The 71,798-nt window shown below is 37.4% G+C and overlaps 1 protein-coding gene across 1 annotated transcript; it reads right to left on the reverse strand.

Annotated features, from left to right (window-relative positions):
• Positions 1-2,888: 2,888 nt before the first annotated feature.
• Positions 2,889-54,964, reverse strand: LOC119695309 (macrophage mannose receptor 1-like). Its single transcript, XM_038123537.1, has 30 exons — positions 54,362-54,964; positions 50,225-50,626; positions 48,548-48,721; positions 44,617-44,778; positions 41,470-41,583; positions 38,936-39,085; positions 34,317-34,499; positions 31,107-31,264; positions 28,612-28,725; positions 27,216-27,331; positions 25,815-25,963; positions 24,220-24,419; positions 23,183-23,307; positions 21,978-22,065; positions 20,951-21,095; positions 19,675-19,716; positions 19,386-19,549; positions 18,532-18,599; positions 17,475-17,575; positions 16,819-16,961; positions 16,001-16,115; positions 13,925-14,094; positions 11,836-11,938; positions 10,711-10,940; positions 9,475-9,640; positions 8,979-9,131; positions 8,015-8,131; positions 6,387-6,554; positions 3,854-3,913; positions 2,889-3,471 (listed from the first exon to the last, which is right to left on the reverse strand). The coding sequence occupies exons 1-30, from the start codon at positions 54,426-54,428 to the stop codon at positions 3,221-3,223; spliced, it is 4,398 nt and encodes a 1,465-aa protein (XP_037979465.1). The 5' UTR covers positions 54,429-54,964; the 3' UTR covers positions 2,889-3,220.
• Positions 54,965-71,798: the final 16,834 nt, after the last annotated feature.

Below are 71,798 nucleotides of genomic sequence, written 5' to 3' on the forward strand. Positions count from 1 at the left end.
AAAGTAATTTTGTGATAATTTAGCCTGCTATAACTTGATATAAGATTTCAATCCAGAATCCTCACATATAGGACAATCACAGTTTCCAAGCTATAAACATTTATTTCTTTCAAAAAAACCCCACTCTAAACCTCAGTAGGAACATTCTAGCCTATAAAAACAAAAGGGGAACAACCTTTCTATTTTTCTATTTCCATGTTACATAATGAATGATTTTTTTCCATTCATTTTTCTAAACTACCTGATCAAATGTAAGAAATCTTTGCAGCATCAGAGGATTATAGATACAAATTATTAGGGATCTGTTAAAACAGTTATTTGCTTTCCTATTCATATTTCCTTGCTTATACTATTCATCATCTTGTTTTTCAAAGAATTACTTTCCTTGCTTTTACAGCAAGTATGTTTCAGAAAAGCAAGAACCCAATTCCTCTGTGAATGTAGATTATATATATATATATATATATATATATATATATATATATATATATATATATATATATATATGCAAAATACAGCCTGAGACTTCCCCTAAGTAGTGTCATCTGCTTGAGAGACAAAGTAAGAGAACACAAGAACAATACTTTGATTCTAAGGCACCTGACCAGCCCTGATATGAACAGCAGTCAGTAGTAGAAAATGGTTGGAAGATTTGGTGAAGGATCAGAATATGTAAAATATAAAATTAGAGTGTGTCCATATGAACATGACTCATTTCCAGTAAGACACATTTCTTTTTTCCAGTCAAATAGAGAAGGATATTTTACTTATCTCTGTTCCTAAGGTAAAAGCTTTCCATCTGATCATATATTCATTAGATATTGTTTAAAGTGTTCAAGTTTGTTTGTTTCTCTACCTTCTATTCAAAAGAGTTAGAGTTTGTGTATAAAATATCAGTGCTCATCTTCTGCTTATGACATGGAACTGTAAGGATTTCCTGTGCTGTAAGTGCTACTGTTTCTATATCAATCTTTTTAATGGGAAATTTGCTTCAATTGTCTTGAAATAAGAAATACTGTAGGTCATGCAGCTTAAATGTTCCCCTCTTCTGAAAATCTTTGAAGTCTTTTTAACTTACACTCTTTCTAAAAGGAGCAGGCTAAGCAGCTCCATCTTCAGAGTAGGGCTTCTTATTTGGAACCTTCTCTATTTTTTCTATACCTGTTTGGACAAGAGAGCAGAACTGACACAGAAGCACCAATTAACTATAGCATCTTTTAACAGAAGCATCTATTAACTAGCATGGTATTTTTAATTCTCTTCAGCTCAGAGACAGTGCTGGATTTCAGGAAAAATATATAAATTAATGAGCTCAGAACCATCCAGGCTCCAGTGGCTGGATTCCCTCCTTGACACTTTTTAGTGATTTAGTTTATAAGTATGGCAAAGAACCAGAAATGAGATATCCCCTCTAATTTTGTCTTCTTTGCAACCATACCTTTGCATATGTACATGGGAATAAAGGTTATCTGGAAGAACAACTCAGTGTACAGACACCATTTTAAGATTGTGCAGGGCGCAGAAGAGGACAGCTTCTTTTAGGTGAGACTGCACGTGTTTGTTGCTTGCTCAACAGCCAGCAGAGTGAGGCTGGGATTTCAGTCAGGCTCTCTTGGCCTTTCATTGTCTGTTTCACGTAAATTTCTGCCTGGCATCACTCCTCCATATAACTGAAACAACATGACCCTTAGTATCATTAATCAGTCAGGAGCCACATCACATGGCATAAAAAACCATTATTGGTACTGATCCTTGAAAAAACATGCTTAAACAACTGTACATTAAAAATGGAAATAGCTGGGAAAAAGAGCAGAGCCAGAGAAAAGAAGTTCCTGGACAAATTTTCCCATCTTACTTGCATATGTATGTATGTAGTTCAAGACTTTTACTAAATCCCTCAACACACATTTTTGTTTTGTCTTTAAGCAGGTTTAATCCTGGGACAGATTCAGGAAAATATGATTAATATAATACTTGATAACAACTTTTGCTGGAATGTCTGCTCTATGGTATCATTTCCTTTTTTCACTTTATCATGCTACAATGTCTTATATAGATAAGACTATAAAATGCAAACCTATTTTAAAAATCAAAGATAGCTATTTTTTATTTCACAGAGCAAAATCTGAAACCACAAAATCAATTCTTGCAAACCTTTGTAAGCAAGTGAGGAATCACGCATGATTTACATTTTACAGGATCTACAAAAATTAGGAATACAAACTCCTTGGGGACTAGAAGATGTCCACAAATAGTAGCTGATTTAACCATTTTAGAAAGCAAATAAATGTAGTAAATATTATGTTGGTAAAGCGAAGTTGCTCTTTACAGCATCGCACATCCCACAAACCTATGCTACTTTTTGAGAAGGTGTAGAGAGCAGTGCCAACATGCAATCACCATAACATAAAACCTTCTGCTCCTAGAAACCTTCAGAACATGCACAGGCAATCCTCCTCCCACTCCTCAGTAACTGCTGCCTGATAAGAAGGAAGCTTTGAAGTTCATCACCTCTCACCAGCAAACGCACTTGTGGCCAGCCAAATCTGGCAGCTAATACCAACCACACTTTTCCACTTCATAAATCTGTCTCAAGATTGTACCTGATTAATCCTAGAATACATAAACTGCAAGTACTATATTCTTGGTTTTCTGTGTTGTATGAAGTTGTGGGAACGGAAATATCATAAATGTCTTTTTGACAATGTGATTCAAAGGTGAAATGAGCCCAAATACAGACTTATTCTCTAGTGACTATGCCTGTACTTAAGTCCATGGGAATACTTGAAAGATGGTAAAATTAGAAGATGTTTAATTAATAGCTTTGAGTTCAATAGCATGGTTTGAAACAAATCTGATGCAGAAACGTCAAATCTTGTGCATGTTCATCAGGGGCTCTTGAATTTTATTTTCTTTATTTTATCCATTTATACTGTTCCATTTAATAATTAGTTAACATTATCATTTTTCCTAAGACCCACATTCACCAGTGTGATCATCAAATCCTGAGACCTGAAATCTTTCATTTTTATATAATGGCTACAAAATAAAATAACTGCAGTGTACAACATTGCACACACACAGAAACAGACTAGTACAGTAATTGCACATGAGAAAATACCTTTGGCTTCATTCTAATTGCATAATTTTAATAAAACAAGGCACATTTTATTACATTACATTTTATATTACATATTACATTACATTTCCTTTTGTTATATTACAGTGTTGCATGTTCATTCTGCTCTATGTTGGTCACAAGATCCTTTGTGTCACTAATTCCAGGAACTGCATCACCATTAAAATACAAATTATTCTCAAAGCTGTCATTTGTTGGCAAGCAAGTCTTTCTTCTTTTGTAGAAGAGATATCCTGCAAGGCCGCTTCCAACGAGGATGATGATACCAACAATAACAATAACTCCTGTTTTGCTGTGGTTTAGGGCGGAAGCCTTCTCATCTTTCGTCATTGCTGAAAACAAATAGGAAGAAATCAAGAGAATGCTACAGAAGTCTTTATCTGATTGCTGGAAGCAAGTTCTTTAGAATGCATGATCTTTTAAGAAAAAAGGGTTTGTTTCAATGTAATGAGAAGAAAAGGCAGCAACATAAAATAACTTTATTTTAAATCACTAATATTGCATGCTATATCACAATTTTTTTTTAAATCTACATTTGGAGATGCAACCAAATAGACTGTATTGTGTATTATTAGGAAAGAGTGTCATCCTAGGAAACAGGCATAGTACTCAGCTACATCAGAAAATTTAAGAGACAAAATATAGAATAGAATTTTTTTAGTTGATGATCTTATGTGGGACTAGTTTTTTCTGCTTGAAAGACAATATTCTTACCCATTGTAGGTATTTCAGCTGCAGGCATTTCCGATGCTGGTGGCATTTCAGTTGCTGGAACTTGAAAACATTAAAAAATAATTATATTTTAGGATATTATTTATTTCTACATTATTTTTATATTTTGGAACATATTGAAAATCATGCTCAGATAAATATATGGTAATACAAACCACTCAATACTGAAAACTCTTTATTAGTTCATACAAAATTATATACACCTAAGGCATAGCACAATGGTCTAGTGTGTTCTGGTCTCATATGCAGCTATTTACACAAACTAGCAAAAAAAAAAAAAAAAGCTCCATGAAGACTGATCCAGACATGAGAATGAAACCAAAAGAAAATCTATACAGCATCTTGAGGATAGACATGGTCAAACATAATCCTCAATATAATTAAGAATTCTTCTAGTACTTGTTAGATGAACCTAGAAAGTGTAATAAATTTGGTTTTCCAATAGACATTCATGGCTTACTTACTGGCTCACTTGAAATCACTCATGAATATCACAGAACCCTAGCAAGTATCACATCTGAACTAAAAGTTTTGTAGCTCATTTAAATTTTAACATCAGGGCCATGAAATCTGTCTTGCTGAGTAAATAGGCCATCATTTAAGAGGAAGGTACTTATTTTGCCATGTGGATACAAAATCAGTTTATTATTAAATCTCAAATCAATGCACCTGAAAAAGGTGAGCTCAGGAATTTAAATTATTTTTACCAGTCCCCACTTCCATCTTTTCCAGTGTTACCCAGTGACAGAATAGAGAGTGTGGGCATCACTGTGCAACACAAAGATGTTTCCTCTGAATATTAGGAAACACTTTTTCACTGTGAGGGTGACTGAGCACTGGCATAGGCTGCCCAGGGGGGTTGTGAATTTCCATCCTTGGATTGTCACTAGCCCTTATAAGAAGTCCCTCTCCAGATGTCTTATGAACCCCCTTTAGGTGCTCTAAGGTCTCCCTAGAGTCTTGTCTTCTCCAGACTGACCATCTCCTCACTTATGAAATTAAGTTAGATAGTTTGTGGAACAGACCTGCTACAGAACTCTCAAATTACTGTGGTAAAAATTAGCTCAACAAATGAAATGGAAAACATCTACTCTATCGGAAGACTTCTGTCATGTTTTTGTGTTACAGTCTCCTCAGAAAACAGCAAACATAGACAGCAACAGCCAGTGCAACTCGGTAAAACCATGCTTCTAATGCTCCATTTATTGCTCTGTAGCTATAACAGTTTATTTCCATTCTGCACATGAAGCACTGTCACAGTTCTGAAAAGCTATGCCAAGAAAAGCTGCATTTCTATGAAGGAAGCTGCATTCAATGTAGGACTAGATTGTGTCCTGATTTGGGGTGAGTGACTATATAATCCTTGCATTGACACTGGAATTAGGTTGAATCTACAGATTAGTGGACTAGACTGGCTAAAGCTAATCCTAGAAAATGTAACTAGCTTTCATCTACTTCAGCTCTTTGGTCAGCATCAAAACAGGTGAATACCAGTAGCAGCACAAATAATTGAACTGAATGGTCAAAAGGGAGCAGCGGCGATTTATTTTAACACTCGGTACCCATGTCTATGAATTTTTGTCAATGACAGTACGAAAAGATTGATAAATGGACTGTGAAAGGGTGGATATACTGAGATGTTGCAGTACTTCCTGTAAAAGACACAGTCATCATTACAAGCATTTGAGTAAGTAAGAATAATTTTGCATGAGAACAAATTTACAGAAAGGATAGCAAAATTTCTTTCATTTCCAGTATTGTAGAGGAAGTCAGTATATTGCAGCTACACATTTCAACCTTCTTAGGAAGCATAAGTAAGAGATTTTGATATTGCAGTATATGCTGAAAGAAATTATTATGATGACTTTTAGGAATACATATACACTAGATGTTTCTACTGTCAAATTTGCACATTCATTTATTTCAGGACACCTTCAGTTTAGCACATTCAAACTATGCTATTTGCTTTGCTTTTCAGTCATTCATTTTTTCACAACAGGAGGACACAGACAAAAGATCCCAAGCTGTTAAATAAGTCACGCTTCATAAATACTCAATTAATAGAAACACTACATCATACTCAGAAAACACGTGCTCATGAGACTGGCAGAGGGAAATAAACAACGGCTACTCCATGGGCAGGGCAGAGGGGATACCCTGAGGAATATGTTTGCATATAGCTGAAACAGATTTGTGTATGCAAGGCATAGTCCTCACATTATGATTTCTCAACAATTGCTGCTAGAAAACAGGCAAACTTGTCAAGCGTATACGCTAGGTACAGCTATGAACAGTCTTTTAAAAGCAATTCTTAAGGGACTTGACTACTGCCCAGAACTACTTTCTGACAAGAGTCATTCTATCTTTTTTTTGGCATGGAAATATGCATCCTTTGGCATTTATAAAAACTCAGAACATCCAGCTGAAATGCATTGTGTGTAACGGCCATCTACTAATACTAGCTTACAGAGAGCACAATCCACACATAAAACAAATTCATAAATGCAGCACTTACTTTTTGGCTTTTTACAAATATATCCTTTGTAGGAAGAGCAATAGAAATTATTCCAATAGCCAGAGTCTGCATACATTTCAACACAGTGCTCATTTTGCTGAGAAGAAGGTTCTCCTGCATTCCAGTTGACAAAATTCACCGCACTGCCATCTAGCCACAACCATAGTCCTAATTAAAAAAACATTGAATATGGTGATTTCCATACTTTCACATGCTCCATAATTATTGGCTTCCTGAGAAATTTACTTGTCACCACTTCTGGAGACAGACCACTAAACTATTTACTTCTGACACAACATGTTGCCCCTAAGTTTTTATGTAAATGATATAATATCAATTTTTGGAAATGGCAGACAAATCTGGCTTGTGGTATTGCAAAACAAGACAGTTCCAAGAAGAATCTCCCACAAGTGATAGCAATGGTGCAGTGTCAATTATTTATTCCATTTATAGAAATAAGTGATGTTAAAATATAACTTCATTTCACCAGAATGCTCTTTATTTCAATAATTTGTAGGAAGGTTTTGTGTTACTTTTTTCAAATCCCACATTGAAGTCTTTCTAGGTCCAATTTTATTTCATTAGTTTTCCAGTTTCTACTCATTTCCACAAGTTTTACACAGACAATTTTCCTTTTTATAGATCTCCTTCCAAAATCTTGTGATCACTGTTGCTCAGCTATGCTTGGGACTTTCTGCTTCTTCCTTCCGGTTCCTTTTTTCTTTCTTTCTTTTAATAGTGCTATTTATTTAGAATAAATGTACTCCTTGTGACTGTAAGTTGTACTCAAGCAAATTCTTAGACTCAGCATGAAAATTGTATTTTGATTTTTATAAGATTCTACATATTTTGCATTTGCTTTGGTTTTGTTTTTTTTTTATAATTCCTGATGCCCTTTGTGTGAGAACATGGCAACTGAATACAATCTGGATACACAAAAAGGTATGAAATTTAGCTATGCAGTTATGCTGAAATTGCTGTAATCACTATCTGGAGCGATAATGAGAAGCTGAAGAAGTCTTGTGTTTATGATCACTGTGAGATATGTGCTGCTCTACACTGCTCTAGAACCACTTTAAGAAATGCTTTTTGTGTCAACTGACCCATGAGTGACTCACATGAGCTCAGCTTTCCTCTCTGTGTCATGCATATAAATGACTACCCTCGAATTCTTTCCTTTACCAAAAATTTTCACTATTCCTGGTCAAGATTCATGTAATGTAATTGAAAAGTTGTCTTATCCCTAAGAAGTTTGTCATTCAAGTGCTTAAGTAGGCAGTTGTAAAAATCTTCCAAAACTCAAGAAAACTCCACCTCAAGCCACCTGAACTATTTTGCAACCCTGCCACTGACAGTTATACTGGCATTTTTTACCTGTACAGTACAAGACTGTACTTTAAAGTCTACCATAAGGATAGAAATATCTAATTGAATATTAATTGCATTAATGTGAAAGCAATAATCATCAAATATAGGATTTAATTAAAGCAGCCTCTTGCTTATTCTGTCTTGCTTTATCTTCCTTATTACAGAATTGTAATGTGAAGTATTCAACACTCATGTCAAAAAAGCTTGCAGTAATTATTCACTTAAAAAAAAAAAAAAGACATTAAAAGTAGAGAAAGTACCATCCACATTTCTGTACATTCCTGTCCAAAATGTTGATGTTTTGCCTTCAAGTGGTTCAAGGTTGTAGGTCAAAAAGTTGGCTTCAGCTGTGTCTTCAACTGAGACCAAAGAGGCACCTGGAAGACACAGAGAAATAAGTTCTCTTAGAGATGTTTCACAGGGGAAAACAAACATTCTCATTGTCCTGTCAACAAACTGCTTCAACAAAATGCTTCAACCTGAGTATCAGAAAGGAGAGGGGGAATCTTCTCACCCAGTACCAGACTACATTTGCCATGGGTTTCACTGGTAGTTTCTTGTTGACCGCATAACAATATATACTTCCAGTGAAGACAGAAGACAAAGCTATAATAAATTCTGCTGGAGAGTGAATGAGATCTCTGCATAATCTGATGGGAGACCAGACACCTATGTCACATTGCCACCAGTGCCATAAACAACAATGCTACAGACATGTGAAGTCCATGATAATCAATCTTCATCCCTTTCCTGAAGAAGGAAGTTGCGAGAATGAAATTGCACAACAGCCCTAGATTACTCATATATTATCCAGACTAAACAGCTTTCACTCCAGTGGTATAAAACTGTAGTAATCAAGTGAGAAATTAGATCAAGAATACAAAAGATACAAATTCTATTAAGCTTTAGTGACTGGTATGGATGAAGCTGTTTATCTGCTATCAGGGTCAAAGTACAAGATTTCCATTTTCATGAGCTTCACTCCAGGCCACACAGCTCCTCTCATGCCTGGTCCCACATGCATGAGACAGTGCAGTCCATAGGTTTTCCATTTCCTCCCAAATTGAGGCAATAACTGGATGCAACTGTCTTGTCCAACATTTAGACCATCCTTGAACTCACAAAAACACATAACACATGTTCAGCTTTCCACAGTTAGGAAAACAAGTAGGTTTTGTTACTTGATACTTTTGATACTTGTTTTAGAAAAAGTAGGATACTTACCTAGTCGAAGGCATTCTAAAGATGCCTGGGCCCAGTTTTTTGAAGATGAAGATTCAATGTAGTAGCAATGACCTCGGAAGGGGATCCAAGATCTGTGTCCTTCTGACTCAGGACATTTTCCTGGAAGCTGAGGGGGCTCAGTGGGAGCTTGAACTGATTAAAAATAGTTAAAAAAACCCCATGTGACTACTTCCTTACATTCACTGCCTTTTGAGTTTTGCAGTTTTTGGCATTGCAAGTTTATTCAATAGGAGAATAAATACCAGACTAGTGTGAGTCTTAGCTTTGCAAAATTTGTCTAACACCATTGATATAAAGTGATAGCTATTCACAGTCACACTAGCTCTTTCTTACTATGTGCTTGCTGTAACTTTAAAGTAACCCAATTCAACCTAGGTAAATTATAATGATTTAATCTCTTTAGCTCTGGAAATAAACCCCAGCATTTCTAATGAGATGTTTACTAAATTGCAATGGTCAGATTCCAAGTTCTTACCATCAGACTTTTTGCAAACAGAGAAGTAACTTTCATTGCAGAATCCTGTCTTCCAGACTCCAGTAATGTCAAGATAGACACAGCCTAGTTTTTGCTTTGGCTCCCCTTCAGCCCATTTTGTGTATTTCATTCTCCAGTTATCAATCCATTCATAACGCCCATTGGTCTAAGGAAAAAAAAAAAATCAGCTGGAATGATTAAACTCTACCAGTCTACTCTGTCTAGATAGTACTTCGTGCTAAAAAGATTGGGGCTTTTCTTAGAAACCAATAAATACAAATGGTGAAAACTTTGACATTATTGTTGTGACAAACAGATATTTATTGAGACATACAGCAGTGCAACAAGTACTTCTCAGCAAAAGGAAATGCAAAGTGACATTGAGTTAAAGTTTAACTTAACAATACCTTTAATTTGGGTCTAATAACAATTTCATTTAAAATAAATTGTGGGAGTGAAATTCTGATGACTAATTTTTACACTAGCTCTTTTCCCAGAAGTTTCAATACATGTAGATTATTTTAACTCGAAATACACTTAAATCTGTAATCATTTCCCACCAAAGCTGGTTGACTCAATATTTTTTCCTGCTGATTAATGTTAGAAGCATATTTTGATTTTTGGGAAGTGATGTGCTATGTTCATATATTTGGTGGGTTTTTTTCATTTGCTCAGCCAAATGGAGTGTGTGGGACAAGAGTCTGTGCCAAGAAGAAGATATTTTATTTAAATATGCAGAAAGTATTAAAATACCAAACAACTGAGAAAGGGGAGACAAATACAATTAAACTAGGTGAACTAATTAATTATTTTGCTAGCTATCCTCAAAAATGTTAAAATATTCATAGTAGTAGCACCTTCTTATACTTCTCAAAATTAGGTATTGTTATTAAAATAGATGTTTTCATCTGTAAATTTTAAAATATTAGGATTTTATATCACATATATATAACACTTATACCTGAAATATATAAAGAGATATTCCAAGATGCTAGACTAAAATGCCTTATTTGGAAGTGCACAGAGTGGAATATCATAGAAAAAGTGTGAAAAGCATATGCAATATATACAATTTAATCAGATTAACAGAAGAGGATGGATTCCTCTGACAGCACAAAGAAGCATTTAGGCCTGAGATACAAGCAAATCAGCCAAAGTAAAGAGAGATAAGACTTTTCAGTTCCTGACTTGTCCCTGAGAAAGGCAGCATCATGTTCAATTATTTAATGTTCTTACCACATTACTGTTAAGACCAATCCACACAGGCACTCCATACTTCAATATCTTCAGCCACAGGAATGAATGACTGTAGGGGTCCAAGACACTGGAAAGGTCAAATTGATTTTGTTTGCAGTTTTTCCGTGCATCCTCCCATGTCATTTTTGTGTGGATGAACAAGTAACTACTATTTCCATAACGGATGATGTTGGATGGGGATGAAGTTGAAGAAGGCAGAAATTCAGTGTCTGTAAAATAAAGGATGAAAAAAGACCCATACACTTGTTCAGAAGGGGAGTGTGATTTCACTGTGGTTGCAAACAGAACTAAACAAAAGTCTTCCTTATTTCATATTCCCTGGTTTATAATCAGTATGGGTAAGATGCACTATGCTTTAAGCCAGCAACAGTAGTAAAATTCAATTACAAAGCTGTAGAAAGGAAAAGATCTGCTTAAAGCAAATTCTGATAAAGAGTAAAGAAGCATTCTGTATAATCATCAAGAATAGTATTACTGAAATTACTTAGGATTAGGACATGATTTTTTCATAAAATCTTTTTTCATCAAATGAAATGGTTTGCAGAAACTGTTTGGTTTCCCACAGATTTTTTTCCAAGAAACAAAATTGTCACAACAGACCAGTCCTTAAAAATTACTCAGATACTTAAACAGATGATAGATTTAAATATTTTTAATCTTTTTTGGAGGCAAGTTTTCTTAAGTTCAGTGAAGACGGGTTACAGTCTTATTCCAGACAGTTTATGATACATGCACAAACCAGTCTTTTCCATAACATGTTTTGAAAGCCAATGCACTCAGAAAATTAAAAAAACTGTGGAACAAATGTCATATCAAGGGTCATACTAGACACAAAGATGCAGATACAAATTCCAGCTCAGGAAAATAGCAACACAGCATTTGCTGGGAAGGGTCAGATGAGAACAGTGACTAACTGGACTTCTGACACACTTGACTATTTGATCCTTTTCTTCCTGCCTGAAGAACACTTTGTGCTTTTATCTTTATTGGAAGCAAAATCATGTTTAAACCCACAAATTTAAGCAATTTCCTGGGGATGGGGGTGGGGGGGGGGGGGTGTGAAGAAGCAGAAAAGGGTTTGGTTTCAACTAACAAGAGAATTACCTGCATTAATTTGGCATATATATCCTCTGCTGTTATCACAGCTCTGATCAGCCCATTTCCCTGCTTCCTTAACAGATTTGTTTTTCATGGCAACACAATCAGCCTCGAGGCAAAGAGATACAACACCAGTTAAAAATAGCTAGAATAAGCAAATATGAAACTTCTGACCCCCATTTTCATCTTCAGACACAAGTAATGCTGTAATTTTAGTCTCGTATCTTTGTAACATTTAAGAGCACAAGTCCTAAGTTACACAAGTCATGTGGAATTTCTATTCCTCTTACACTTCACAAGTTTCTTTGTTATTTTCCATTGCACTACATTGGGGTGAGTAAGAGGATCAGAGAAATTCTAGTATTCTCAATCCCCAGGCATACAGCATGGAGAGGAGTCACAGACAATTTAAAGAGAAATTAGATCAATCATTGCAGAAAAGACTGGATAACTTCGCCCCAGAAATAAAACAGAACCCTTAAAGTGCAATGCAACAATTTATTTTTTCAGGCTGTAATAGAACACACAGCAAAGTTCGAGCAGCTCCTGCCCAAAGGCAGCCACTGCTCTGTCAGTACCAGCCTTACTGTGACATTTCAGCTTCTCTGACATGGACACAATAGCTAGAAATTAGGTTAGCACATATTAAATAAACAGTGATTAGTGCAAAAGCCTGCAGGGTTACAAGTGGCTTTGTGCAATGAAACATGCATATTTATTTTATTGTTTACTTGTTTGGTTTTTTTTCTGTTCACGAGAAGATGTTCAGATAATTACTTCATTATTGGGTGAAAACCATTTGGATTTAAATCTTTCGAACTGAATAGTTGCATAGTAATTTTTACTACCTATGATAATATTTTTTCTAAGACCAAGTAGACTCAAAAACAAATATAAAATTTATGAAAAAGGGACTTTATAAGTTGTCACACAAGACTTCATAAAATCCTATTATTCCACATAAAAAGAGAGAAATTTTTTGAAGTAGTATTTTTAAGATATTTTCCTTTAGAACTCCAAATTCTACCTAATTCTCTTCCTCCTTTAGAGATAAGAAGTTCACAGATGCTCCTTTCAAAGCAACAGAAAAGGATATTATACATAAAAATCAAATTTCTACATTAAAATGTCATTCAAGGAAAATAGCACTATAAAGTGCTGTAATTCCAGAGTACACACACACGACCAGAGAGAGAGGAACTCTGTGACCCATCAGATCAGTTTGCTTGACAGAGAAATAGAGAAAATTATTTTCTGGTGGTTCAGGGTTTTTTCCCTTGCAAAAATTGAATGGCTGTCTTTTTATAGAGTCATGTCCTTTCTGCAACTGTGACCAGCAGAATTTGCTTATGTAAGACACCTGCTTTAGGGGAATGGTTGTAAATGCCCCCTTGCAAACTACATGCCAGTTGGGAAGCCTGCCAAGTTCCAGCACAGCTGTCACCAGAGGACTGGGAGGATGTTCTCATTGTTGCGCTTTTGGGAAAATGCCACGGGTCAGGAGAATCACTGCCCTCTTTACGCAGCCCGTGAGAGAACACAGGCTGAACACAAAAGCTGTGTAGTCTTCACAAACTGAAAACTGAAACAAGTCTTCATATGAGCACTCCACAGATCCTGTCACCAGCTGATACAGCAACTGCACAAGGGCTCAAAAGAATTCACTCTACCTGGATTTATATCCAGCATGCATACAAGTATGAAAGTAGTAAATCAAGCAGTGACATACCTGAAATCCCCACAAATACATGAATTCAATCTTAGGCAAGGTGGGTATTGGTCTTTTTTCCCTAGTATAACAAGTGATAGGACAAGAGGAAATGGCCCAAAGTTGATACAACAAGATCGGATATTAGGAAAAAAATTATTACCAGAAGAGTTTTCAGGCATTGGAACAGGCTGCCTAGGGAAAAGTGCTTATGTCACCATCCCTGGAGGCATTTAAAAGATATGTAGATACAGCAATGGACATGGTTTAGTGGTGGCCTTGGCAGTGCTGTATTAATGGTTGAACTAAATAATCTTAGAAGACTTTCTCAACCTAAATGATTCTATAAAATCAAATTTCAGTGAACAATTTATGATTGCTGTTTACCTGGCCGCTATACGCATATAAACCCATGTGTCCCGACGGGAAGCCTTTGGCCCAGTTTGTAAAGTAAACCCCTGTTCCATCTGTCCAGAGGAACCTCATTTCATGATTTATATCATTTAATCCAATCCATGTCTCAGTGGCAAAATCTTTTAAATGGAAGGTAAGGAAAGCTAGAATAAAAAAAAGAAAATAAAAAGGCAAATAATTTTAATATAGGACAGTTGAAATATTTGGCCTCACTGAGATAGGTGATATTAAATACTTTTTTTGAAATACAGAACACTTCACTGCTGATAACACAAGCAGGTGAGATGAAAAGGAGATGAACGTTGAGTTTGATGAATGGGGAAGTAGATACATGACTGTGGCTTTGGGCAAAATACTTCATCTAAGTATCTAAGCTGGTACTGGAATGAACCCCAAAACCATGATAGAAATTGTTTTTATAACATCCCAAGATGCTTTTGAATCCTAGTTCAAGACATGGACGGCTGTGGGGATCACACACATTTTTGATAATCCCACAAGAGAGGTTACCCCCCAGTGACAACAGCACCACTGAGCTCCTGCCATTTGTGTATCTGTGTAAGCAGTGCTGCTCCAGGACCATGAGAGTGTTTCCTCCCTCCCTAGGCAGCTGGGCAACAGCCTGCACTGCCTTGGCAGGGAGCAAAATACACAAGAAATGTGCTTCAAATGAGACTTAACAGAACCATTAAAAACAAGCAAATCAATTATCACTGCTTTGCACAGTCCAGGTGGGTGCTGATGTGTCGTAGCTAAGGTGGCAAGCTCACAAATATAGCAGGCTAGGTCAGCTGATATTCATCCATTATGAACCATATTCAATCTACTAATCCCTGATAACATCAAATGTGGTGATAAAATGAATATACCATGCTTTTTGCCAAATCCTGCAGTCATGGCTATGAATGTTTTTTCCTCTGAAAAGAATATATTAATTTCTGCCTGCTCTGTTAATCATTCACCTTCCTTCAGCTGTTTTAAATACATGCAGATTACTTCTCCAGGAATAAAACATGTAGGGTTTTTTGCCAAACATTAGAATTGCTGTTCTGCCAGAAACTGTAACAGGAACTCAGGCCTTTATGCCTGCACTTCCCTTCAATGATAATAGTTTTGTGCTAATAGCTCCATTCCTCATTTCTCTTTTACCTAGAGTTCAAGTCCTGTGCATGAATTAACCACTGCAGAAATTATGTAGAATAAGAATATTACTGTTTGAAAAATGAAAGTTTGATTCTTCAGCTCTTCACAAGTGGAAAACATAATTAGTACTAAGTTCTTATCAGCAGTTTAAATTAAAACTATTTAATTGCTCAGACTTCAATCCATGGTTTTACAATAGTTGAGTTTTCAATGTGCTCTCTTGAGTTCACAGGCAGCATGTGTTTTGCAGCATTTGTTTTTCATCACATTCACATGTGAGGCAAAACAGAATGCCTAGAAAAAAGATCTATTTATCAAAGTCAGTCTAACATCTGTAAAGGTCTTCCCCTGTTCTTAGTTTGGACATGTGCCTCGTTTATTCAAGCATGGGGCAGCTTCCCCCCTGTAATCCCCCTGAGGCACAGATGCAGCCCTTGAGTTCATTGCAATAAGCTCCTCTGGTGAAAAGAGTGACACTTGTGTGAAGAGCTCTAGGTATTTGTTGAGCACTCAAGCCTGTTTCAAGTTGCCCACAGGCAAGTTCTCATCCTAAAGGTGTTCTACTTGATTTAATAAGAAAGCCACACAGCAAGTTAATGCCACCTAGTGAAATCATATTGTTTGAAATGGAAAGTGCAGCGTCCAGCTGACATCATGTGCAAGCAGAAAAAAACCCTACTTTGGCTGCCAGGACAATATACACGTATACATATCTCTGAGCCAACACTAAAATTTGGTAGATTCAAGTGAAGACCTCATTGTAGATTTCTAAAAATTATATGTTTTGGAACAAAAATCAAATATGCAATCATTATTCAAATCTGTTCACATTCAGACAAAAACCCCAGCCAGCCTGTAAGGATTAAATGTCATCTCATCTAGTTGCTACAAAACTGTGCACAGTACCTTGCACTTGTTCATTAGGGATTGAGGCCAAGTTTCCTCCCAAATTCATGCAAGCTGTTCGTGCAGCATGCCAAGTAACACGTTCCTCTTCTGTAGATCCAAATATTTTGTAACACTAAAATATGAACAAATTCTCTATATATTATCTTCACTTCAATATCCCTCAATTGATAACCACTGTTTTAAACAGAGCAGGATGGAAAAAAAAGACAGTAAAATAATGCATTTATCTGCAAAAATATATTCAACTTTCAATGAGCTTTTGTGTTGACCCTAGTTCTATATAAAATTAGAAGTCTCACTAAAGTGTTTTGCTCAACAACTAGATTTGATCTGAAATCCCTATAAAATAAGCAAATCCTGACTTTTCTATAGACAGCTAAGAGTACTAAGTTATGAATGACTGATTTTAGTCTGCTTGATTATTAATTTTATTCTACAACACATACCATGTTAGTAAAATTAAAGACGACAAAAATGTAGTCAATAAAAAGGATTATGGTTTGGTTTCAAAACACCAAGATCAAGGCATCAATACTTTAGGAATTCTGACTAAATGTGTATCAAAACATTTGAAGAGCTGACTAGAGAATTGTCTTTCATCAACTGCAACTGAATTTGCTTCATTAGAAGCATCAGAAAAACACTTTTCCTGCAAAACAATGGACAGGCTAACAAAGAAAAGCGTGCATGTGTCATAGCTCTCTGCATTAAAATAACATTCTGTTTTAATGGGAAAGAGTATGATTTAAAAATTCCCTTGTTTTCTATTTAATGCTTTGCCAAACATCCAGCATAGACCGTATTTGTTATGGTACCTTGTTACGAAAAGAAAGCCAAGTTGGACGACATCCTCTTGGACTTGAAAATGTTGTTGGAGGAACAGTTGAATTAATGGAACTGTTGTGCCTTTCACATATGTAGGGATTTGGATAGCCACAGTTTATATCATTCCAAAATCCTGGGTGTAAGATAAATGGGGAACTGTATGACACCACATCTCAAGTTGGTTAATGGAAATCCATTTCACTCATTCTCATATACAGTGCTTTTAGTTGAAAGATAAGATCAAAGCTGTCTCTCAGTTTATTATCATTCAATATCAGTGTCTGGGAAAAATATGTCACTTTATACACACTGTAATTACAGAATATTAGAAGCTTTGTAGAACCAGGTAGTAGAAATTTCATAGTGACACATTAGATCAATTTTAATAAAAAATATAAACCAGCAATCACAACCGTAGACCTCTGGCCACAGAACTCTCTCAGATCTTCCCCATGTTAGGCTTCAGGTAAGCACAAGAGTACAAAACTATTAAGTCCTGTAAGTAATACTATGGTCTACCTAAATAACTTTTTGTAAAAGAGGAAAAAAAAACCAAAAACCGGAAGAATGTTTTTCTTCTGTGAAGCATCCTATGTTTTGACAAAAACACACAAATAATGAAATTCATGAAACAACATAAACTCACCTAAATTCTTATACATAACAACACAGTTTTCATCATTATTTGCAAAGTTAGGTTCATGTGGTGCCCATGCCAAATAATTCACTGGAGTGCCATCCATCCAGCTTTAGAAAAACAATGCAACAAAATGCTTCTTTAACATAAAATAGAACTTCTTCCATGTTAAAAAAGTGACTTTTTAATATGCTTAATACAGCTGCTCATAGTAAAATGTACAAGGTTTTTCGACCAAAATTGCCTCTTTACTAGTTGCACTAAACTTACTCTTTGCTAAAAGACATACAACGTAAAATACAAACATGAAAAGCTAAACATCCATGTAGATTAGGCAATGAAGAACAAAACTGTAAGAGGGAAAATTATTAGGACACATCTTTCTAGTGGTCTGCAAGTGACAGAGGTGCCCAGGCTCATCCTTCAGTCACATGCACAAGGTACTTAAAAATATATTCATCCCAGGGTCCCTATGAAACCAGCAAGGCAGAAACACCTCATTTTCAGAGGCTCACCAGACATCCTAATCATCCTCTAGAGGTCCCTCATTATTACTGTGGGCTACAGGGAGAGCTGAACTACTAGGCATCTTTCCAGGCACTTCAAACACAGACTGAACTGAATCCAGGCCTAAATAAACATCACATGTCAAAATCAATATGGTGCTGCATTCAGAAAAGCTGGCAGAAAATGCGCTTGACCTCACAGTGCAACAGCTATCATTGTCCTAGAAAAAGAAAATAGGTTTCATTTGTTCCTTTATTAGAGTCTGTTCTCAACAGTTAAGGAGGGGTATAAGAATATTTTTACCTACAAAGAGCCCTTACAGCTAGAACATCTACTTATATTTTCAGTATAAATCATATAATAAAGGAAACGAGAATTCCTGAATAAAAATTCAAAATACATTAGCTGCAGTGTAATTTTTTGTCTAGCTTTGAGCGAATTTTATTTAGGAAAACTGCAGCATTTCTTCTCGATAATCTACAGCTAAATTAAGATGTAATTAAATCACTTGAGAATACAATCATTTTTAAATTATGATTAAAAACTGGGTATGACCTACCTTGTACGTTGGTCAACACTCAGTTGTAAACCAATGAAATATGCATCCTCTTTGCCATTTTTCAACATCTAGAATGCAAACATTAAAATTGGTCAAATGCCCTCTATTGTCATATAAACCTATTATGTTGCTGACGAGTAATATACCTCTAACTGACAGAGGATATGAACCGGATATATTCTCTAGCTACAACATGTAAGTTAAAGCAGCTCACAGCTGACAGTCCACAGTCAAACTTCACCATCAGCCAGAAGGTGTGGTCACTGTATCAACACTTCTCACATTTTACTTGAAAGCCACTGAAATCAGCCCAGGATATGTTCTATGTAGTTCAAATATAACTTTTAAGCATATTCCTGATTAAAAATAAGTTGACCTCAGCCAGCATACAAAGCAAACAATTCCAATTATATAGGAAATAGGATTTCAAAGCTCTTTCTCATGGCATAATCCATGTCCCAGTTTCTTCTCTCTCCATAAATATATTCTCACAAGAAGGAGACAAAAATGCAAACTTGAGGACCAAAAAGAGACTGCTAGGTAGAGTATAGCCCAGATAAACAGATAAGATCTAAATCCAATGTTCTGAGTGTTGCATGTAAGACAATTGCTGCTTTGATCCACTACTTCAGATATCCTACACAATCATAACTCATCAGTGAAATATTTTTGCTAAAATGAAGCCACAGATCCCTTAAAAGTTAGCATTAATTTGTTCATCATACTAATTTGGCTTAGTGTAACTGCAACTTCACTATTAAAACTTGTAGGAAGAACACCATGGTGAAAAGGATCTGTGCCCATGCTCACTTGTTTTGGATGGTTTATTCCCTAGTATTAATGATTTTTCTTACATATCGCCAGAGGAACTTTCTTTCGCTTTCACTGTCAATGACAGAAAGATCTCCGAAGTTCTTTTTGCAGAACTCACGACCCTCTTCCATAGGAACGGTCTCCGTGCTGAAATAGTACTGTTTGTCTTCGTGTATAATCCATCCATCCTCAGTAGTCACGTATTCTGTAAGATAATTGCCAAGCTAACTATTCTGCTCCTGAGATACAAGAGTCCTCTTTAATAAAATTTTAATGCTTTTGAACACACACACACACAGATGCACAAAGAGCAATAGCAGTAACACCTACCAGGTGTAGGAGATTCTGTTGGTTCAGGCTTCACACTTGCCCCTGTGAGAAAAAAATATTTATTATGATTGTATACTTTCTGTCTGAAGAGAAGATATTTACTGGGACTGACAGGCATGTTTTAATACTGACATTGACTTTCATGGTTAGCCATGGATTTAACACCAAAATGCAGAATGAACTAAATAACCTAAACCTTTTATTTTTGGGTAAAATATTCGTAAAATATTCGTACGTAAATACGTAGTCTTGTTCCCTGAGGCTATTCCTTACATGTAAAGTATTATAAATACCTTGAACTTTACCTGAATCAAGTAAATTTTTTACTAATTGAGAGCAGTAAACCTTATGTCCCAAAGAATTAACTCTGTTAAGAAAGTTGCCCTGGATCTCCATCTCTCTCTCTTCCCCTGGCCATAAATACTTGAATTCTGACTTAAACCAGAGATAGCAGGAATGCAGGCTGGGTTATCATCTGATGGGGTGCCCTAAACTACTATAGGATGAGGTTCTTTTCATCTTTCTTTGGCTGAGAGCAACTTCTACCTTGCTCTTACAAATTTTCCTAGATGAAAAATCTCGCTGGAAAAGATCTCAAGAAATTAAGTGGTCCTTAATGAAAAGGAAAACTTTAGACTAAAGAATTCCCAGTTATTTTTGCTATGGCATCATGGAGATGGGATCATTAGTATCTCAGGAAAGGAATTTATTATACAGAAAAACTCTGTCAGTTTAGGCTTACCAATTAGTTTTGTACCAAAATGTAATCTCACTAGCACTGAAATTCATTAAGAAAATCTATGCCTAAGAAATTCTCTTATCAATAAAAGGCAGAGATTATATTTATTGTCAATAAACTAATGCAAGATCGTTATTTTGCTCCTCTCTGTCCTACTATAAGAATGCATCAAAACACTTAAATGCCTTGCCCTTTCTAAAAAGCTCAAATTTAGATAGATGCAATGCTAGGGAAACTCAAACGTTCCCTAAATTATAAATATTTGTCTTGATATCTTCAGTAAATAAAAAGCATCCAAACACATATTTCATGAGAATTTACCAAGTAATCAACATGTGAATATAGAAATAAAGTATCTTGAAACCGGGCTCCATCCTCAAACTACACATTCTTATCAAACAAAACAGCACCTGAGGCAAGTGAAGGAGGGAACAATTCTTATAAAGAGGTTTTGAATTTTTTTCTTTTTTTACAATTAAGGTAAAAGTCAACCAAGAATATCTTCTTATTACACTAATACACAGGAGTGAGCAATACCTTTTCTTATTTGGCAAATCCATCCATACATATAATCACAGTGCCTGTCATTCCAAAGCAGGCTGGAATCACCACTGATCTCTGTACAAAGTTCAACTCCTTGATAATTATTAGGTTCTCCAAAGCCCCAATTTTCATACCTCACCTATGACAGAAGAAGTTTTGTGAAGATTCTGTTATATGGAAATAAAGTAAGGAGAGAGGGAGGAGACAGCATCAAAGCACAGACCTACAAATTGTTCCCATTGTCAGGTTAAAAACTGAGGAGGAAACGAGAATCCTCCTGTGCAAATGCTGACATTTCAAACTTTTTTTCAGATTGTGAAAGGATTGCAGTTTAGGTAACAGTTGGTTTTGTGCACACTTGGAAGAAAATAAACATTTTTTATGGGACCTAAATTCTTTAAAATACATTCAATAACAATGTTGGGGTATGCTACATCTTGATATTAAACTAACTAAATATACAATATGAGTAGAACAGGATATTATTAAGATGTAATAAAAATGTTGTCATTTGCCTCAGAAAAAGTATTACTGCTATTCTAATTTTCCTATATAAAATCTGGTTTCAGGTTTCTCTACTCTAAATCCCCATCAATATATCTTGGCCAACCTTGCATCAAATACACCTGCATCTCCAAAATCACTTTCATTTCTACAGTTTTATACCTTCGTTTAAAGTGCAGTAAGTCAAACTGGCATTAAAAAAGTGTCTTCATCTCCATGGAATGTAAGCCGTTGCAGATAATGAGCAAAGAAAAGAACAACTAAAGAAGTTAGTTGTTTTTTACACACAAAAAAATTACTCGCATTCCTAAGAATATCCTTTTAGTCCAAAATATTCTTTTAGTCCTTTCAGCCAAAAATATCAAGCCATGAAATTGCTATTTATTAGCTTTCCTAAAGAGTGCACAATACAGAGGCTTATGATTAAGCATAAAAACATACAGAAACACATACACTACACATAAATAGGAAATACAGGGAATGCAAAATAACAGCTGTGGAAAATTAAATTACTCACTGGAGATCCATCACTCCAAGCAAAGCCATCATCAGGATTCAAGTAATATAAACCCATCCAGAAAGTCTGGTGGAAATAGCCATTGTTTCTGAAAAAAAATAAAAACAAACAAACAAAAATAAAATACTAATACTATTAAAGGCATTGCAATATTTTTAACAATCACTTACTACAGTTAAGAGTTCTCTAAGGATAACGTATAACGTAATGCTGTCAAAAACAATAAAAACCAAGGTGGAAATAAATAAAATTGCGGCTGTTTCTAGCTGTTATCATTATGCGTTAACTCAGATTGAAATACAGATCAAGAAAATTACCAGATACAACTCCTGTACATAAAGTGGCTTGATACCTTTGTATAATGGTTCACTGGCTACTGTTGCTCCATTTCTCAGCTCCTCATTTTCTCTGTAAAGGCACTTACAGCTTTCAAACAGAGAGTTACTTTCTGCATTTGAGTCACATTTTAAAAATATCACCTTAAACTAATTCTTGTCTGCAAGCAAACACACTTTACTGGTTAATCTGAATGTATTCAGCTAATTTGTGGCAAAGATGCATCTGAGACTTCATCCTTACTGTAAGTACACAACTGGGACTCTAGTATGGTCATAGCATTTTGCAGGGCTGTGATGCTTCAGTCTTGCTTCTTGGTTAGCCAGGGATGTACAAGATTCTTGAGCCTGGTTTGTTCTGGTCATATTGCAAGTGTTATCTTTTCACTGTGTTTAGAAATCTCACCCCTTTTTTTTCCAGTTCAGGGACTTACCTTATTTACCTTCCTTATGTAAGAAAAAAAATAATCTGAAGTTGCCTCTGATATTATTAGTTCATAAAAGTTACAAAAAAATCAACATATTATCTAGATTTATTAAACTGTTACCATTTTTGTACACTTACATGAAAACAACTGGCATCTGTAGTAATTTTAGTATATCAACAACTCCACAGTAAATAGCTTTACTTCAGATGATGAATATTGCCTTAACAAGACATCTTGCCAATGCCCTTTCAGCACCAGCTTTTGAGGCTATTACTGCTACTCATCAACTACTTTGTCAGCTCTATGCTTTTGCTGTGTGTTTGACAAAGACAGGGATTGCAGACTAGCTCATACAGAAGCAAAGGCTTAAACAGCTAATGTGGAGTATTTCAGAAGGCTCTGGTGGTGGCTGAAGTGTCCTGCTGGCCCTGCAGATACTCACGCGATGGAGCGCCATATCACGTACTGCTCCTCCTTGCCATTAATGGAGGCCAGATCTCCTCCTATGGACCGGCAGAACGCCTGCGACTCCAGCCACGTCTTCTTGTGCTCTGCTCTGGAAAAAGGCTAAAGAGACCATTTTGCCATGAGACAAAACCGACCATATAGAACACAAGATCAAGAAATATTAGCTACCCAAAAGCAATTGATTTACAATTATAGTCTGTTGTCATCTTAATGTAAAAGTTCTATATTGTTGTCTCCTTATCACAAAAGTTTCATACCTTCTTGGTGTTTTCTCATGGGCTGCTCCTCAGAGCACTAACTCTTTCTTCCTCGCACAGTAGCCAACTAACTCCAGTTCCCTTCTCAACCAGTCAACCTACTCTTTTATAGCACTCTTCTTCTCATTGGTCACAGATGTGGCCTGCTAAAGTCAGGCCTGTTCCTAATCTTAGATAATGGGCCCAGCTGCAACTCCTTAGGGGTGAAATTACTTTCTACACTATATTTTCTTATATTCTATGCCCCCACAATATTCTGTGGGGATTACAGAAACACGGAGTACAGGGCTTAGGAGTGTTCTCCACTGTGAAACACAGGCTTGGAATGAACTCTTTAAGTCAGTTAGCGCACTGCATTGCTGATAGGAGTGTCTACTGCAAGACAACAACCAGACCACAAACCAGAACTGGAATTTAAGAACAAAAGGTCAAACCTGAAGATTAGTCTTTAAAAGAATAAACAAAACCATGAGCATTTTAGTAGAAAGGAAGAAAACTTCTACATATAATCTGGAAAAAAAGATTATGAAACAATAGGACATACATATGCCAATTTTTATTGGGATCACAGAATATTCTGAGTTGTAAAAGACCCATAGGGACCATCAAGTCCAACTCTTAAGTGAATGGCCCATGATGGGATCAAACCTGCAACCTTGGTATTATAAGCACTATGCTCTGGCAAACTGAGCTAATCACGCGTATGTGAAGCAAATAGCAACTCCCTTAATGCAGAAATAACCAGCATACTTACTTTGAAACAGAAGCTAATACGATTGCTTGAGTCCCAGCCTTCTGGACACCGGGGAGTAGGAGTTGTTGTGGGAACGGGGGGAAGTGTCACTCCTTCTGCCCACACTTTGCATATGAACTTTGCCTTTTCTTCACATTTTATTACATCCCATAATCCACCTGCTATTCCAGTCCTCATGGCAACACAGCCTGGCTTTCTTCCTGATTGTAAACAAGAATGCACAAAATGCCATTTAGGGTGTTATAAGTTAGAAAATTTCATATTCTATCCTGGCAGAAATTAAGTCATTGTACAGAGTCAAAAATGTTTCTAATGTTGGAGCAGGTCCCCAGGAGGACCATAAAAATTATCAGAAGGCTGGAACACCTCTCCTATAAAGAGAGGCTTAGGGAGTGGGGTTGTTCAGCCTGGAGAACACAAAACTGCAGGGAAACATTACCTTGGCTACTAACTATCTAAAGAGTGCTTATAAGGTGAAGACTTTTTTGCCAGAGCTTATAGTTACAGAACAAGAGACAATCATTTTTAAATGAAAGAAGGTAGATTCAGATTGGGCATAAAGAATGATTTTATTATTATTATTATTATGAATGTAGTGAGTAAGTGGAAGAGGTTCCCTGAAGAAGTTGCAGATGCCTCATTCATGAAAGATATCAAGGTCAGGTTGAGCCTAGTGAAAGATGTCCATGGCAGCAGGTGGGGACTAAGTGATCTTGAAATGTTCCTTCAACACAAACCATTCTGTGATTCTATGATTCTAATTCATGAAGGAAAAAAAAAGGCAAAAAAGTCTGTAGTTGATCCAGTCTGAATTATGCCTCAGACCAAATCACCTGCAGTGGCTGACTAGATCATAACCTTAGACCCAAGAAATTCTTCCCTAAAACTAAATTTCGTTAGAGCTAGTTTCTCAATTTTTTTCTCATTTGACTAGAAATTTTCAAGAACTAACTAGGTATATATAAGCCTACATAACCTTACCACTTCAACTGACAAATTCAAATTTATCAAATCAGCAATTAGGTACTGAAATTAAACAGAATCAGAGGACCTCCTGAAAGGCATATGCAACATACCAGAACTTCATACACCAATAACCATGATCCCTTTCTCATGTGATCATGTCAGATTAAATGATCTCCTACTGTTAAATTTGGGCCCTGTTGTCCTACCTTACAATCCCCTTTTGTCTAGGACTCAGAGATGCTTCATGCATGCTGATATCCCATGCACTCAGAACGTGCAGCAAACAAGTGTGCTATGAGATATGGCTGAGCAGGCAGCACTTGCAAGGAGGGTCACTAGGCCTGCAGAGATTGCTCCTCCAGAGCAGTACAGGCACAGACTTCCCCTGAACAGTTGCAAATCAGAAATTTGATCTCAATGAAAAGTTTCTTCCCAAACTCATACTAAAAACTCATTTCAGCACTAGACAGGAACTTCCCAGCCACACTGGATTCTTGGGGAGAGCAGCCTGATGTATTTCAAAGCCATTGGCCATTATATCATCATGAGAGAGCTAAGGAAAAATCTTCAGGCAGTGAGCAATTTATTTCGGGTCTTGAACTAATTAAACAGCACAGAGTCATACCTACCAGGCATTTCAGAATTCCAGTGTGTAAATAAGACAGATTCACCATTAGACCACTTGAACGTTCCCTTTTCTTCTACATCTGAAAGTCCTATCCAAAAGTATCTTTCTGTTTTCAGCCCAACCAGGCTAGTCAGATAGGCTTGTTCATATCTGTTAAAAAGAAATCAGTCAATAAATTAATACTGTTAAATTTATTCTTTAAAGTTGCAGAAGGCGTGTTATTTTCTCAGAATTAGAGCTGCACCTTCTTGCATAGCTTGAAAGGATTTTGTTTAGCAAATAATATAACAAAACCATTATATAATAGATATTTTGTAAGCTTCAATTTCAGAGTATTTTGCTTTTTCTCAGATGCCCAGTGAATAAGATGGTCTAATCTTGGACTGACAGGAAATTGATAGTAAAGAAGAAACCTGACATGCCTTATGTTTTATACCACTTTTTTGTGAGTTTCTAGTACTCTTGTATTTTTTTACTTCTTGCTTCAAACAAATCCAAAACTGAAAAAACTAAGGAACACTAAATTAGATCCAATGATTGGGCAAGACAAGTCATATTTAGCAAAGAAACCTATGTAGAGGTAAAGCCTGTAATAGTTCACTAGAGTGTTTAAACAAGCAGCTCTTAAGCAATCAAAGCAAATAAAAAAAGTTTTCTCATAACAAGGTGTAGTCAGAAGGCCACATAAATATTAAAACATTTTTATGGCAGCTGCAGTGCTATGTTTATAGAGCTACCATTCATGACAGCTGGAGCTTTCACAGTAGAATATACCAATTTTGATTATATAGAAACAAATAAGAGATTGTGTAAAGCATCAAGTCATCTGCAAGAAAAATATTTTGTTTTTTAAACTTTTTATTTTTCCTATATTTCACATAGAGCAATGTGCACCACTTCTCCAGAAATTTTGCACTCATGTAACCCTGACTGCATTGTGACAGATTTTCAGGTACCAAGCATTTTACATAATTTGATTTCTCACTTAATTTTTTTAAAATACCTCAATTCAAAGACCAGATAGTTGAAAATTATCCTATTTCTCTTTTGTACTACCTCTTGAAAGGAATTCAGAGCCATATCTCTTCATTCAATACTCAGAATTAGATTTTGTATTCCTTACTCAAGTTACCCACCACAATTAAGAAGTAGAAGATATAGTTCTACTTTTTATTTGACAAAACCATCTATATCAATATGGGTTTCACAACCATGACCTGCTTTCAGTATAAACCAGATTCCTGGATTTGAAGTTACATGTAAAAACTGTAAGAAGTTCTGTATCGACAGATAGCTGTCCTCTGAAGCTAGATTTTTGCCCAGCGTCTTTATTCTGATATGCAGGTGATGCTTGAAGTTGAATCCTCCTGTGACCCCCTCAGACAAGTAGATGTTTACATACCTGTCTTCAACTGTGGCTAAAAAAGCCTGATGCTTTCCACAGGTTTGATTTGCTTGAGAAAAAGTTACAAATGTATTTCCAATGAAGTAACAATAAAAACCATGTCTTTTCCAGCCCTGCCAAAATAAATGTGAAGTCATCACAAAGGGAAAGAGAAAAGGGAACCAACAAAACAGAAAACTGATTTATACCATTATTGCTTACTCACTAGTCAAGGAACAATGTAACTGAAAAAGTCAGAGTGGAAGCAGACAGGATCAAAGCTTTTTAGAATTTGGTTTCATAAAACAATTTTTCATATCTAATTAATTTTCAATCAATGTATTCCACTCGCAAAGGGATGAGAGGCTTTGCTGTGCACCTCTTGTGCTCAGAACAGGATTATAATATGGCATCATGAAATCACCAGAACAGTCTTGAAAAGCAACCTTCAGCTTGAACTTTCAGAAAGGAAATGACTCCTCAAACAAGTTTGTTTATTCTTGGCTAACATTAAAACTCACTCCCAAAGTTTTGTCATTCAAATATCGTTTACTCAGGAACATGCTCTCAGAGAAGGCTGCTATAATCAGCCGCAGTTCACAAAAATTTCTTCTGATGGTTTTTAATTTCTCACTTTTGAGAGATTTTTTTTTCTACAAGCATGCACTTAGTTCTGCAATGATAACATCTGTAAGTATGAGGAACTTTATTTCCTCCAACACTTGTAAGGGTTCCAGGTACTCTTTACAAATACTGGGAATAATCACCAAAGACTTTTCCTGAAGTTGTGTAAAGCAGACTTGGAAGAAAAGGCAATTTCTTCAAAGAAAACAAACACTCAATAATATTTCCAATGACATAATAATTTTCAGTAATTTTTTTGTTATTACTGGGTGTTATGTCATTAGAAAGCAAGCAAGTAAAAAATAGATCCGCGGACAATTGAGAAGAAGCACAATAGATTCATTTTATTTGGTCAGTAAGTTATTCAAAGTAGAGAGCACTGCCAGAGACACAGCAAAGCCCTGAGAACAGTATTTAGACAGGGACACCCTTCCGGCTATGAAAAGTTTTGTAGAAAACTGTCGCCAGAGCTGAAGTGCAGCTGATGGTACAGGCAAACTCTTTAGGGAAGCTTGAATGCCAATCAAGGATAAATGGTCTGCTGCAGGGATAATAGGTTTGAGACTTGGTTTAAGTTGTGGAAAAAGTGAGTATTAAGAGCCAAATGACAGTCATAGATTAGATTTAGTCATATTTAGTCATTCTGCCACAAAAATGAGAAGGCAAATTCTTCTGATTATTATGAAACAGAACCTATTTTTCATGTTTTTTTCTGCCACCTAGGTGACAGTTTCTCTTCTTTATCATTCTTAGCAGCCTATTCAGATCAGACAGCTTTTTCTTCACTTACTCTCTGGCAGCCCATGTCAATAGTTTCCTCTTCTGTAGGAGCATCTGACATAGGTTTCCTTTTACAGATGTAGCCAATTTTCTTTTCACAAGAATGGTCTGCCCAAAATCCATCCTGAACATACAAACAGAACCTCAGTCAACTGAGCTTTAATCTCCAAAAAAAAACTGGTTTATGCTTCTAAGTATTGAATAATTTTTGCTAGCTTTCTATGGAGAAAATCCTTCATTTAAGTTCAATACTTAATTCCAAAATCTTACTCCTATCTCACTTCTTCTGGAGATGATTTACCATTGACTTACACTTTGATTATTTACCCTTCTGAAAAGCAATCCCTTGAAAGTGACTGCAATATACCATCTTTACAAAGACTGCTGATTTAATAATTATGTTGGAGGAAAGGGAGTATCAGCTATCCCCAGAGAAATACAGCTCTAACAGCAAAAAAAAACAACAGCAGAAGACTGCATTCCTTAGTAAATACTTACACAAAACTTTGAAGATGCGAAAAGTTCTTTGTCACAGTTAAAATTAATATTCTTATTCCTCATACTGCAGGTTGTCAGAAGAAACAATGACATTCAGTGGGAGTTGTACTGAAAGTAAGGAACATGACACCATGTTCCCAAAATATTTTATGTTTATTTTGGCTGAACAGATCAACTAAGATATTAGGAGACAAAGAGAAACTTGTGCACCATTCACTGGTGCCTTGAAGACTACACCTTTGCAACTGTAATTTCATAGCAGTTGATAGCAATCAACTTGTTTGTTTTATTCTTTCAAACCCCCCCTCCCCACCAAAAATGTAAAATAATCATCATGTTAAAATACAGACACGTGTGCCACAATATTCCAAGTTCTCAAGACACTCAAAAACCCTGCTTCCAGCAAAAACTCTCCCAAAGCTCAACACTTCTGCCTACAACAAAAAAGCCTTGGATATTCATGTGTTGCTTGCGTCTGTCCTGTGCTCACTGCAAGGAAAGTCCATTGGTGGCTGTCACATCATTCCCTACCGTGTCTTTCTCATAAGGTTGGCAGACTTTTCAAATAATCACCCAAATCTCTGACCTTCTCAGACTGGGAGAAATCAGCTTTCCAGACTTCAGATTTCCTCAACACAGGAAAACCTACTCTGAAGCTGTGGGTCCCTGTAGGCGCACAGTTTGTGGGAATTGGGAGTGGGGCTGCAGTGGAGCCTCATCCCCAACGGGCTGCAGCTGTGAAAAGCAGGTGAGCAGCATTGAAGGTAGTGGGACATGGAGTGCTGAGGTGCACTGACCAACCACCAAAGGGAACAGAGTGCACACAGGTGCACTGCACGAACATGAGGGATATAAAAGGATGGGCTAAAGAACAAGAAGGGCAGATGCTTAAAGCTTTCTGATGTGTTGGTCTCTATGGGCTGCCTTTTGCAAATGTATCTCTGTTCTCTTACTTTCTTGTTAACTAAACCCAAATGTTTCCTTGAGAAAGGTGGTGTTACAGATGGGGCAGGCTTTGTTCCATAAAAATAAGTGATAGATTTAGATGGCTTCCACCAAGGACTCATCAACCCAAAAGTATCAACAATGGAAACATAAATATACTTAGGTAGGTAAATGTCAACAAACTGTGAAGGTCAACTTATAGTTATGCATTGTTAATTTTGCAAAATAAGAAAATTCCTTTGGTAGGTGTGCATGCTTTTTTTCCCCCCTGATAAAATAGGAAAACTCTAAAGGATGTGGTAAGTTTAATATTTTTAACTCTCATAAAAAGGAAAAATACAATATCAACGCAGACTGTCTCCTATGCCTGGTATTATCTCTGTTCCTCTTAGGTCACTGATCTTTGCCAGATTCCAGAAGACAGCCCTTTCAAAGCAGCCTTTGCATTGTACTTCAGGAATGGCTTTCACTAATGCTTCTGCTAAATACTTTACTACTTTTCTCAGAGCTCTTATGTACAGTGTAGATATATGCACACAAATTAAACCACCTTATAAATCCAAGATTTACAACTTTGCCTATGAAAATAAAATAAAGATTTTTATTTTCTTCTGAAAAGATTACTTCTCTCTAGCATCAATAAAAATTTGGTAGTGCAATTTTTTAAGGTGAATCCCATATTAAGTCAAAACATAAAAATGCCAAACATATCCAAAATGTCTTTTTTAGCTTCCTGAAGAAACAGGTTTACATGTTTGTCTGCTTCCTGGTGTAATTATAGGATTCTTTTAAAAGTCCACATTCACAAACTGAAATCCAGAGCTATGGATCTTGAGGGGCAGTTGCCACTACTTTTCTCCTTCTCAGGGAAGACAGTGAAATTTTCTGGAAACCTCAAACTGAGATCCTTCCTCAAAAAATTAATTCCTGACTCCAAAATAGGCTGCTTCAAGTAGTAAAAACCCCATTTAAAAAACATAATATTATTTGCTCTTGTATGGAAAAAACTCAAATTATAAAGGAAATCATAAGACATTTTATTCAATAGCTATGTGGCTTTACCTTTCCCTTCATAACGACACAGTCCTCCTGCCTGTTGTTTGCATGAGTGGGTTCTCCACGAAGCCACTTAGTGTAGGTGACAGGAGTTCCATCACTCCATTCAAAATACATCTGAACCTTGAGATCATTCAACCCAATCCACAGCTCATCAGATGGCTCTAAAACATACAATTAACAATCCTGTCACATAATGTGAAATTTTTCCTTTGTGAGAAAAAAGAAAAGAAAAAATTTGTTTTTAGGAAGTTGAAAAGGCAGACAGGAAATTAGGGTTCTCAGCCTCATAGAATTCAGACTGATTCTCATATACCCACTCCAGTCATCAGGAAAGGCCACTCACCAAAGTGGAGATAAGATAAGGGTGTTCAACTTCATAGAAAACAGCCAAAATACTCCCTTTTCTGAATTATGTTGCAACACAACAAAGCTCATTTTTTTCTGATTCAAAACTCTTTTAACAAGATATGAATAAAGACCTAAATAAAATATTACCTCCCTTTTTCTTCCTACTTTGAGTATAGTGAAGAAAGAAATGTCCTATTTTCTAATGCTAAGACACCTAGTGATGTCTTTCAGAGCTGAAAATCAGAGTACTTGCAACTTTTTCCTTTATATGTGTTCCTATATTTTATTTTGTTTCAGACTAAAGTGAAATTAATGTGGTTGTTGGATTTTTTTAGTTTTTTTTTTTTTCACTTTACAGTTAAAGGTGTTAGCTGTTGGCTTTTGGCTTGAAGGAAACTACAGGATTGGTCAAGGAATTTACTTCACACTATCTGTTTCTGAGAGGTTTCCCATTCTGGCCAACCGAGATACTGCAAATATCACCCTCCTAGCCAGTCACTTGAATGACAGAGTCAATTCTCTGTCCTTTCTCCTTCCCTCCCTTGACTCTCTTGCCTTTATTATACCTAAGTGTGATCAGCCCCCATAGCTCATCCATAATTTCTTACCATCTCTCCACCCCTAAGCCCCCAAATTCTCAGGCTCCATTTTCAACACACACCTTAACCCTTTCTTGCAGACTGCGTTTTATGCTCAGAAGTCTCCCAAAATGACATTTCAGTATCCTTGTTTAAACTCTTCTGCTAACACATTGAAAGCTGATCCAGTTCTACTGCCCATCACGCTCTCATTCCCTCCTTGCTCACTGCCATCCATGCTCTTTATTTTTTGTTCAGTTACCTCTTAAAATCTTTCTGTCTGTGTATACTAAGCATTTAGCACAGCACAGGCATTGTCGATGCTCAGAGCTCCTACAGTGGTGGGCTCACACCATGGTAATATGAGCAAGAAACAGCATTCTTCCACAAAATAACTACATCAAAGCCATCTCAAAAAGCCATGTGAATCTATGGAGTCTCTTCCTACATAGCATTTTTTTCCTCACTAGAAGAACTGCTGCTTTTTTGCAAACATCTCTACAGCTGTATGACTAAATACCAAGAGAGGCTTTTTCCAGCAATTTGTAAAGCTGCTTCCCATTCTCAGTCATGCACGGGGCCACATTTGTGCCGTGTCACATGCTGGACTTGTGTAAACATCCAGAATGCACTTCTTTATTCTTCATGTTCCTCTCTAAAGTTCTCCTTTGTGGGTGATGCCAACAAAAGCTCAGCTACCATGACAATATTCATCTCATTGTACCCCTTCTTCCTTTGTTTTATCATGGGACTGTGAATTGTTTGGCACAAAGATAGACTTCTGTTCTTTCTGTACAGCAGTGGTCTGATGCAGACAAGATTTTTCTAGCCACTGCAATATGTGGTGTTCTCCTCTCAATGATGAACAAGGGTAATCTGACACAGTCATAAATTGTTGTAAAAGGCTTCTTTAATTGTTTCAATTTTACTCCTCTGAAAAGAACGCTTTCAAAATAGTCTGCTGCAGCTAGTGCGTCATTTGTGAGAAGCCTGGTTTCCTTCAGGATTATTTGCCTTTCAAAACCACTCAGTTTTACAAAAACAGAACAGCAGTCAGTTCAGGAAAGGTCTTTGGAGGAGCATCGAACTGTGAAATAACCTACTTTGTATATGTAAGGTGAAAATACAACTAGTTTCCTTTAGAATCTAACTTCTATCAAATGTCCTAATGTCTCATCAAGAGGTCCCATTTTTCCTAAGAATATCTTCTGAAAGAGTAAAAGTTTCATGAGAGAACGAGTCACTCTTTCAGGAATGTGAAGCTAAGCACAAGTTGCCGCGGAGGTAGCTAGGAGACAAAAGTAAAGCCTATCATCTGTTTTGTGATTTCCACTCCAGGGCTGCTGCTATGCTGCAGCTCAAAGCACACAGCTACACTTTAAGTGAAGGATAAACTAACTCATCTTTACCTGGCCCTGAAAGTGCACGTGGGATCAGTCACTACCAAGAAGCATGTGTAGGTGTGAACCTGCTTCTTCCATCAAAAAGCAAAGTGTTCCTTCATGCAAGAGCAGGTTCATGTAAAGCAATAGCAACCATTAAATTGCCTCAGAGTCAGCATGGCTGCACTCTCCTAATGAACACATCTTACGCCTGCAGATTAACTTGCCTTGCAACAGCTCAAATATGTGCTCACAAGCCAAGCACATAAATACTGTATTTGATATGGGACACATCTGAATCCATGTACTGGGACAGATGGATTCTTTTGTCAGGAGAAACACAACAAGCATGATTTGAAACATAAGGACGTGGCAGTGTTAATAATAGGACACAGATCCTCCCAAACTCTCTTGGACCAGTGGACCTCACTTCCCCCCATTAATTTTTGAACATTGATTGTAAAATCCTTTTATCTTATGAAAAAAGTTTTTAATTGCTTTAACTTATATAGAAGGAGAAAGGAAGGAGAGGCAGACCCTAAGAAATAGGAGTTTGAAAATAATGCAATTTGCATCACTGACCACAGGTTTTTAGTGGCAGTAAAGCCTGTTTGGGTTTTGTGCTCCTATTCTGTGTTCTTGTTTTCTCTAATTTTTTAGTTTAAAACTGTAAGTTCTTTTGTGCTCTGTGGTCAGGACAATTATAGAATAATATTATACCCTATTCTGTGTTTTTTCTTCCTTTGATTTTTTTTAAATTTAAAATTTAACGCCTTCTGCATCCTGGGATCGGGACAATTAGTATTTTTAAACAGTCTCCTCATTTTATTCACAGGCAAGACATGTTCAAAACACCTTCTTTACTTAGTATATATAGATACATGTTATTGCGAAAAAATACTCACGGTACCCAAGTTGAGAAATAACAAAGCTGTATTCTTCAACATTATGGATGCTTGCCAGATCTCCATCCTCTTTCCTGCAAGATGTTAAGGCATCTTTCCATATTTTGGGGTCCCTATGAATTATGTAACAGTGACCAGCATATGACATCCATTGGTGAGGACACCTAATAGGCACATTAGTCTCTGAAAAGAAAAATTGCCATGAAGAGTTTCAGAATTCTGTTCTTAACTAAAGACTAAATATCAGATCAGAAAATATTTAACAAAAAAATCTAATCAATTTTCTTCACAAAGAACAGCCAAGATGAAAAATATGTTCAGTGATAAAAATCTGCATGACTAATTGAAAGTTGAAACTTCCACACTGTTCTTAAAGAACACTACAGTTGCAAACAACTGCTTTCAATTTGAGAAAAGACAATTAAAACACAGTTTTGTCTTTTATATGCATGCATATATGCATACTAAAATGTAAGGTCTGCAGATTGGCGCTTTATAATTTTTCTACACTGATGTCAGCACCTCTCTTTAACCCCCATGCTGTATGTTAAGAACCTGACTTTACAATCCATATTTATGAGAGTAATTATTTTTCAAAAAAAAACTTATGCACTTTATGGATTAGCCCATCTGCTAGACTACTGAAAAAAATAACTGATTATACATAATCCTAAGAGAACACAAATAAGACTATTGCATTTTGGAATCCTTTTCAGAAGCTTAACTGAGAAAATGATGTTGTCAAAGTAAATGATTTATGCTTAAAACTTGCTTTAAGTAGCTCAGTATAAGAGCACCAGGGTATTGCCAACAAATACATCACTGTACAGCAAACAATTCAACCTTGGGAGGAGTGCCACCCGAATGTGTAACAAACAGAGTATTGCTGTTGTAGAAACAAATTATGATTCTTGCAGCTCTTTATTTATCATCAGCAGATGGGTCTAGCAAACACCAATATATAGAGTAGAACAAGGACAGCAGGTTTTCAAAAATTCTGCTGGCAAAAAAAAACTTGTATATATCAGAAGAAGGAGCAATGTGTTTGTTGTACAGTGTGATGTATCCCTCAGAAATGTTTAAATAGGCACGCAAACTCATGACCAGTCAGGCCCTTGTTGCAAGCACATATCTTGTTTCAACTGGATGATACCTGATGATTAATAGATACTTAGTGTAATAACACACATTTCTATTATAAGCAGTACCTGCTCTTTCAGACCTGCAATTAAAAAGTGCCAGCATGTTCTCACAAAGTTCGAGTAAAACTAATTTTTTTTTTTCCCCAGGACAAGGGGCTCAGTGCCCTGTCAGAGACTTCTCAAGTCTGCCAAAGGAGAGGAAAAGGTGAAATAGAGGTTGGGGTACGCCAGGAAAACAAACTGAATGTTGTGATGTTGGGAGAAACAAGTGAGGACAGAGGTGACAAATGCTGTTGTAGAAGTTAGTCTGATGCTTCAGACAGCTGTCTAATCCATCTTGTACCTGGTCTCAGCTCTGAGCATGCACATTTTACAGTGCTTTGCCATAAATCAGAGAACACTCAACATACCCTTCTGCAAACTGCAAACACTGCATAGAACAGAAATCAGCAGTTCAGACATAGCCACAGAGAGAGTCACAAAGATATTTATGTCTCAGTGAGTCCATGAGCATCTCTTTTTCAATTGGATGCAGACTGTGACAATATTACTCACTAAACACTAAAGCAGCTATGGCAGGACAGCAAAACTTTTGTTTATAGACCCAGTAACAAGAAGGAACTTGTTGCAGGCCTCAAAAAAAGAAGAAAAAAAAAAAAAGCTGTTGATGGTCTAGTTTCTTTGGTGTAAGTCTCATTGAATTCCATTGCTGGGGATTTCTTAGTACAAGAAACTCTTGAGTTCTTCGTTTCAGCTACTCAGCAAAAATTGACTCTGTGCTTCCCCATTCTACTTTTAAAGAGAATACTAGACAACTCAAAGCCATCCAGTTTACTTTTTCATCCTAATGGAAACAAGTACTACTCCCTGGACATCATTTCACTTAATTTGCATTGCTTCTTTTTTATCACAAATAAAAGGGAAAAGATAGTATTACATTAACATTCAAACAATATTATTCCAAATGTCAAGCTGAGAAATATATTGGCATATAACTGTAGAGTAGTTATTCCTCAAATATAGAGCTAGTACTCTTGTGAAGCTGACTTTCTTGTAAGCTTGACTTTCTGAAGTCTGAAAACTCTCACAGTGCTTGACTTGTGTGTCTAAAAGGGTGAAAGCACTAACTGAAGTCAGTCTCATGATTCTGATATTCAAATTTCTCTCTTAGACCCATCCTATGTGGCCTGATAAGACAGAGATGCACAGCAAATCAACAATAACAGTAAGAACATTTACTTCTTCCAACTGAATATTTAAAGAAAATATTTGTAACCAGTACTTTAGGATCACCACACTTTGTTGGCTTGGGATAAAATCCATGTTGGCAGTCACTTTGTGGAGGTAGATAGACAGCCTTTCCTTTCAGCATTTTGAATTTGAAATTAATACATTTCTATTAATATACTTTGCTGAGTTACAGAACAAATGCTCTGTAGCCAGAAGATGCTTTGATGTACAACATGATGTGGCCCCCTACTGGAAAAAATATTTTGTTACAAGAAGCAAAAAACAAAAACAAAACAATCCTGCAGAAGTTTGCTTTGTGAAAAGCCATCTGTAATGAAAACAAATATTCTGTAAAGATTCTTCCCGACTTTGTTTTTGAACACAAGCAAGTGTTCAAACAACAAAGCATGATTACATTCTGTTGTAAAACATTCCTCTGTCCGAGATACTGCCCTGTTAGACACAATTATAACTTCCAGGGTTAAAATTTCAAAGGCTTTTCTGGTTGCTTAATGTCAGGTGAACAACTAAGTGCATGTATGAATTTGCAATTAATTTATTTCTTAACTCAGGAAAACATAATCTGCCATGAGTTTTCCTTTACACCTTTAGAAGCTGAGGGCACCTAACACCTTGCATGATTCTATGCTTACTCCTTTTATTACTTCCCCCTGTGGGACATTTTGGAAAATATTTTATTAATTGAACTACTGCCAGTCTCTGGTTTATCTGTCACAGTGTTTACTCAGCAATTTCTGTTAATTTGAAAACTTTTTTCTCTTCCTTCAAATTGCTGGTAAACTGGAGGGTGGAGGTGAGGGTTAGGAACAAAAGCCAAATGAAAAAGAGAGTAACGACTATTAGACACACACCTCCCTCCAAAAAACCCACTCTGAATTTAAATATAAATAATATAGCAGCCAATCTTAAACTGATATTATATTTATAGGCACCAGTGTTTTAGAACTGATGTATGAAACCTGAAAAGCTGAGCAGTAGCAACCAAAACAACCTAAAACAATCTATACAAATGAAACTATTTGGGTGTCACCTGTATACAAATACTAATGAAAGTTTACATCTTAAATTAAGAAATAATTTTAACATGCATTTAAGTCTTTCTCAGCTAAGGCAACAAACATACTTGATTTCAATATGAAATCATCAATTAAATTAATTAATATGTATTTCAATATCTAATTAATGAGACACCAGCTAATTGTTGTGGTTTTTTCTGTGTTGCAAGCAAAAAAAAAGGAGGCAGAATTCTCTGTCCTAAGTGTTTTTAACAGGACTGATTCTATATTGGCAAAAGCAGAAAAAATATTGAAAAACACGAGCTGTTTTTTAAGCCAAATATCAAACACAGATTTTTCCAAAACATCTGCTTTGCAAGTAGTGATGCACATTAATAAATGAACTGGAAATCTAGTTCCAGTTTAGCCTTCTGCTTCTAAAGCCTGCACATAATAATATCAGTGGATTTAAGAGATGCAGGTATGACCTGGAAAAAGAAAGGAACTTGTAAAGGACAGAAAGAAGGAGTGATGAAACAAAGGAGTAAGTTACAAGAAGTTTATAGTACACAGAGATAACAAGGAAAGAAGTCAAAATAAATCCTATCACTCTTCACTTTCTTAAGTACATGAGGAAAGTTCCAGAGTTACATTTTTCTGAAAAAGTGTATGTGAATATATATTTTAAATAATTTCTTAAAGAATTGTATATGCTTTTATATGTATACAAATACATATTTTCATATTTCTATATAAATATTTCTATATTTATAAGGAACGTAGATACCTTAAAATATCTAATTCAAAAAAAATGTAAAAATGTTGTTCTACTCCACTGCTGACTTGCACCAATTCATAAGTAGGAAAAAATTACAGGAAGAAGTGGATTAGTTTCATTTGGTACCTGCGTTTTCAGAATATTACGTCATTTTAAAAACATTACATTCATTTTTTATTACTTTATAATCAGACAGTTCTGCTTGGTTTTGGAAAAGAGTTCTAAATTACAAAATTGTGGAGTTCTCAAGATGATTGAAGATTATTACACAGGACACAGGGAGGCCAGGGCAAAAAGGAAGTACACACTGTTTACTTTTAGAGGGAATCTTGGTCAAATCACAGTTTACAGAGTTCTTTGCTTGGTTTTACCACATGCAATAACACCTATTCCAGTTACAGATAGAAAACATTGGTCACAAAGAATTTGTTGAAGGCTTATTACCAAACCTACCTCTAGGAATAATGAAAGAAGATTCTAAAGTAGCATTTCCTCGTTTACAAATATAGCCAAGTTTCTTGTCACATTCCCAGTTCTCCCACTTAGCACCTTTGCCAGGATTCAATGCACCACAGATTTTTCCAGGTTCTGGAGAAGGATGGCCTTAAAAAAGAAAAAAAAAAAACCGAAACAGAACAAAAAACTACCACCACAAATCTCATTAACAACAGAGTATAAGCGCAACACGGTTATCCTCCCCACTCTCACATTCCCTTCTGGTCCATACTTCAACCATAAAATGCATTAACACATAAGTAACTGTGATGCATGACAGTCCTTTAGCCTGAAGGGGGAAGTTCATTCCCTCAAGAGAAAATTTTTCCACAGCAACCACAAGTTGTAAATTCATAATTTAACAGCCTCTTTACATGTTCAAAGTCTTGGTAGAAGCTATTATCGTATATGTGTTTATTTTCTTTGGGATTTCTTTCTTTTCTACATAGAGGATGTCTAAGCTCCAGTGGACAGTCTTCAGGTAAAAAACCTGTTCCATAAGCTTCTCAAATTCTGTACTTGGTATAAGAAAAATAATAAGTAATTATTTTGCTAATGTGAACTTTATTTGTCTAAACTACATGACAATATCAGGATATTGGTATATTTTTGTTACAGTTGGTTTACATTAATACTAACAAAAACACCTAGAAGAAAAGTAGAAGCTGTAGAACAGAATAGATTTCAGCAATAAACCAGGTGAACTTTTCAAGGTCTGACACACTGTTATTAAACTTAGCATTAAACTTAGCATGTTTTTTCTTTAATTTCTGACCATAAGCCACTATACTACATAACAAGCATTGCTACTACACAGAATAAACACAACAGAACAATATTTTTAGAGTCCAAGATTGTTCACTGAATTTTTCTTTTATCATTATGTTTTCATTACTTTAGATTAATATGTCTTATATTTGCAGTCGTGTTCTATCTTCTTCCCATTAGAGAAATAAATATGCTTACTTCAAAAATACAATTTTAGATTGTTTTATTGCACAAAGAAGTACAGCTATTGGCAGCTAGATTGCCAAAATGTCTAAGCAAGATCAGTTTTGTTTAAACACTGATAACGGTTTAATTTTTTTTTTTCAATTAATTTAGGGCTAGTGCAATGGACAAATATGACGTTTCCACAAATTCCCTTAAAATGTGGTAATGAAAAGACAGCCAGTTCTTAAGCATTCAGTGTAATAGGGATGAGACAGGGAGGCAGAGCCAACATAAAGTCATGAAGGAGATAGCACAAATATAAAATATGTTATGTGGACATAAGAGTAGAGTATTACCTTTGAATAAAATTAAGGACTGTAAAGAGTTAAGAATAAATGGAGTCCATTTCTGTTCCATCAAACCCCATCTTAACCCTTTAATTCTTTACAGTACAACTGAGAGTTGTCTGCAGTTTTAACTACCATGAGCAGCTCCTCTTGCTGCTTTGGCTCCATCTCACAGCTGTGTTTCCCCCACTCCTCCTTGCGTGCAGATTCTCATCAGTGCCCTCAGACTACAGACCTATAAACACCTCCACAGCAACTTGCAGTTCATCTGTTTGCCTGTGTGCTCACTCCACTGGAGAGCTATTTATAAAGTAGTTCAATTCACTCTTCAGCGCTTGCCTACTCACAAAGTTTGTCCACCTAAAACGTGCTTTTGGCCTTATCTACACAAGGAAGGCCCTGGGTGATACATTGGAGCATGCACTTATAGTTACTGGTGATTAAATGCTCAGTGAATATAAAGAGCATTTACACTGTAAACTTCAGACACCTACTTTAAATTAGTCTCCGAAAGATCCCTGAATAGCCAGTGCAAAGGAACAAGGCAAGGGTCCTGCAAAAAATCACTATTACATAGGCACTCTGAATAGTCAAGCAGAGATGCAGCCCTTCACCATGTGCACAGATGGCACAGAAATTAATGATGGCACCAGAGTTCAACACTGCAGCCACAGCTGTGGAGTAGCTGGGCTTCTGTCAAAGTAGTCTAGCCTCAAATATTCAGTCTGATATGTGCTACTGTTGAGGGTGGATCAATCCCAAATGAAAATGAAAAGCTATTCTTGAAGCAAATAAAAAAGTATTAACAAAAACAAATTGGAAAGGAATTTGAAGAAAAGGAAAAAGCAGACAAAAAACCCACCCCATCGCTGATCACTCTAATCTCACAAATTAAGACTTCTACAAAACTTGATTTCTCCGCATTCAAAAATAAAATAAATTAGGAAGATAAGCAAATGAAGTGTCAACAAATGACTTAAAGCTTTCCTATGTATTTTGAGCCTACCATTTCCATTATGAATAATAAGTTAAGCCTGGGGCATATCCCTAGCATAAGAGCCATTACTCACAGTGTTTACAACCACAATCAGAATCGTTCAGCACCAAAACAAGCTCAATAATTGCAGAAGAATAGAGTGCTAGAAAAGATATTTGTTACATAATGACCAGATTTTTGCCTTTTGAACTGAGTAGCAATGCATTTAACCTTACCTGGAACCCAGTTTAAGTACCGAAAAGGAGCACCACCAACCCATTGCCATCCACTGTTGAAATTCAAACTGTTGAGGCCAAACCAGAGAGCTGAACTCAGTGTGCGAGTCAGACCTGGGTAACAGAGACAGAGAGAGACATTGCAAGTCCACAGCAAGAGCAAACATTCCTCAAAACTTGAGAGCTGAATTCTTGTTAAGCCTTCTTCTTTTTCTTAGTACAAGTGTTAACAATTTTTAACATTCTAGTTAAGGTGGTTATGCTAAACCTGATAAACCGGTCATCTTACATTGGTCAGTTTAGTTTTAGAGTTTTGACATATTTAGGTTTGGGGTATTTTATTGCAACAGAAAACAAAATGACTTTGCTACTTGTTTTTTTCAGAACTATAAAATATTAAATGGGTAAAGTTGCAGAAAAGGCCACAAAACCAAAAATCAGTTTTCTAAAATGAAAGATAAAGTTTCTCAGTGTGTATTTTCTCTTCCATAAAATTACCAAGTGTGAATTTCATGGTGTGAAAAACCTGTTCTCATTTATCAAAATGCAATCATTGTAAACACCATCTTTTTAACAGCATATCTTGTGCATTTTTCAGACTTGTCTGATTTCAGTTCTCCAGCCAATGTTAGGTCCGGCTTCAAAAAAAAAAAAACAATTCAAACTTATTCCTCTAGCTCTGAAAAGCACTTAGAAATATCATGCTTAGGTATGGCCCTGCTGAGCATTACTCATGGTCAGTACTAATCAAATGACTATCTCTGCCCTTAGCAGAAATCTTGGAAGCACAGCTGGATGCCTGCTGATTTTTAAAATTTAAGTGTGTTTCATTATAGTTCACAGAAAATCATTGTGCAATATGTATAATTTGTTTCTGCTTCTACGGATGTCATCGTGCCAGGATGTTGCAATTTGTATTTGTCTTTGACACCACAATGATGGGCAGCACTTGAAGCATAGCAAACTTAAAAGGAGAGGTAGTTGACCGGAAAGAATTGGAATCTCAGACCTGGTTTTGCACCAACACATTAACATACTCTATTACTTCTCCTGGACGAACAATTTATGGTTAGAAAAATTGAGAACTGAGCATGACAGGAAATCCTAGTACTACCGGGGTATCTGTATAATGAAAAACTGATCTTCACATACATTTAGCAGCCATATCTATCAGTTTGCAATTAAAACACATCAACTAATAACTACCTTCTGTGCCAGCACCAGTTTGTTCCCTTGAGCACTATTTTCAACAATAATTTTCTCGCAGTCATTTAAAAAACAACCCATGTTTTGACCAAATCTTTAAATTGACAACAGAAGTTTAGACAGAACAAATTGTTCATAGCATTAAAAATACATTTCTCATTCCTCTAAAGTGGAGAAACATGGATTTGATTGATGGCCTACTAGATGGATAAGGAATTGGCTGGATGTCTGCATCTAAAGAGCTACAGTCAGTGGCTTAGAATCCAAATGGAAACCAGTAACAAGTGGTGTCCCTCTAGGGTCTGTGTTGGCACCAATATTATCAATATCTACGTTACCCACAGAGCGGTGGGATTGGTGCACCCTCAGCAAGTTTGCAGATGACACCCAGCTGAGGGGTGTGTTTGGCTCACTGGAGGGAAGCAATGGCAACCAGAGGGCCTCTGACAGGCTTGAGGAGTGGGCCCATGCCAATCACAGGAAGTTCAACAAAGCCGAGCACCAGGTCCTATCCCTGGGTCATGGAAATTCACAATATCAATATGGACTAGGGATGAATGGATTGAGAGCAGCACAGCACAGAAGGACTTCATGGATGAAAATCTGGACATGACCTGGCCATGTGCACTCACAGCCCAGAAAGCCAAACGTGTCCTGGGCCTCCAAAGCAGTGGGGCCAGCAGGGCAAGGGAAAGGATTCTGACCCTCAACCCTTCTCTGGGGAGACATACTCGGAGTGGTGCATTCAACTGTGGGGTCCCCAGTACAAGAAAAGCATGGAACAAGACCAGAAGAGGCAAGAAAATTCATCAGAGGGCTGAAACATCCCTCCTGTGAAGAATGGCTGAGAGAGCTGGGTTTGCTTAGCCTGGAGAGGAGAGGGCTCTGGGAAGACTTTATCACAGCTTTTCAATAAATGAAAAGGACTTCTAAGAAATTTGGAGGAAGACTTTTTACCAGGGCTTGTAGTGACTCAACAAGGGATAATAGTTTAAAGATGAAAGTGGGCAGATTTAGATTGGATATAATGAAGGCATTTTTTATAATGTTGATGGAACAGGTTTCCCTGAGAAATTGTTGATTCTCATCATTGAAAGTGTTCAAGGTAAGGTTAGATGGGACTTTGAGCAACCCAGTCGAATCCATGATGTCCCATACCATGTCAGAGAGGTTGGACTAGATGATCTTTAAATGTTTACCTTTCTACCCAAACCATTCTCCAATCTTCTTATTCTACAAATTCAGAGAGTACAACATATAGGTTATGGTATGGAATATTTTATCTTTCGACTGATGTACCATATTTAAAATATTTTCTAATCTATTTAATAGATGAATCAGTGAACTATTTCACGTTTGTACACAGGCTGAGATGGTAATAAAGAGAATTTTCTCAATGTAGAATGTAAATAAATTCAAGTAAAATTTAAGAATTTTCTCATAGGAGAAGTGTGGAAACTCTTTCCAAAAACATTGAAGGAAATTGAAACTAAAAGAAAATATTTATGAGTCCTTTTGTTTATTAGTTCTTTTTCTTTTCATATTTTAGGATATACTGAAAATGCAATGGCTTTAGTGAAATAGGCCAAACTGCTGACTAATACACACGACAAGAAGAGTGCAAAAAGGATGCAATATATATCTCCATCTTCAGTTTACAAACTCCTTCGCATTTTTCTGCATTCCAACATTCATTCTTTATTGCCAACATTACTTAAGTATTGTATTTTTTATGTCACTCTTACTTTATGGCAATATTTAATTATGATAAAATAAATATTATCTGCCCTATATTTCCAGATTAATCATTCAATATAACTATTTCAATTTACTAATTACCAGAATTGAACAAATATAATCTTCAAGATGGAACGTGCCAAATTAGTGTCACTGTTGCAATAATACACTTTTTTAAGGAAACAATGGATAATATTAACCTACCTGTCAGGTATGTTTGTTCATGTAACTCTGTGATGCTCAACAGCTCTGCCTTCTGCTGCTGGCAGCTTTTTCTTGCCTGATGCCATTTCAGAGCTGTCTCAGAGTTTATCTGGTACTGGACATTTGTTAAAGGGTCTGTGTTCCACAAATCACTACTAGTAACTACAGGGAGAAATGAAAATGTTGTAATTTATCATGAAGACAGAGCCAGATAAAATATACCAAAAAAAATGTATAGCAAAAGACAAAAAATGCCCGAACACTGCTATAGACAAATGGTTTGAAAGGAATTCTGAGGTTCTCTAATGTAATAGTAGATCCAGGACAGTAGACAGGGTATGAAACAAGGTCACTGTTTTCTCTGGTACAAAAGAATCTGCTGTTTAAGGTAAACAGTAAGTGGCTGAAAAAATGCTAAAAGAGTTGATTTGTGAATGTGGAGAAAAAGACTAAAAACTTTCAGGCTGATGCTAGCTAAGGTATATATCAAGCTGACCTTATTTTCTGAGATAAACCCCAAGTTTTTAATAATTTGGGTCACTATATAAAGTGGCTATGGATTTTTTTACTTTAATTGTAGTAATCAGACCCAAGTACTGAATGCCAAGCTGACATCATCAGCATCCATCTCACATTCCCCTGCAATTCCTGATTTCTTAAACATGTGTCTGACATGGCAGGACTTTCTCCTCTGCCACGTAGCCTGACTGAACTCCTTGAATACCTCAATTGTCACTTTCAGGCAATGCCAGTGAAAGCACCACCCAAAAGGACCCAACAGTAGAAGTTATCCCAGAAGGTACCACACTCTTTACACTGCTGCAGTCTCTTCTGCTTCATCTCAATTGTTTCTCCACAAACAAGCAACAGAAGACAGTGTGATTTTGATCTGCCAAAAATGGAACCTATGTGAGGTCCCAGCACAGAGCTAAATATCACATAAAGGGAATAAAGTTGCATGACTAAAGGAGAGCACAGCAGAGATCAGTGCATGTCTGCCAACAAGGAGAAAAAAAACTGAATTCCTGAAGCCTTTATTAGATCCTCAAGTCACAAACTAAAAAATTGAGAGAAAGAGGTCTTCTCTAAATTCAGAGTGCTCAGAATACTTCGGTCTGCAAATAGAGGGAAACAGTACAATAAACAAAACTCAAAACAAAGCATGATACATGTTAAATACCAGGAGGTCACTTACCAGTTCCACTTTTTCCTGTATTAAATTTGATTATCTATAGGTAATATAAAGTGCTTCATTTCACATTATCTTTATTTTTAAGAGAAATAAAATATAACCTACTGTAATAATGACATTTCAGTAAAGATGGTAACTTTCACATGATTATAATTATCCACAAATCAACTCCTGTCCAAAATATTTTATAACTATCAGAATCAAAACTTCTTTGCTACATTATGTTTTAAAAGGCCATAAATCCCTGTGCACGAGCTTGAGATAGAATTAATATTGCAAAAATAGTAAAATCTATAATTCAGTAAAGAAAACTGGCTCTGACTTGATAGTAAGGGGTTTATTAAAAATCTTGTGTAATTATTACAGAGAAGAGGTAAACAAGTCTTGGGCATTCATCCAACCTTCCACCTCAGTTCCCCTGTCTCATAATTTATAGCTGACTTCCATATGGTGCTCTCCTGTAGAATTTTGGCCTTTCATAAAAATCAAACTCATTTCTAAGTCTTGGAAAATTTGCTTTTGAGATGCCTGAGTTTTAAGAGTTCAAATGCAGGATTGCAGAGCAGGATTTTGGAAAATCTGTCTGGTATTGTTTAAAGCTTAGGTCCCCAGAGAAACAGAAGGATGAAATGCTTTCCTGAAATAATATATTTTAGCACCTAAGCTAAATTAGTGTTAAATCACACATGTCCTCAGTACGTAAGTAGAAAATTAATAAAAACCTGAACTCTATCCTACACAGATGAATTCAGCATGCATTTATTTTCTGCAAGTTTTGTTTCTGTCCTAACCACCTTCATTTTTATGCATTGCTTAGAAGGGTTTCTGAATCCTGCAATTCATCCATCAAAAGTGGCCTCAATGGAGATTTTCACACTGGAATAGAGCTATAGGTACACTTCAAGTCACTCTCCTGATGGTCTTACACTGTGCAACTTGTTTTCTTCCCCAACACCTTCTTTGAGGTGCAGCATGCAGTTCAAAAAGACATGGTGTAACCTACAAAGAAGCAGCACTTCCCAGGCTACTAAAAATTGTTTGCTGTAGCAGCACTGCTCAGTTCCTTTCCTTACAGTGTAAGCTTCTGCTGTTACTGTCTCAGCATCTCTTTCTAAATCACCAATAAAGGGTCATAATCACAATCATGTCACCTCCACTGATAAAATTTCTCCACTTCTATTGTGTATAATAACTGTCACAAGTATAGCCTCATGCCCTCTTCATTTTGGAGAACGTCTGAGGTGGTTTTGGCCACAATGACAAGTGACTGGGTCTGCCACAGACATTTCACTGTGGGTCCTGGCCCCAGTATGAGCAGCTGCAAGAGTTTGCATCACATATTTTCATGCTTGCACCCTTGGTCCATTTAAGAAGACAGTTTAGGAAACAACACTTTATTCTTAGTAAATAAACTTTGACACATACAGACTTAAACATCCTATTTTTAAAGGTGTTGCTGAAGTTAATTAACTTATCACACTCTCATATCTCACTCATTTCTCTTTCATAGGGATGACTAAAACTTCTGCTACTATGGCCTGTCTCTCACTAAAATATATGACCCAATCCTGAATATTTTGTAACTAGTACTGAAGAATCAGGAAGGAAACATGCAGGCAGTCAGCATAAAGCAGCTTTTTCCAAAAACAATCACTGCCATCTGAATGGATTTCCTTGAATTATGCCAAAGAATTAAACAAAATTTGAATGATGCCTCCTATTTGTTGTACTCAAATAATACTAAGCAGGGAGTATTCTTAAGTCAGCTTTGCATGTGCTTTATTAGTGGGATTGATATTCCCAGCATGTTTTTATTTTCCCGAAAATAATACTGGCATAGAAGAAAAAAGAAGTGCAGTTTTTAATTTCTGAAATGCTGAATGCAACATTCATGGAAATCAGGCAAGGACACCAGTATTTTGTCATCAAACCAGTTAAGATCAACCCAAACAGTTTTCTTCACATCAAAGGAGGGGCGTATTTTTTTCCTTAGCTCTGTTTGCAGTCAGCTGGAGCTTTACAGCAAAACACAGTAATAAAGAAGAAAGGAGGGAGAAGTGCTACCCTTCTCAGCATGACAGAAAAAGCAGCTTGCAGACAAAATGTTCAGTACATATTTTACAGAGGTCCAGAGAAAATTCATTTAAATTTTAAAGAATTCAAATACATGCAGGCATAAATTACTCCCATTTACTTAAAGTAAGATCAACATTTCTAAATAAAGTTCTGAATTTTGATAATGCTGCATTTAAAACATAAGTATATGCAAACAAGGAAATTTAGAATACAAATACTTTTAATTGAGTTAAAAGACAGAACTAAAATACAGTACACACATTTTGGAAACACTGGGATGTACTAAAGAGTTCATGAAAGTTCCTTCATGTCTAAAAGGCAACTCATTCTCCAAAGTAATTTTAATTTTCAATTAAACTGTATTCTAGCTTTCAGTTCCACTTCATAGATTTCTACTTTCTGACCTTTTATGTCTACTATTTATTTAATTTCTCTTTAAGTAAATGGTGTACATAGAGATTCCAGAATATGATTAAAATACTTTCACCCAAAAATTATTGGGCAATGTTTTTTTATGCTGGGTCCTATATTTGGATATTTATGTTGATTTTAAAAGGAAAGCAGACTAAACAGATACATTTCAAACTATAAAGCACATGTTATGGACATATTTCCAGGCAGCTGAGTAACAGCACAGCAGAACTGTGAATGTAAAAAGCTTACATTTCATTGGGCAAAATCCATACTTCCTGTCAACATCATAGTCCGAAGTGGTTCCACACCAGAACCAGCCATCTGATCTGCCAGCATCTGTGCAGTCAGCATACCATTTACCACCAAACTTAAAAGGAAATACACAAGGAGCTCCATTGTCATTTCCTTTCACTGTGTAGGTATCTAAGGAGACAAAACAATTCAAAAATGCATAAAAATTAATAAGCATGAGATATATAGGAGTTCGTGTTTATGATCCTATTTAAAATACTATAGCAAGGAAAGCTTGGTAGCTTAGTATACAACTGTACTAGAATTGGCACATTGGTCATTTTACTCTAGGTCTAAGCTGATACCCACGTTCACAGTGAGACAAATTTTTGTTGCTTAGGGAGACAGCAGATCACAACTGACTGAGCTAAGACAAGTACATTCCCATGCTAAATTTCCCATGCACAACAATCAGAAGTGTAAAGCACACACATTTATGCCATCTTTTAAAACACAAAAGACTGTTGATTGTTCTGTCAATAGCCCAGCCAACTTCCGATCATTTTGGACATGGAAGAGCATGTCCATGTAAACTTGAAAGATATATGCCATAGAGTGACTCCAGTATATTATGCCCAAATAAATTTTACATTTGCATGTAAAGATACTTTTTGTTTTTTTCAGAAACCTGTTTCAATGGAACTTACGAAAGTAACTAAAGCAGCTTTCTGTGTGTGCACATGTAACGTACGTTCATTGACGGAAGGACATACAGGGGAACTGGACTTGACAATCATTTTTGGAGAGGTGACATACCAGGGTCACTGTCTCACAGAGCTGCTAGAAAACAGAGGAGGAAGGAATAGCAGGGCATTATTACATCTCCCCCCTGCCTTCTTTCACTTAATTTGCTTTGCTAGGTTCTTCTGGCTTCTGGCCAAGGACTAGTACTGTAATCAGCCATAGTGTAAACCACAGAAACTGCATCCATACCTCCCTCTGTGACCACTTATGTTTATCAAAGAATACTAAATGGGAAGTCAAATGTATTTCCAGATACTTATCATGAATATATATATATAGATGAATTAATATATAGAGAGATGTATTATACATATATTTTTCAAATTTATCTTTTAAAATATCTTTTTCAAATTTTACTATTTAAAATATCTTTTTTTCTTTGTCTAACATTTTAATACCAACTCTAAGACTCCCTTGAAACTTCTAGGAAGACATCTGCAATACACTGGAAATTAAGATATCAAGAGTTAACTAATATCTTACTGCCAGGTAATATTTGCACCCCAAGGAAAAAAAATATATAACCAACAGACTAAACACTTACACTATGTCTTTCTGTACACATGTAGTAAATAGTAAAAGTTATCATCAACTGCTAAGTAATGGTTATACACATGTTTTGAATAACCATAGAATTTTTCATTCTCTCCAAATGAATCACTACCATGCATGGTTAATCATCTATCAGCACTTTCACAAATTTGACAAAAGCCAAACTGAAGTACTCAAAAAATAAAAGGCACACCCAGTTAAATATTGTTTATTTCACCTGAATTCACACTCACTGATCATTAATAAAATTAAGGAAATTCTTCCATGCATATAAAATATTTTAATTATCTACACATAAAAACAAGTTTGAAATACAGAAATTAATTTACAGAACTTTACCTTCATAGCCTCGAGAACACAGATCGTCTGTGGTTCCGTAGACTTTCCACCTACTCCATAAACCAGATCCCTTGTACAGCATAATATTCCTTTCCTGTTTGTTTCCATAGTTGAAAAACAAATCTTCCCCTTGGATTGCAAAGAGAGTCTCATTTCTGCATTCCCATCGCTGAAGTTCACTAGCCTTGTCACAAGGATACAGAGTGACGGGAACCCAGTCTTTCTTCGAAGGCACTCCCAAGCACAATTTCAATGCTATGCTCATAAGCTGGTGATCTGAGACCCACCTGAACTTTTGTGACTCATTTTCTTGAACACAAGGAGCAGTAGTCACTGAATTAGAACTTTGAGCCAGTACACAACGCTTGTGATCTTCATTATATATTAAGAAGATGCTAGTATCTGTAAGAAAAAAAAAAAAAAAACTAAACACTGGAATGATTTGGTTTGAGTAACCTTACCTGCTATCTAAATGAAGTATGAATCTGGACACTCCTCTTGGTGTGAAAATCTCATCATCTGTTCAGCAAGAGAAGGTGTGGACTGCACCTGTTGAAGTGGCTGTATGATGCAACTAGTTTCAGATGTGAGGACAGTTTGTGTCAGTGAAAGCATCTACACACAAAAGCACAAAGCAGCAGAGGTGTAGACCTAGTGTCTCCTGTAGGTTTAAAGCATGGGTTAAACTGAAGAGAGAAAACACACTCATGGTGTTAATCCAAGCTGCACCCTTGGGAATTAGTGAAATGAGGGACCATGGACACTGTAGAGAGCAGATCCTGACACTGAACTCTCCAGCAGCACTGGCTCCCAGGCGTGGGGAGATGACAACAGTCACTAAGTTCTTCAGGCTCCATTTCCTCGCAGTGGGGAGCTCTGTTCTCAAAAGCCCTACTAAAATCTTTAAGGTATTAACTGAGGAGAAGGATATGTTTTTAAGCTTTATACTCAAGTTTCTCATAGAATATATTTACTTTTCAATAAAGTAATCAGTGACTTCTTTCTTGCATGTCTCCATTATGAATGAAATACCAACAGCAGTGGGATTTGCCATCACCAGTTATGCCACTTCATGATTTATGAAAATAAAGAAAGCTCTTCATAGCTTCCCAGGTTATTTCTCCCTCTAAATAAACAGTGCTTCACAGCATGCATTTTCACGTATTCAAGGTTGGTTTCGAATTTGTGGCCACTTGAAAAGTTTTAGCATCTTTTGCACTTGGATGTGCTATGAATGTAACATTTCTGAGCCAGTCTTGCTGAAAGACTGAAAATTTCTCCTCTCTGGTCCACCTGAGATACCTTTTGGCACAGTAACTTTATCATGCTCTTTCACGTCAGGTAACAGAATGCACAACATTTTAACGCTGTGTATGAGATAGGAAGGAGAAAAATAAGTTTATGTGACTGGGATGGAAGCTGATTAAAATACTATTTATTTTAGTGTATGATTACCAAACTAAACAAATTCTATAATGGAGAAATAGCTAAGGGGAAAACAGGTTAACCACAGAAAATCTTCCCTTCTCTGCTGAGTCTCTAATGTGGAAATGATCATATTTTTCTGCAGAAGAACAATCTGGGAACAAATAACCTCTCTCTCAGAGAAAGAGCTGACCTAGACGTATCTCATCTGTAGTTCAGCTTCCTTCTCTTGTCCTTTGGCTTCCAACTCACTGGGAAGTAATGTAAAACTGATGAGCACTGGAGGCAGAAATTGTTGTCTTTTGCCAATCTGTTTTACTCACAGACAATACAAGGAAATGTATAATTATCACTGCTGGTGACAACTTCTTTTTATTCTGCTTTTCTATGAGCATTTAGCACAATGTTATTGTAAACTGATATATGCAGTGCTTGCAACTCTCCTTTTCCTGAAATCGTGTCTAAAATTTCTAGATAAAAGAGATGTCAAACAATTTCACATTTGTAGAAAACACTACCTGATTTTTCAAACTGCTAAAATTGTATCTGTGGCCTAAAATAACAGTCCTTATTTTGTGGTTCTTGTGGTGTTCAAGAGAAGATGCTATTTCACATGAAAAAAGTATCCCTAAGTCAAAAGCCTGGATTACTGCTTCCAAGCATAAGAGGGTGAAGAGTTTTGGCTTCAAAAATGAAGTTAAAAAGCTGAACAAAGCAGTCTGGTCAGCGGGGATGGAGAGGGGCACAAAACTTAGGCTCTCTACTATTCCGACAGTGCCTTTACAAGGCATTAGAAGTGCATAAACCCAACACAGCTGCTTATACAAGGGCATATTCCCAATGCAGGGAATAGAACATATGCAAGCAGCTAAAAGGCCAACTCAGCCAAGGAAGCATCGAAAATAAGCTGACACCAAAACAGGAGAATAGAACAAGAAGGAGCAGGATGCTAGAGCAACTGTGGCTGAGGCTGTAATTGCAGGATTTCCTTTCCCTCAGTGTTGCTCCTCTCTAATCCATGGCCATCGAGCAGACTGGTAACTTAGTGCTGTATTGCTCAAGTTTACAGCTTTATTTCTGTTTATTCTGCCATCTTGCTCACCAAAGGGGATTCCCATATAAAAGTATCTGTGTGAGTAATTAGATAGTCTAGAAGAAACAAGCCAGGTATTTGTGAAGCACTTCCTCTGCCCTGCCAAGTCCTCTCTGTAAACACTTGGTACAACTCTTGCCAGCATGACCAGCTGTATCTGTAAAATGGGCTGAGCAGAATCACACACAGCACCGTTAGCTGTGTTTCACTGTTCTGCAGCAACATTTGTTATTGAGCTCTGGTAAGAGGTGCCATTCTTCACCACAGATGAACCGTGGGCAGAACACTTTAAAGTCCACCACAGTGTGCTCATGAGTACCATAATGTTAGTACTTTGAATTAAACCTATTTCTATCAGTAATTCATATTTTGAAAGTTACTCCTGGAAGGAAGGTCTTTAAAATGCCTAAGAACATGCCAGGCTTAGGAAACAACTTCGCCACTACCAGTGCACAAGCAGCCATTCAAGGAGATCTAGCATCTTTTCCCTCAAATGTCCCAAGTACATCCCAAAAGAATTTTTCTCACAGGTTTTTATTTTTCTTTACTCACCACACTGTGACTATTTGCCTGTCTACCTCTGGCCTCAAGTTGTATTTAAGAATTGTGCCAAGTACTGCAGAATCTCACCGGACAGAATCATTTCCATAGCAGAGATTTCCAGAATGCCAAACTGACTTCACACTGCAGCATTTCCAAACCATCACAGATTACGTGAGCATAAATAAGGAAGTGATTTGAGTAGCCAGTGAAGTGGTACCAGTGATAAACACTAATGGAGAGAACCAGAAAAACAGACCCAAAGACAGAAGCAAAAGAGGAAAGAGCAAGGAGGCAAATGCAGGTAGGACAACTGTCTTCCCTACACAGGCTCTTGCCTACCAGATGGCCTAAACTGATTGCTGCTAGTTACACAAAGAAAGGTTACAGGGCAGTTTTACAAAGATTTGCATTGCTGGAGTGCAGAGGATGCTGAAAGGTTTTCAGAAAGGGCAAGTGCAAAACTTTCACTGAAAAGTAGCTGCGAGCTGGAAATCATGGCAAATCCCAGAGTAAGTGGGTACAAACTCCAGGTATCACCAAGCAACACAACTTCCCCCTGTTGTCACACCTCTGTCCATCCCAGCATCTCAGGTACCCTAACACTCCCCCGTGAAAGCCATCTGTCAAAAGCAGGGCCCGTCCGTGGCTGGAGGACAGGCAGAGCCCCAGTACCAGGCAGTTCCACAAACCTCTGTGGTGAGCAGGTCTGTGAGGGAAAGCTGGTGATGGTGTTAAATTAATCAGAGACTGATCGGAGCGGCGGGGGAAACTGAGGCAGAGCCGGTGACAGCCCTGTTCGGCGTCCACAGCGCCACGGGCACCCAAAAGGCCGCCCTGCCGGACAGTTTTGCCCGCCGGGCACCCCTGGATGCGGGCGAGGAAGGTGTCCCGAGGGCAGGCCGCCTCCATCAGCCGCCCGCCCGCCGCAGAGAGGCTTAGCACGGTCCTGGGCTTCACCTGCGCGGACGCTCCTCGCCCGCGGCCCCCGCAAGCTCCAGAGCAGGTTCGGCTCTGTGCCCGCCGTGACCCCTCGTTTCTCGGCTCGCCTCGCCCGCGCAGCCCCTGCGGGCACTTACCCAGCCCCGGCAGAGCCCGGGGGAGCAGTCCGAGGAGCAGCAGGAGCAGGGAGGGAGCTCTCGCCATCGCCGCGGCTGAGAGGAGAGGGCGTCCCGCCGGGCAGGTCCGCCGCGCTTGTGAAGGGCTGGTGGATCAGGGGAAAACTCTGGGCTCCGAATGATAAGGAAATATCCTGTCACATGGGGCGTTTTGAAATAACAGGAATTCGCTGTTCAAACTTTGCTTTCCTAAGCTGATTTTTTTCCCTTGGCGGAGGAAAGAGCCTTCTTCCAGGCATGTGCAGGTGATAAAGCCGCGATAGCTGAGAGGAGCGCTGCTTTTCTTGTTGCTGCCGCTGCGTGCGGCGTTTGTTTTTTTCTTTTATCCCCTTTGCGACTCTGACAGCGTTGCATCTGGGTCAGTGGTTTGTCTTCCAAGAAAATTAGCCAACCCCGCTCGGAGGGAGGAGGATATCCCTCTCCTTTTCTTCTGGGGTAAGGGAAGGAGAAGGATAAGGGGTAAAAAAACTCCAGTCTCAAAGAAAGCTCCCGCTCGAACGCTCGGGTTGCTCTTCAGAGCGAGGACTGCAGAAGGAGCAGAGACCTACTTTTGGGAGCCCGGGATCTGGGCTGCGCCCCCGTCCCCATCACTCCTCCCCCGGGCGCCGGAGGTCGCTCCGCCGGGAGCAGGGCGCGGCTGGGCTCGGGGCTGCCGAGGAGGGGACCAGGGCGTTTAAGGATCCTAAGAAGTCCAATAAATGAACTTCAGACGATTTATTTGTTTGTTTGTTTGTTTGATTGTTTGTTCTACCGACAGTGATGGCGCTATCTGCTGTTAACAGGACTCAAATCTCGCTCGTGAATCAGTGCGGGAAATACAAACCTTGACTGCTAGCTGGATTTCACAAGCTGAAGCATCTGCCTGGAATTAAATGATCTTTCTGAAAAGGTGCCTTTAGTGCACCAGCCTTGGTGATTTTATCATCCTTTAATCAGCCTTGGTGGTTTTACAGCTTCTTGCTGTGCTGTATACAGAGCAGCATGCTACTTCTTTGAGATCACTACCAATATACAGTCTGAAGAGTCCCAAATGGATTGAAAGCATCAGTTCTACTGTTGTTTTACATAGAGAGACTTTTGTAACATATGGGACTTACTGGGTATTTTGTTGGGACATACAGGAGGCTCAGGGAGCACCTTCCTGCTCTCTACAGCTCCCTGAAAGAAGGGCTTAGTGAGGGGGGGTTTGGTCTCTTCTCCCAGGTGACAAGTGACAGGACAAGAGGAAATGGCCTGAAGTGGCACCAGGGGAGGTTTAGACTGGATAGTAAGAAAAATCTATTTGCTGAAAGAGTGGTCAAGTACTGCAACAGGCTGCCCAGGGAAATGGTGGAATAACTATTCCTGGAAGTATTGTATAAAAATGTGGAAATGTGGTGCGTAGAGGCATGATTTATTGGCTGGCTTGGAAGAGCTGGATTAATAGTTGGACTCAATGATCTTAGAGGTTTTTTCCAACCTTGAAAATTCTATGATTCTGTGAACCTGTAAGGCATCAAACCTAAAATGTGTATAAACAGGCTGTACCCCTGTGTTGTCATGCACTTGGAAATCTCTGATAAGTTTTTAAAAAATCATCCAAATCCTCCTTAATGGAAGTTCTGGGTGGAAAGCACAGCACATCCAGGGAAACATCAATATGAGATTAGTATGGAAGGAGGCAGAGCAGAGTAAGAAAGTGCTTTGACACTATTATAAGAGAAGAAGAAACAATGTAGATGAAAAACAAGATCGTTTGAAGTCAATGAAACTCCTGTTAACATTGGAAAGGATTCCTGCCAGGCACTTCATCTGTGCTGGGTCCTCTTGGGGGCTACATGAGGGGAGTAAAAAGGAAGTGCTTCATAATTTCTCTCAACATCTGTAGAGCCACAAAAAGGTCAGAAACAGCCTGGCCCATGGACAGGAGGTGGGAAGTATTTCAGCCATAATCAGCGATGTTCTGTATTGTTGTGTTGATGAATTGTCATGTGGGAAACTTAATCTCTTGCTGTGGTGTATGGGAGATATTTATTTTTCCCTAATTATTTGCAAAACCCAAAAGCCCAGGAAAACATCTAGTGTTAAAAGGAACAAGTCAGAAGACACAGAAAAGTGCTGCTGCCCTAATAGAACACTGCTGTTTCTAAAACAATCACTGAAAGTTTGGGTATTTGTGGTATTCTTTTGGCTCAAGATAAACAGAGAAGGGAGATGCTGTGTGAAGTTCAGTCCCAACATAAAAAAATAAAATCAAAGTCCTGCCACCAAAGTCTTTACATGGTTACATATATCTGATTATGTGATGATTATGTGCACCAAAGGCTGCATGTAACTGAAATGAATATATGTGTTGCACAAATAGGAGAAGAAGGGAATGAAGTAGATGAGAAGTGATACCTCTTTGGCTGTCAGTGGCTGTATGAGGAATGAACTAATCCTCAAAGTGACAGAAGAAACTGTTTTTGGCTATTCTTGGAGTTTCTCAAAACTGAACTGGACAAGATACTGAGCAACCTGAGGAATTAGCTAATCCTCAAAGTGACAGAAGAAACTGTTTTGGGCTATTCTTGGAGTTTCTCAAAACTGAACTGGACAAGATACTGAGCAACCTGATCCAAGTCAGCCCTTCTTTAGAGAGGAGGCCATACTAGATGAACTTCCAAGGTCTCTTCCAACCAAAATGACACTTCAGAAGAACTACTTACAAGTGAAGCATTGCAGCCTCCCCTCCTGATCTTAAAACTGCCTTTTTCTCACTGTCCCTTACACTCACTGGATATATATACACTGGAGATTACCAGTTCAAAGCCATTTTGACATGTGTGATACACACCTATATGTCTATGTGTGTATACACATGTCTACACACAGCCCCTGTTTAGAGCAGCACAGCTCTTGATGAGCTTATCCATGTAGCCTCCAGGTCTCATCTGCAGCACACCCATCAGTGATTATACCTGGATCTGGTTCCCTCTTTCATCATGAATCAGGTATTCTGATCTAATCTAGTCAAAGGGAAAGATTTTCTCTCTTCTGAGACAAAAGTATTCAGCAAAGTTTCAGGCTGCAGTAATTTCAGGCAAAAAGTTACCAAAAACTCAATCTGCTAAATAACTAATGGCAGGGTACATGTCCTAGATAGACATATGTTTTCATCTTTCCTGTGGGTAGAAAGCCAGCTGACATTCACACAGAACAGAAAGGCTTGAATTCCTCAGAGACAGGTCCCCTCTCTTCTTGTGGCACATCCAGTTCCAGTTCCAGGTCATTCTTCCTGGCAAAATACATTGAAATCCTGAAGCCACAGTGGCCCTTGACTTTTATAGCAGACTGGAAAATGGCAAGTTCAGTGCTAAATGAAGTCATATTCAGACTTAAAACATAACATGCGTGGAATAATTGTATGTGTGGAAGGAAATCAAGTGGATTACTATCCATGCTTTTACATTTGCAGCCAATATGTTTTTTGATGTTTCCTGTGGGAACCTGTATCTCTCAGATTGTATTCAATAGTTATCCACTCATTACTGATATTTGCATGGGTGCTGCAGTGGGTTACCTGAAATGGAAGCCTAAAACCATTTTTTTATTTCATCAGCCATAGAGTATTGCAATAACATTTTCACACTACTGAATGATTTGGGAGAGAGAGCTTTCTAGAAGATTGTATTGTGGTAAGAAGATAATTAAAATTAGATACTATACTGGTTTTGACTGGGATGGAGTTAATTTTCTTTGTAGCAGCTCAGATGGTGATATGTTTTGGGTTTATTGACCAAAACAGTGCTAATAACACAGGGATGGTGTAGTTATTATTGAACAGTTTTGCACAGCCTGAAGGCATGTTCTGCTTGTCGTGCTACCCCATCAGTGAGCAGGCTAGGGTGGGCAGAAGCTGGGAGAGGACACAGCCAGGACAGTTGACCCCAGTGGACCAAAGAGATATTCCACACTCTGTGATATCAAGCTCAGCCATAAAAGCTGGGGAGAAGGAAGGGGGTGTTATGGTTTGGAATGGGAGGAAATTTAGGGCAGGGATTTTTGTAAAGTTTTTTGTGTAGTTGATAGTTTGTTGAATCATTGAGAAGTTGGATTTGTTTTTGTGAAATATACATGATAAAGATTAAAAATTTGGGGATTTTTTTTTCTTTTTTTGGTTGGTGAGGATGTGGTAGGTTTTGGTTTTGGTTTTGGTTTTGGTTTTGACTTTTTTGTTTTGGTTAGGTTGGGTTGGGTAGTTTTGTTGTGGGTCAGGTTCCTTTTTTTCTTTCCAGGCTATTCATCGGTTCCTTGAATTGGTTTTGTTTTGTTGTGGGTTGGGTCTTAGTTGTTGGGTAAGAAGATGGGGGAGGTTGTGGAGTCTTGATCAGAGTAGGGTAGGTTGTGGTTATGAAGACTTTGTCATCAGGCTCTTTTTTTAGTGTGGTTCAGACTAGAGACTTTTGTAGTTTGTGTAGAAAACTGAAGATTAATTATGAGGTTGATTTTGATACAGTCTAGTTGTAGCTTTTTGTTATAAATGATTGGTGGGTTAGGTAGGCTTTAGGTGTGATGTTAATCTTTTTAACGTTTTTTTTTTTTTGAGTGACAGAAAGGAATAAGATGAAGGAATAAGTATGTAAAGGAATTATATGAAGATATTGAGGTTAGTGAGGAAGAAGTTAATATTAGATGGGAGGGAATGAGAAGATGTCTAGATTTTGGGGTTGAAATTTTGTTGTAAGTTATAGAGAAAAGACTCTTTTTCTTATAATCTATGATATTATGGGGAGATGAAAGTGTTCAAATTAATATTGAATAAAGTATTTTATTAAGATAAGCAGATGTTGAAATAGTTGTGAATTTATGAGAAGTTTGAATAGAGAAAGAGCAGTTTTGTGTTTTTAGGAGAAGAAGAAGATTTTTGTTTTTAGGGATTAATATGATTTTAGAAATAGATAATGAGAATTTTTACTTTTAAATAACTTGTCTTTAAAATAATATTTCAGAAGTTGACATCATTTATTGGTAAGTTGTAGGAAGGCTTGTGGAAAGGGAAAGGACTTTACGATAATAGGGTTCCTTGGGTGGCTGTTATTTGTGACGAAATCGAGAATTACAAGAGAACTGTTTCCTTTCCTCTTGTGGAGAAGTCTCCATAACCTTAACAAGAGGAACTTCTCTCTCTAAGTGAACTGAAAAAAGACTATTTTAGATGCAGTAAACTGACTGGAAATTTTAGGCTTAGTTTCTTTACATTGTCAGTAGGAAAGAAAAGATTGTAGGGGAGGAGAAATGTTCCGAGGGGTTGGTTTTGATTATTTTCTTTTCTTTTAGTTACTTTTAATAAATTTTTCTTTATACCCTTTTAAAGTTTTGAGCCTACTTTACCTTTCTCTTAATCCTGTCTCACAACAAGGAGTGTATTAATGATTAACCAACACCAAACCCACCAAGGTGGGTGGTGTTCAGAGTTGTGGTGTCTGTCATCCCGAGGCCCTGATTTCCTTGGGAAGTAGCTGGACACCTGTCTGCCACTGGAATATAGTGGGAAAAAAATCCTTTTTTGTTGTTGTTGTTTTGTTCATGTGGCCTTTTGCTTTCCCTATTAAAATATCTTTATCTCAACCTATGAGTTTTCTCACTTTCACCCTTCTGTTCTCTCCCTCATCCTGCTGCAGGAGAGCAAGCAAGCAGCTGTGCGGGGCTGAGCTGCCAGCTGGGGTAAAACTAAAACAGGCACAGATTAAAACATTATTTATTGAGATGGTTTCAATAACTTTACTATTCTATACATTCTAATCAGTATTTAGGAGTGAGAGTTTTTTTTCTTCATTTAAACCAGAATCTTTCAGGATCAAAAGGAGTTAAAAGCTAAGAGGAAAATCCCAGAAAATGGACAGAAATCTAGAATTTTCTCAACGAATTTTCAATGACAGTCAAACTAAATGTATCTATCAAGCTGAGGCAAAATTGTTTAGCTCTTACAGTGTTTTGTATTAACCGAAAGAGCTAGGACACAAACCTGTGAATGCTGAATGTGGATCAACAGCCACTACAGTTGATTTCAAGTGCAGCTAAAGCTGAATCAGGCACACTTCCTCCATACAGGAGCTAGTTGAAGGATGATTTATAAACAGTTTGATAACTTTTTCTTCTCATTTATTGCTTTGCAAGGCTTAAGCTCATCTTGTTGACTTCTGCAAGCACACAACACAGCTAATCGGAACAATGAACAAAACAACACATAAGGAGGATCCGGTCCAGCACTGGTTTTACAATACCATTATCTTAACAACAAATTGCGATCACTGGTGAGGAAAAAAGAGAAAAATAATGCAGTAATACACTGCTAAGAAATTAAATTCATTGCTCTGTAATCACTTTGAATCCCACCAAAAGAAAAACCAAGAGAGAAAAAAAAAGAAAATACACTCATTTAGTCAGCTGCAGTACAGTCACCCTAACCTCCCTTTGCTGTCAGTGGATGGAGCAAAAGAGGAGCAATAAGTACCAATTTAGATGTCATACTCTTACACTTGGTCTTACCTAACTTGAGCTTGAGCCTGCATTCCTGAACAGGATAGACAATTCATTGTGCTAAGTAGCACAAAAGAATAAATATTAAATTAGAATGTCTTTTTTTTTTTTCCTCAAGACAACATCTCTAGCCTTTATTGTGAAACCCTACATATCTTCCTTTAAAAAAAAACTTTTTAAAATGACATTAAATCCATACTACAAATTCCCTGCAGCCAGAAGGCAGCAAGGGGTTTCTACTGTAGAAGCATTTGTTGATTTTCACAGCCTATTCCACTTTCTTTCTAATTCTGTAGTAGTAAGTCACTCCTAACTATCACCTTGAGAATTTTTCTTTAATTACAGTGTTCTACAGGTGAGAGAGCTGTACACACCCAGGGCAGTGGGACCCATGGCTCTGTTACCTACACAAGACACAAACACTGGACTGCCGTGTCTTTTTTGTCTAGGTACAATAAGCCTTCTGATAAGACTACTTCTCTAAATAAAATGAAAACATATCTTTAATCCTGGTCATAACTTTGTGAGTGCACCAGTGGTCTATAAGATTTCTCCAAGCATAATAATCACAAAGAATCATCAAGTTTTGAAGAGACCTTAAAGATCATCAAGTCCAACCATCAAAGCAACACCACTACAACCTCCCCTAAACTAAATCTCCAAATCCAGACATCTCTTGAATTCTTCCAGAGAGAGTGGAAGAGTCCATCACATCCTTGGCCAATTACACCGATGCCTAACCACTCTTCCAGTGGAAAAAAATTTCTAATATCTGAAATTTGGAACTCAGTGAGAGTAGAACAGGACACACTTGAAGTTAAAATAACGCCATAACCTACTTCTAACAGCTACTGCCTTGAGTTGTATGCTCATTTTCAGTTGTTTACCGTGGTTAAAAGGAGATGTAAGAGAAGTGTTGCAGTAAATAAATGAAACAGTGTTTTCTAAAGCGTGAAGAGGAATAGGTATTTTTAGAAATGAATGGCAAAAGATGATATGTGATAGGAAGAAGTATCAAATGGTGGGAAAAGATCCAGAGCTGATTTGTATTTTCAATTTGTCATATCACAATATATATGCCAAAGAAAATCCAGTTTAATTCAGAAACAACAGTCTTCATATCCACTGTCATTGTCAACTCAAAATGGAGCCATGACATGAGCACAGAGGTCCTTCAAGAGCCTTTAGGAGAGAAATGAAGCAGTAGGATAAAGCATTTAAGAAGAAACATCCAAAAGGGAGGTTAATGCATCAACAGGTAGAGAGTCTGGGCTTCCTTTGCAGAGAAGAGGGTTACTTAGGTTACTTAGGTTTGTTTGCTTGGGCTTTTTAAATTCAAATAATCAAATTTTGGATTAAATTATAACCACAGATTTGATCCTGTCTCACTAGAATAAGAATACTCTGGCATCCCTGTAAGTATTAGGAGGATACCAAGAAATCTTTAAATCATTCTTTTGTTAAGTCTTCTGTTGAGCTGTTGTTGAGTAATGTTTTAATATCCTGTACTATAAATAATAGTCTACAACTATGATCAGTATGGCAGTTAATCTTTGCCATCTGGGATACTCATTCAGGATGGTTACAGTAGCAAAATACCACACACCTGACTTAAGAGAAAGGAAACAGGTTTCAGCGCAATTTCCCAAAGAACTAGGAAATTAAACAATAATATGAATTTTAAAAAGCATGTATTTTTAAAACAGATTATACTATCCCTAATGTCAGATAATTTTTTCAAATTGCTGCTAGCCCCAAATTTATGAAATGTTACCCATGGTACAGGATTTACGTATAGGCAGAATATCACATTTTTTTAATGGAAATTTACCTAATTTCAGTAAAGGCACTGAGAACTGCAGTTTCATATATGATTTAATGTTCCAACTTCTCTGATTCAAGAATTTTTTACAATTACGCTGTCTGCATTTTATCATTTTTTGCCGATTTTTTTTTCCTCAGAAAGTTAGCAAAGACTGTTATGTAAACTAAACAGCCATTGAGTACACATTATTGAAACTTCAGCATAGTAGGAGGGGAAATTAAATTTTATTTCACAGATCATGCTTCTATTTCTTTCTACTTTCAACAACAGGATTTTTATTTTGGCAATATCTCCTGCAGAACAGAAGAGAATTTCCAGGCCTCAGTGACTTCCCTTTAGGCCAGCTCCAGCACCATGAGATGGCCCCTGTCCCACTACAGCCCACCTTCTGCTTTACTCATAAATGTGCTGGGTTTGTCTCTCCTATGGCCAAGACTGACAATGATGTTTATATTTGACATTGTTTAGTCACCAAATAACGTCACTTTGTTTAGTCCCAAATTGTTAATGCATTCACATGCAGCTCATCAAATTTGTTTGGAGAGTGATTGTCATGCTGGCTTCACAAGCAGGTGATCCTTAGACCACAGCAGGCTGCATTAGGTCTGTGCAGAGCCAGGGGTGCCTCCCACAGCGCATTTCAGACCTGCAGCACCAGTCCTGTCACCAGGAACATCACCAGCCCCATGAACACCCACAGCGGGGCATAAAGCCTGGTCCCAGGTACCCAACCTTGTGATCCCATGCTTAACTCATCCTTCAAATGACACAGTTACTACCTTCCTCCACTTACTAGAGAAGCTTATGGGGTGAAATGTATATTGAGTACTCAATATAATGAAACTCATGAGCCAAAAAGTAGATCAGATTCTCAAAACTGTTCTCCCCCAGCCTGCTTCCAGTGAAATAAAGGCCATGTAAAAAACCTATATATTGTAACCTAAGGAGCTGTGTGTGAAGGAGGGTACCTGTGAGACAGGGCTAGAGGGAGGGAGGCTGGTACCACCTGGTGCATGTGAGAAGCTCTGGTAGAGAGAGCAGAGCTGCTGGAGGTGAGGAGGAGCTCTGGTGTTGCTGAATGCTACTGTGAGAAGGTACGTGCTGAAACACAAAGCTGGGACTGATGAAAAGCATATTTTGGAGCTTAATCCTTCTCTGGATCTCAGGAGCCTGCTGGAGTTGCAATAATGAGCTTTTTCACTTTTTCCTCCATCTACTCCTCTGTAACTGAACTTCAGGGCAGTGTGGCTCTGAGAGATAGAGAATTTAGCACTTCTTCTTGATGTCGTATCTCCTGCACAAGGCAGGACAAGATAAAGAGAAAACAGAAGTTTAAGTTCTTCTCTTCCTCTTAGGAAGTTTTGGTAACATAGTAAGTGGTGAGTCTAAGTCTGTAGATAATAATTTCTGTGAAATTCAGCAGTCTTGCCTTGAAATTTTTTTAGTTCCAAAGTTAATAAAAAATGTTGAATAATAAAATATGTTAAATACATGTAAGCACTACCCCACCCTGAAACACCTGCCACTTGAAAAGTGCTGAATGAGCCAGTACTGAAATGACTCAGGCCAGAAGCACTTGAGTAAGGGACTCAGATTCCATTTTTCTGCGTGTTCATGGTACATGGCAGTCACCACATGCCTAATTTCTGCAGTTTAAGACATGCTGAAGTGTCCTGTGTAGGTCTAGCAATACTTGCAGGATGTTGGCGACTCCTGGTGAGATGGTTACATCATGATAAAACTTGTTTGCAGGTGGAGCAATTAGGTACAATCATGAAAGCTTCCCTCAGAAGAGCAGGGAGCCAGGTGGGTTTGAAAACCACATCAAAGACCAAAACAGCAGGCAGCAGCACCTGGGTCCTACTTGAAAAAATGTCCTGTCCAATAAAACTATTCAGGATACAATGCTTTCACAGTATTTTCTGTGATTATTATATCCTTTATTGCACCAGCAGTGCAGACCAACCCTCATGCATGTGGATATTGACAGCACTACAGGGCTGAGGAGCCTCATACAATCTCCCCAGCTGTTCTTCAAAATAGTCCTGCACCTTGACCAAATAGCAGCAGTTCTGTTACCAGGAGAGCTTCATCTCCTGTTTTCATACAGATACAGGTTATCTGTAGGTGGCTAGACTCCAGTTTCTGTTGGAGTCCATAGAAATTCCATAGAAAGAATCCCAAACCAGACAGAGTTCAGATTTGGTATCTGCCTTTCCTGGTGCCTTGGCTAACAGCAAGAGATCAGACACAGTTGTGGCAAATTTATTTTGATGCTTCATTTCAGTGGGAGTTAGGTATATGCCTTTGAAAATATGAGAACTAGATGTTAGTTTAATCCTGAATGTGATATTGTAAGACTGATTAAATAGCAGTTAAATAAGGGAAAAAAAAAAACAAATGGAAATAATTACTCTGATAGGTTAAGAATTGTTTCCTGATAGGGTAAGTATTTGCCTTTTTCGAAACTTATTTTGTCAATATCTTTTCTATAATTATCCATCTCCACTATTTCATATAAGAAACTTTTAATATTTCAAATTACTTATGTTATTTCAAGCACCATGAGAGCTCCTAAATAAAACAAACTGATTTTTCACTGACTAGCAGTAGCCAGCTATGCTATCTGCGTTTAAACCCAAGCTAGGTTACCGCCACCAGAAATTAGATATCTGCAGCATTCAGTCCAGTAGAAGAGAATCTGAGAGTCAGCTTCTGAAGGTACAGCAGCAACTGTGCCATTTGTTGTTTCCCCCAGTACAGTGTGTAGCTGCTCAGGCAGCCCCACTGTGGCAGTCTGCCAAGCCACCCAGACAGCAACGAGACAACAGCTTTGTCCCCTCTGTGTTTCATTCTGACACTGTCACCTTATCTAAGCTTTCTGTAGAGTAATGGGTTCGAAAACATGAACAACTCAAAATATCTGTATTTTCTGAGAACAGCTTCCTTCTGCAGTATCAAAACATGACATTTGCTTTTTCTTCCTAAAATAAAAATACTTCAGCTCTGTTCTGCATGCAAGATTTTAATGGACTATTTTTCTTAGGAGTCCTGGCAGCTCTTCCTGCCTGTTATCTATGACCAGAAGTGAGCTGATCCATCAGTTTTTACAGGAAACCAAATCAGCAAATGTCGGACAGGCAGCAAAGCAGGATATAGTAAACCATGCTCCAGATATACATCCTGAGCTTCCTTTACACTTTTAATGCTGAGACTCAAATAGAAAACAGAAAACATAGGTATGGGGGGGGGGGGGGGGGGGGGAAGAAAGCAGAAGAGCTTCATAAATCTTAAAATCTGATTCTCCCTACAAACTACTCAGTGCAAATGTAAACAACTGAAGGTGAACATTAAGTGCTCAAGATATCACATGCCATTGGAGTCAAAACATGGTCCAAAAAGGCTTGCCCTAAACACCCTTAAATTTTGTTTGTTTTAATAATTCTTCTGGGTGACATGTTTAACTAATGCACCCAAAGTAGAAAACTTCTGTAAATCTCTTGAAATTACAGAACATGCCAATCAGAACTCTGATATCAGTCAGAGGCATGATTTACTTTTGACACAGACTTAAAATACTGCTTGGTTTACAGAAACTGAGGGTTTCTGTGGATGAATCCTCTCTGTACAAAGCATGTGTGTCCTCCTACAAACCAAGCTTTATTATTAAAGATTCATTTATTTGCACAAAGTATTCTTCCTTCTTTGTCTCTCCTAATTGCATCATTCCCCTCAAGTTCTCTCTTGCTTTTTTTCTTTCAACCTCCCCACCTCTCTCAGCTCCTAGATATCCTGCCCCACATGTCATGCTCAATCAAAGTGAAGCCACATTGGCAGTAAGGCACTAAGAATAGGGACTAAAACCATTTCATGATGGTCTCTTGTTTGTCATTGCTATTCCAAAGTACAACATTACCCAAAAAATATTGACTACTACATTCCATGTTTTGCCTGAGTTACCTTCAACAGCTGCCTCTTCTGTTCCTTTCTGCAAGACAAACAAATTTACAAAGAAAAGAAAAGGCTTTTGTAACAAGCTATGGATAGCCTGTCAAGTCTAGTTTAGCTGAGAAATTCAGACAAAATATTTCTGGGTAATTATGACAGACTGAATCTGTAGTCAAGATCCACTTAACAGCACTACGTCCTTTACAGTTTTGCACTGGGAATCACGATCACTGAAAGACTGAAAAATCAATAAGGGAAAGATTACTATCCATGCAAAGCATATGCCAAAAGGTGACATCTGTATCAATACCTGAAAACAGCATTCTCCTAGCAAAGACAAAGTTCCTTTCTTATCAACTTTCTCAAATGAAATACAATCTCTTTAGTCTTGTGCTGCAGATACTGATCTTATGCAGAACTGATTATTATTCTTAATAGGAATTAACCCAAGGCTATTGTGCCTCAGGGGTGAGTCCTTTATTCTCCAAAGGACTTTGTAACACCAGTGGGAAAAAAAAATAGGGACAATTTTTGATATTATAGTAAACTCTGGGTACAAGGCAGGCTTAAATATTCTGTGAATGTGTAGACAATGCTACAGCTGTCATGAAGGATCCCAGAGTTTAAGAGGGAATCATGAAAGGGAGACTTTTTTATGACTTTGTTGATAGGAAATATTTTTAAGCCTACAGGATTTACTGTTGTGGAACATGCAGTAGGGCTGCTGACAAAAACTGGCAGTGATGAGCCAGGAGATCATCTTCCTTAATGCAGCAGTAGAACATTATAAAACCAAAATTGAATATGTAGGAGGTCAACATTGTTTTTACTTGACTGCTGCCTACATGAGGAACTGTATTGCAATGCAATAACAAGAGTTCTTAACGACAGTTATAACAAGTTGTCCAGGGAAGTTGTGCGTGCCCCATCCCTGGAAGTATTCAAGGCCAGGCTGAATGTGGTTCTGAGAAAGTGGGAGGTGTCTTTGTCCATGACAGGAGGTTTGAAACTAGACAATCTTTAAGGTCCCTTCCAACACAGACCGTTCTATGATTTTGTGAATCTTGAAAGGTACACACAGTGTATGGCAAACTACTCATAAAATTTTATGATGGACTTGCTGCACATACGACAGTATTTGTGTTTCTGAATCCTGCAAGATTATAAATTATATATAATTAAAATTAGCAAGTAGGATGGAACTGTCAGCATGTATCATTAAACAACTTGGAACCAAACTTTGATCCCCAAGAACAGAGGTGCTTCTTTCCTGGGTTGAAATCTGACCAATTCCCTTGGTGAAACTGCACCACTGATGAAGAGAAAATAAAGTGAGTAAGAAAGCAATGATCCCAACTTAATAGCACGGTGCTGTGAAAAGAATACCCAATAGGCCAAAGGAACATTGCAGAAACATGAAAAATACAGAGCCCAGTTCCAGCAATTCTATGACTGAACCAGTGATGAGGGACACAGTACTTCAGAGATTAAAGATCAGGACTGTGCATTTCAGAAAACAAGGTAAAAGGTTCCATAAGACTCCTGCATTATGTGGAAGGACAATCTGCAGATTAGAAATATCAAGAAAGAGAGAGAGGTTGCATGTACGTGTATATATGAAATTAATTAGATTTATGATGAACCATTAGTATTTCTGGGCATGCTTGCTGTAAGGATCAAGTATGAGAAAGCAGGAAATACATAGACTACATGAAACTGATTGAATATAGAGGAGAGCTGGGATGTGGACTTTCTGCATTGCTGCGGCAGTACAGGAGTCCACTGAATGCTGCTCAACTCAGTGCTGTTCACAGATACACAGACTTTTTTCATGCTACCTACTGTCTTGTCTTGAATAAAGAAAGCTTAGGAACAAATTTGGTGTCAAATTGAGCCTCATAGATGGACAAATTCAAGGACTCTAGTTCTTGGAAGAGGCAATCAGGAACTGGTCTGAGCAACTAGGACACATAGCTGCCCCCTGAAGTGATCAGTGAGACTCTGAAACCTTGGAAGGAATAGCTAACATTTACAGAAGGCTTTGATTATCCAGAAGACAAAAAGTGCTCAAGAGTAGAAAGCATATCTGTTTTGAGAGAACTAGCTTACTAAAATAAACTACTAAATTAAAATAATCTATTTTATACTTAAGAGAGCAGAAGAGCTTTAAAAATTACTAATGCTATATCCCAGTGGATACAGTGGAGTGTCACTAGCTGCAGAATCAGATAATATAAATCATTACTCCAGAGAAGCTGCAAGAAACTGGCTAAAAAGTGAGATTATGGACTTGAATAAAGCAAAAAAAATCTTCACTAATCATTTTGCCTCATCCCACCAGGAGGAAAGAGAGTTCTCTGAACAAACACACCCCTAACAAGAGTCTTTTAGACACCTCCCATAACTTCTCTAAAAAACAACCTCAACCAACTTATTTGAAAGTTTCAATAGCATATTTCAGTGAGATGCTTGCTCCTGACCCTGCATTCAAACTCAGGTTCAGAGAACCATGACTTCTCTGCCATTCTCTGAAGACTTCCCTTTGTTCTTATGTAAACCAACATATTTTTTATGAAAACCATTGTATTACCTATAAATCATCAGGCCATAAGAGTTTTGCTGAAGGATTTACCTAACCATTCTTCAGCATCAGCTATGACAATGTTTCACAAGACAAAGACTAATTTGGGGAAATTTTCACAAGTCTAAAAGCTATTAAAACCAAGGGAACTAAATGTTCACACTCCTTAAAGAAGCACAGTAAGTTGGGACAGTCTGACACACAGACTGCAAAATAAAACACATCTGCATAATCCACAAATACCTGAGGATACATGAGTCAACAGGAGTGAGCCATCACAAGGGGCCAGAAATAGATTCCAGTGTGATTTCAGTAGCAGTCAAGAGTGGCGTTAGTAAATCAAGCTTCAGAACCGTGACTGGTCCAGGTATGCATGTATTGAAGGCTTCCACTCCTTGATATGTATGCTTCCTGTAGGCAGAAAGTGATAAACAGAGACACTGACCAGCCAGTTTGTGCTACTGAGCAGTGTCCCAATGACAACAGGCTCTGCCAAGCACCCTCCACCTTCCTGCTGCCTTCTGCTCCTCTGCGAGGCTCCGAGACACAGCTGCTGAGGCAGTGGATGTCACCAGCATGGGGACATGGGGCATAGGAGATTTAAAAATTACTAATGCTGCACTGTTTGTTTGCAATCAAAGGTGCATGCAGAAGAACTCAAACCCATGCTGAACAGGGTTAAGCAAAGTCAAAGCAAAATATTAGGTGTCACAATTACCACATTCCATGTATATTATATCAGAAGATTGTACGCTAAGAATACATTTGTCTTTTTTAGCCCTATATGATTATCTGCCTTAGTGTGTGTTGCCATGTACACTCCCAGGGGTGATGTGAATTTTAAAAAGTACAAATCAGCCTTAATCAGTGGAAGTTCTCCCACAGGTTCTCTCATAATGGCTTAATTCTCATTTCTCACTTAAAACACAGATCACTATCAGTATCAACAAAAACAGTCTTGACTTAAAATAATCTAGAAATTTAAATTTTAAAATATTGTGAGAGAGAAAAATCTTTATCCTGCAACAGAGTAGAATAAGGTTTCAAAAACTAGTTATAGTAATAAGACAATTCATTAAGTTCTCCATCTTCATAAATGTGATACAAAGTGAGTGCTATGAAGAGAGATTATATATGCACCAGTTCTTCAAAAGTTTAAGAGTTGGTTCCAGCTCCTTAAATACAGACTCATGCTTCTATTATCTCTTGCCCCGGTTCATGGCAACAGATTTTACAACAAACTTTAAATACCATGAAACAAATTCTCAAAATCTATTTTTATCATAGGCATCTCAACAGAAATGCTTTTTATCTAAAAGAGATAGGCAGTAAAGCAAACTCAACATTAATTGCCTCTCCCTGATCCAAAACAGAGCAAGTTTAATTTCTACACAACTTTTACTTCTGTCAACTGAATAGATATTCTCTTGAAAGACACAAATTATCCTACTGAACTAACCTACAATCCACATAACCTCTTGTCCTAAGGGGTTTGGTTCACATTTTTAGGAAGAGACCCAAAGAACAGGCAAACTGATACTGCTGCCCACTGCTCCCAAAGTCACATGCATGGTGTCTACATCAATTTGAGCAAGAAATTTATGCTTAACATTGTTTTAAGAACAGCATACAGCTGTCGAGTGTATTCAGCTTCAATTCTGACAGCCCTTTTAAGATTCATAAACCAGGTTTTAGCCTGATCTTCAAGACATTTCACATCGATCAAAACACCAGGTTCTACACTACTTTGTGTTGCTGTCATCAGAAATGGAATGAACTGTCAAGCTACCATAGAATCAGCTTATTCATCTGTAACCAAATATATACATCAGACAGTACAGACACAGTTGTTTCCATTTGTTCTCTAAAGTCCCTTTAAAATACCAATGCTGTATTTACCAAAAGATAGAGGACATGCAGCATACTTGAAATAAGATCTACAACGGATTATCTGGGTTAGATGAAGGAAATCAATAACAGATTGTTTTTAAAAAGATAATGTAATTTATGTGTAAGCATCAAACAAGAACAAAAAAAACCCCCACCTCCACCCCATTCAAAACCAGAAAACCTAAGTACTTCTAACAGACCTTGCTTATTGTAGCTCTAAGTCCTTCCAGCAAAAGAAGTTATTTTCAGATTATTCTTCCATAAAATTTATAAATTGACTTTGCAACATAATGAACTAAATACTCCAACTTTAATATTTTGCATTCATACCAAAAACAATTAACAGTTTTTACAAATAGTGTTATTTACTAAAACAATTCTTGTACAACAGTGCAGTATATCTAAATATATACATATGCCAACATCAAAGGGAGCATCAAAACAAACAAAGCCAAACAAAAATGCACTTTGCTACTGTGTACACTTTATTAAAACCAAAGCCGACTGCAGCAGGTTTTTCTTTTTCATGACATAGACAAAAATTATTTGGATTCCCGAAGAACATGCAGGATAGAACAAAAACTGCTACCACCTTTTGGCCAAGGAAGCAGCATGAAAAGGGAACTTTAGATCTGCAATTTACATCGTAGCAA

This window comes from Motacilla alba, chromosome 2 (genome assembly GCF_015832195.1).
Source record: "Motacilla alba alba isolate MOTALB_02 chromosome 2, Motacilla_alba_V1.0_pri, whole genome shotgun sequence".
NCBI classification, from domain to species: Eukaryota; Metazoa; Chordata; class Aves; order Passeriformes; family Motacillidae; genus Motacilla; species Motacilla alba.

Bases quoted from the DNA above. Each gene is read 5' to 3' on its own strand.
- LOC119695309 (XM_038123537.1), bottom strand. From the start codon at position 54,428: ATGGCGAGAGCTCCCTCCCTGCTCCTGCTGCTCCTCGGACTGCTCCCC. The intron at 23,308-24,219 runs GTAAGTATGCTG...TGGTCTCTTTAG, and splicing joins GTATTAGCTTCTGTTTCAAA to CCTTTTTCCAGAGCAGAGCA. The intron at 10,941-11,835 runs GTAATTCTCTTG...TTTATTTTACAG, and splicing joins TATATGCCAAATTAATGCAG to ACACTGAATTTCTGCCTTCT.